General features: G+C 42.8%; 3 protein-coding genes and 1 long non-coding RNA gene across 9 annotated transcripts; 2 read left to right on the top strand and 2 right to left on the bottom strand.

Moving 5' to 3' along the window:
* The first annotated feature begins 12,745 nt into the window (after positions 1 to 12,745).
* On the top strand, positions 12,746 to 34,528 carry LOC112240699 (coagulation factor XIII B chain-like). Of its 6 annotated transcripts, none has more exons than XM_042322458.1 (10): positions 12,791 to 12,977; positions 27,344 to 27,541; positions 28,173 to 28,364; positions 28,487 to 28,663; positions 28,891 to 29,076; positions 30,330 to 30,503; positions 30,872 to 31,045; positions 31,171 to 31,377; positions 31,655 to 31,694; positions 33,806 to 34,528. In XM_042322458.1, exons 1-9 carry the CDS (start codon positions 12,863 to 12,865, stop codon positions 31,672 to 31,674), a joined length of 1,443 nt encoding a protein of 480 aa, XP_042178392.1. In that variant the 5' UTR covers positions 12,791 to 12,862; the 3' UTR covers positions 31,675 to 31,694; positions 33,806 to 34,528. The 6 variants fall into 6 exon arrangements, 5 of the variants coding, with proteins under 5 accessions (XP_042178395.1, XP_042178392.1, XP_042178394.1 ...); XM_042322459.1 differs by having other exon boundaries at positions 12,792 to 12,977; positions 28,897 to 29,076; XM_042322460.1 differs by lacking the exon at positions 30,330 to 30,503.
* Positions 34,529 to 40,010: 5,482 nt separating this feature from the next.
* LOC112242479 (complement factor H) lies at positions 40,011 to 44,627 on the bottom strand. The gene is made up of 8 exons (XM_042322463.1): positions 43,464 to 44,627; positions 42,987 to 43,169; positions 42,497 to 42,602; positions 42,027 to 42,103; positions 41,413 to 41,604; positions 41,091 to 41,282; positions 40,684 to 40,869; positions 40,011 to 40,378 (listed from the first exon to the last, which is right to left on the bottom strand). The coding sequence occupies exons 1-8, from the start codon at positions 43,576 to 43,578 to the stop codon at positions 40,179 to 40,181; spliced, it is 1,251 nt and encodes a 416-aa protein (XP_042178397.1). The 5' UTR covers positions 43,579 to 44,627; the 3' UTR covers positions 40,011 to 40,178.
* A 12,814-nt stretch (positions 44,628 to 57,441) lies between these two features.
* LOC121846544 lies at positions 57,442 to 58,807 on the top strand. Its single transcript, XR_006083482.1, has 3 exons — positions 57,442 to 57,564; positions 57,838 to 57,877; positions 58,451 to 58,807. It is a non-coding gene; the product is annotated as an uncharacterized LOC121846544 (long non-coding RNA).
* Positions 58,808 to 67,699: 8,892 nt separating this feature from the next.
* Positions 67,700 to 71,623, bottom strand: LOC112240698 (complement factor H-like). The gene is made up of 8 exons (XM_042322465.1): positions 71,294 to 71,623; positions 70,818 to 71,000; positions 70,328 to 70,433; positions 69,547 to 69,623; positions 68,933 to 69,124; positions 68,608 to 68,796; positions 68,214 to 68,386; positions 67,700 to 67,908 (listed from the first exon to the last, which is right to left on the bottom strand). Exons 1-7 carry the CDS (start codon positions 71,361 to 71,363, stop codon positions 68,223 to 68,225), a joined length of 981 nt encoding a protein of 326 aa, XP_042178399.1. The 5' UTR covers positions 71,364 to 71,623; the 3' UTR covers positions 67,700 to 67,908; positions 68,214 to 68,222.
* Between the last annotated feature and the right edge of the window lie 466 nt (positions 71,624 to 72,089).

Consider the following 72,089-nt stretch of genomic DNA (forward strand, 5'->3'; position numbering starts at 1 on the left):
TCCTGGTGACTGCCTTCATGGTGAGGATAGAAGGGAAGCAGCACGGTGGGATGGCCATACCAAGTACTCCTGGTGACTGCCTTCGCGGTGAGGATAGACGGGAAGCAGCATGGTGGGAGGGCCATACCAAGTACTCCTGGTGACTGCCTTCGTGGTGAGGATAGACGGGAAGCAGCACGATGGGAGGGCCATACCAAGTACTCCTGGTGACTGCCTACGCGGTGAGGATAGACGGGAAGCAGCACGATGGGAGGGCCATACCAAGTACTCCTGGTGACTGCCTACGCGGTGAGGATAGACGGGAAGCAGCACGATGGGAGGGCCATACCAAGTACTCCTGGTGACTGCCTACGCGGTGAGGATAGACGGGAAGCAGCACGATGGGAGGGCCATATCAAGTACTCCTGGTGACTGCCTACGCGGTGAGGATAGACGGGAAGCAGCACGATGGGAGGGCCATACCAAGTACTCCTGGTGACTGTGTTTGCGGTGAGGATAGACGGGAAGCAGCATGGTGGGAGGGCCATACCAAGCACTCCTGGTGACTGACTTCGCGGTGAGCATAGACGGGAAGCAGCATGATGGGAGGGCCATACCAAGTACTCCTGGTGACTGTGTTTGCGGTGAGGATAGACGGGAAGCAGCATGGTGGGAGGGCCATACCAAGTACTCCTGGTGACTGCCTACGCGGTGAGGATAGACGGGAAGCAGCACGATGGGAGGGCCATACCAAGTACTCCTGGTGACTGTGTTTGCGGTGAGGATAGAAGGGAAGCAGCATGGTGGGAGGGCCATACCAAGCACTCCTGGTGACTGCCTTCATGGTGAGGATAGAAGGGAAGCAGCACGGTGGGAGGGCCATACCAAGTACTCCTGGTGACTGCCTTCGCGGTGAGGATAGACGGGAAGCAGCATGGTGGGAGGGCCATACCAAGTACTCCTGGTGACTGCCTACGCGGTGAGGATAGACGGGAAGCAGCACGATGGGAGGGCCATACCAAGTACTCCTGGTGACTGCCTACGCGGTGAGGATAGACGGGAAGCAGCACGATGGGAGGGCCATACCAAGTACTCCTGGTGACTGCCTACGCGGTGAGGATAGACGGGAAGCAGCACGATGGGAGGGCCATACCAAGTACTCCTGGTGACTGTGTTTGCGGTGAGGATAGACGGGAAGCAGCATGGTGGGAGGGCCATACCAAGCACTCCTGGTGACTGCCTTCGCGGTGAGCATAGACGGGAAGCAGCACGATGGGAGGGCCATACCAAGTACTCCTGGTGACTGTGTTTGCGGTGAGGATAGACGGGAAGCAGCACGATGGGAGTGGCCATACCAAGCACTCCTGGTGACTGCCTTCATGGTGAGGATAGAAGGGAAGCAGCACGGTGGGAGGGCCATACCAAGTACTCCTGGTGACTGCCTACGCGGTGAGGATAGACGGGAAGCAGCACGGTGGGAGGGCCATACCAAGTACTCCTGGTGACTGCCTTCGCGGTGAGGATAGACGGGAAGCAGCACGTGGGAGGGCCATACCAAGTACTCCTGGTGACTGTGTTTGCGGTGAGGATAGAAGGGGGAAGCAGCACGGTGGGAGGGCCATACCAAGTACTCCTGGTGACTGTGTTTGCGGTGAGGATAGACGGGAAGCAGCACGGTGGGAGGGCCATACCAAGTACTCCTGGTGACTGCCTTCGCGGTGAGGATAGACGGGAAGCAGCATGGTGGGAGGGCCATACCAAGCACTCCTGGTGACTGCCTTCGCAGTGAGGATAGAAGGGAAGCAGCACGATGGGAGGGCCATACCAAGCACTCCTGGTGACTGCCTTCATGGTGAAGATAGAAGGGAAGCAGCACGGTGGAGGGCCATACCAAGTACTCCTGGTGACTGCCTACGCGGTGAGGATAGACGGGAAGCAGCACGGTGGGAGGGCCATACCAAGTACTCCTGGTGACTGCCTTCGCGGTGAGGATAGACGGGAAGCAGCACGGTGGGAGGGCCATACCAAGTACTCCTGGTGACTGCCTTCGTGGTGAGGATAGAAGGGAAGCAGCATGGTGGGAGGGCCATACCAAGTACTCCTGGTGACTGTGTTTGCGGTGAGGATAGACGGGAAGCAGCATGGTGTGAGGGCCATACCAAGTACTCCTGGTGACTGCCTACGCGGTGAGGATAGACTGGAAGCAGCATGGTGTGAGGGCCATACCAAGTACTCCTGGTGACTGCCTTCGCGGTGAGGATAGCCGAAGGAGCTCCCGGGGTGCGTATCACACATTGTAAGAGGGTAGGACACACTGACACTGTCGAACAATCACAGAGGTAGGAGAGGAACCGCAAACCTTTTAGTGTGCGGGGGTCAACTCCTGCTGAAGATTCCCTTATACACGACTTTTCCCCAGCTGTGAGCGTTCATAGAAGTGAAGGTGTGTCTTGGCCTCTTGCTGGTGATATGTTTTCTGGGAAAAGGGTGGGGCTTCATCGTAGGGCTGTTCGTCTGAGCTGTCTTATCGTGGGTGCCATATTCCTGATACAGCACGTCCCACCTGAGTATGTGGAGAGTGGTAATTGACCGATGGTTTAGACAAGGATTTTATTCCAAACAAGCATAAGAGATCCCTAGATCTGGGTAGACAGGAAGGTAGAGTAGAGGTTGGGAAGGATGTCCCAATGGAGTTTTATGTAGACCAAATGGGGTCTGTAACTACATAGCAGTCTAGAACTCAGCCATTATGGCATATATCGGTGCAGGTCCCCATGTTGGTCGTGGACACAGGTCATAGCTCATACGGAGCGAGAGGGCTATATGAATCCACTCACCCAGTATGGAAGGAGGTGGAGTATAGTAAAGGTGAGAGTTTTTGACGGAGCGAGGGATGTATTGCATAAAGATACGCCTTACCCTTTAAAAAGTAATGAAAGAGGATCTAGGGTTATGGTATGTTGGATATGACCAGTTTTTGGTCGACACCCTAGTACGCTTTCGGGTAGAGGAGGTTAGGCCAGTATGGTAAAGCTGTTCATGAAAGCAGGAATGCCAGATAATGACAGTTACATTGATTTGCACTATTTATATCCACAGGTTCCCCTTAAATCAAGACTTCCTCCCTTTACAGTGACCGGAGGAGATTATTACCGTTTGGCCCGGTACAGTACTCTTGGGAAATATGTAGGGGAAGTTAGTACCTGCAATTGGACAGAGAATATTACCACTGACGAGACCATGTCTAATTTGACAGGCTGTTTGAACTCTGGGGATTTCAATAAGGTAAAGTGGGCCAGGGCTAACATCTGGAGGTTGTGTGGGGGAATGATGTTAGGGCCAGGATTTACCGGCAGATTGGACATGATTATGTTCCCTTGTACATTTGGGAATGCCTTTCACACTCATTCAACACCAAGACATGAAGTTGGCCAAACGGGAGAAAATAAGTACTCCATCTGGGTCTTTTGACGAGAGAGTATATATTGATAACATTAGGGTTCTACGGGGGATACCAGACGAGTTCAAAGCAAGAAATCAAAACGTAGCAGGATTAGAGTTAAGCATTTTCTGGTGGTCTACTCTCAATAAGAACGTGGACTGGATTAATTATATTTATTATACTCAACAGCGCTTTATCAATTATACCAGAGATGCTATTAAAGTTTTGGCAGAACAGACTGAAGCAACCAGCCTGATGGCTTGGCAGAATATAATTGCATTAGATATGTTATTGGCTGAAAAGGGAGGAGTATGCGTGATCTTCGGGACCATGCGTTGTATTTTCGTCCCAAATGACACAGCTCCGGACGAATCAGTGACCGAAGCCTCAGCTGGGTTGACCACCCTGGCTCACGGTTTGGCAGAAAACTCTGGGGTGGATACTTATCGGACTAATTGGTTTGATAGTACGTTTGGAAATTGGAAAAATGTTATGATCACTGTGTTATGGGCCACATTCACCTGTCTGACTGTTTTAGTTTTATGTGACTGTTGTCTAATTCCCTGTGTACGAGGCCTTATTTCCAGGACCCTGGAGAAATCGATGACACAACAGATGGTGAGGTACGGGCCGATTCCAAGTTCTGACCCGTGGAGTGCTGAATGCATGTCTACAGAACAAGTAGACGAATCTGGATCCTTCATTTGCGGGGAACTTATGTTTGATGAGACCATTTTTGATATTTAGGGAGGTTAGGTTGTATCTTGTTTCAATATTGGACTGTTTTTTTCAATGTTATTTTTAATGTAATTTTTTTATGAAGATTGTAACGAAAATCCTGATAAGAAGAGTTATGATTCTGATGTAGGCCTAAAAACAGTTAGTGCGAATGCAAGTAGTGGTTTATGTTAAGTGATAGAAATATTATTTCTAATAAAAATAGAAGTATGCTTTTTAATATTTCAATATAACTACATGTGTGATTGGATGTATAATATTTAATCATAGGGTGGATATGTTAAGGGAATTTTTATTAATAATGACTAATTATTTATACATTTCAATCAGGACTGACTAATCAGAATACTATTATGTTACTGTATAGATGTATGAATTTCTTTTAACCCTTGTACTGAATATAATGTGTGTAAATATAATCAAGAATTAGAACAATGACTGTCTGTTCCTTGGTAGAAATGAATGAACTATCTCGCCAGACTGGCTAGAATGCTTATCTACACAGGCAGACCTTGGCTCGGATCATAAATTATCTAAGTCTTGAGAACCTTACAGCCATTGTACTGGAGCGGAGATGAGACGGGGTAGTATGAAAACTAATGACGTCATTTTCAGTTTATAACCTGTGGTAAACTGTATCATGTTCAGTACTCTCGAGAATAAACGCTGCTGGTTGATTTTTGAGACTGGTCTCTGTCCATTTTATGCCAATAAGAGTCTTACAAATTCTTAGGAATTTAATTTTAATTGGTATTAAAACATAGAGGAATATAATTCCTGTAACAATTCTTTGAGCCCAAGGATGTCTGTGGGCCACTCTTGACGTTACAGGCTAGCTAGACTGTACAACACCATGCAATATAATCTTTCTCCACAGTGATGAGTTGTGTCCCCGAGGCTACAGATGAGCGGGAGGTTGTGAGTGGTCTGACAGATGATGATGATGATGGTGTTATACAGTACGGTCATGAGTACCCACTCAGAGCAGGGTAGCAAATATTTGGCTAAATGGAAATGTGTCACAGGCCTATCAAACATGAAACAGAACTGTCTACATAGAACTATCAAACAGAAAACAGAACTGTCTACATAGAACTATCAAACAGAAAACAGAACTGTCTACATAGAACTATCAAACAGAAAACAGAACTGTCTACTTAGGCCTATCAAACAGAAAACAGAACTGTCTACTTAGGCCTATCAAACAGAAAACAGAACTGTCTACATAGGCCTATCAAACAGAAAACAGAACTGTCTACATAGGCCTATCAAACAGAAAACAGAACTGTCTACATAGGCCTATCAAACAGAACTGTCTACATAGGCCTATCAAACAGAACTGTCTACATAGGCCTATCAAACAGAACTGTCTACATAGGCCTATCAAACAGAACTGTCTACATAGGCCTATCAAACAGAAACATAGGCCTATCAAACAGAACTGTCTACATAGGCCTATCAAACAGAACTGTCTACATAGGCCTATCAAACAGAAAACAGAACTGTCTACATAGGCCTATCAAACAGAAAACAGAACTGTCTACTTAGGCCTATCAAACAGAACTGTCTACATAGGCCTATCAAACAGAACTGTCTACATAGGCCTATCAAACAGAAAACAGAACTGTCTACTTAGGCCTATCAAACATGAAACAGAACTGTCTACATAGGCCTATCAAACATGAAACAGAAATATCTACGAGTTGCAATAAACGGTAGGGGAATGGAAAAATGAAACGCTAGCAATTATTGTAGTATTAGATGGATTAGAGATTTACCACACAGGGCCTATGCATTTTTTATTTTATTTGATTTACTTTTATATTTATCTAAATAGGCAAGTTAGTTAAGAACAAATTCTTGTTTACATTGATTGCCTACCAAAAGGCAAAAGGCCGCCTGCGGGGACGGGGGATTAAAAACATTCAAATATAAATACAGGACAAAACACACATCACGACAAGAGAGACAACACAACACTACATAAAGAGAGACCGAAGACAACAACATAGCAAGGCAGCAACACATGACAACACAGCATGGTAGCAATACAACATGGTAGCAGCACAAAACATGGTACAAACATTTTAGGGCACAGTCAACAGCACAAAGGGCAAGAAGGTAAAGACCACAGTACATCACGCAAAGTAGCCACAACTGTTAGTAAGAGTGTCCGTGATTGAGTCTTTGAGATAAAACTGTCCAGTTTGAGTGTTTGTTGCAGCTCGTTCCAATCGCTAGCTGCAGCGAACTGAAAAGACGAGCGACTCAGGGATGTGTGTGCTTTCGGGACCTTTAACAGAATGTGACTGGCAGAACGAGTGTTGTATGTGGAGGATGAGGGCAGCAGTAGATATCTCAGATAGGGAGGGAGTGAGGCCTAAGAGGGTTTTAAAAATAAGCATCAACCAGTGGGTCTTGTGACAGGTATACAGAGATGACCAGTTTACAGAGGAGTATAGAGTGCAGTGATGTGTCCTATAAGGAGCATTGGTGGCAAATCTGATGGCCGAATGGTAAAGAACATCTAGCCACTCATTTAAACATGTCAAAGCAACAGTACACATTTCGACAAGAGGAGAAAAACACTCTCCACTGGAGTTTGGAGAGCGGATGTGAAGAACCTCGCCACAGTAATAATTCATTTTCACAACAAATTACAAATGCAAGCTTCATAAGCAAATTAGCATTTCAAGAAATTGTTACATACCAAAAGACCAGTAGGCCTATGCTAGTAATCAACTCCCCATTGCTGGTGATCTTGCAACGTAACAGTTCATATTCTTGATCACCAAGCCATTTTTTGGAGCTGCATATTAATTTATTATAGCAATCCTCTCTCCCTGCAGTTTGACGTTTGCGCTGCACCTGATCCTATATCTGTACAGCATATCAGCGATCTGTTCGCTAGCTCACCCCACATATGTTGATTGACAGTTTGCTTGTCCAATCAGAGTGCCGAGTGTGCGTTTCACTAGCTAATCTGTTGCAGGTTATCTTTGCAAGGACGATGCTAAGGCTACTGTCTTTCTCTGTGTGTAGAGTAACCCACGTAGACTCTATGACACAAAGGGAGTGACAAAAAATTACAAAACCTGGACAGATCATTTCAAGTCAAACACGAGTCTTGAGGCTCCAAGTCCAAATCAAGTCTCAAGTTATTTTATTTTCAATCAAGTGGAGTCTCAAATCATCAAATGTGTGACTCAAGTTAAACTCGAGTCCAAGTCATGTGACTTAAGTTCACAACTCTGATGATTAATAATGTGAATGCGTTAGGAGTTCTCCAAAACAACAGCATCATGAAGTATGGACACAGGCTACAGTTTGAGTGCAGCAACTCTAGACATGTTCTGAAGGGGGAATCAGAGGTCGTCTGCTCAACCAATGGACAGTGGAGTCACTCCTTTCCAATTTGTGATGATAAATTGTATTTGTATTGATTTAACACATTGGGAAATAATGCAACAAATGAAGTTATTTATTGTTTAAAGTAGATTTACAATTATCTCCAACACACAAAATGAAGGAAAATAAAGCATTTCAGAAAGGGTAGGGAAGATTTCTGGACGGTTTGCTATTCTTGATGTTTAATGAAAGCAGCTGGGTACATTTCATCACTTATCATTTATGACCTCACTCATGTCTTCCTAGAACCCAAGGATTTCTGTGGACCACCTCCACATCTCATTAACGGAGACACGATGGGCCGTACCAGAGAATGATACTGAAACACAGAATCATTTCATTATGACTGCAAGTCTTACTAAACCCTTAATAGACTTTCATCCTACAAGACGTGTCCTAGAGGGATCTGGATTGGAGAGATGACAAGCCTGAATTAGTTATATCTCTGAAACAACGTTTGCCTGATTCATATCCAATCACTCGCTCACATCCCTATGCTATTTCCATGCTCACTCCCATTCACAGATCATGGTGGATTGTTAGGATCAATTCCCTTTCAAAGCCCCCCTGTGATGTCTGACTAGCCAGTGGAGATAATAAGGGCCTAGGGATTGGAGTGAGGGAGATATTGGAACGGGGCCCAACTGTAATGCCACCTGATCTTCAGGACATATTCACACACTGATTCCTGTACCATCTTCTCGTTTCAGAACCCGAGGCCCTTGTAACCGTATCCAGTTTGGGAGGAACAGCTGATGAACACACAGAACATCCAATGAGCATATTGGACGGAAAATAAAAATACACTCCATTTACCACATGGGGATCATATCACTGTTTAGTGTGCTGCTCATAGTAGACTTGGCCAGGTAGTGTTGGTTTTCATCAGCAGTGTATACATGGGGTCATGACTTTGCCTCTTTGCCCATATTGATCTCAGCTTACGGAAAGTGATGACTACTGTCTTGTTGGACGAACATGTAAATGAATAACCTCTGTCAATAGTTTGCTCCAATTATTTGCAGATTCATGGTTCCATGATTGTCCAACATTAAATAAAGTGCCTCTGGTTAATATTTACTCATCTACTCTTTAGTTCATTGTTATCTGGGAATATTATCACCAGGTATTTCTTACAATATTGAAGCAGCCAGACAATATCTATTAAAAATATTCCTGTGGTGTTCTTTGCCATTTATTTCAAATACATCATCGTCACTGAGTGAATCTTGAACATTAAGGCAGGAATATTGACTTTCAATTCTCATATGCAAGAAAACGTTGAATGTTTTGTTTAGTTGGTAAGGTAATATGGGCTAAACCTCACTGGTAGATGAGACTAGCTCTAAACCATCCTCAGCCACAAGACTTAACCTCACTGGTAGATGAGACTAGCTCTAAACCATCCTCAGCCACATACTTTAACCTCACTGGTAGATGAGACTAGCTCTAAACCATCCTCAGCCACAAGACTTTAACCTCACTGGTAGATGAGATTAGCTCTAAACCATCCTCAGCCACAAGACTTAACCTCACTGGTAGATGAGATTAGCTCTAAACCATCCTCAGCCACAAGACTTAACCTCACTGGTAGATGAGACTAGCTCTAAACCATCCTCAGCCACATACTTTAACCTCACTGGTAGATGAGATTAGCTCTAAACCATCCTCAGCCACAAGACTTAACCTCACTGGTAGATGAGATTAGCTCTAAACTATCCTCAGCCACATACTTTAACCTCACTGGTAGATGAGATTAGCTCTAAACTATCCTCAGCCACATACTTTAACCTCACTGGTAGATGAGATTAGCTCTAAACCATCCTCAGCCACATACTTTAACCTCACTGGTAGATGAGATTAGCTCTAAACTATCCTCAGCCACATACTTTAACCTCACTGGTAGATGAGATTAGCTCTAAACTATCCTCAGCCACATACTTTAACCTCACTGGTAGATGAGACTAGCTCTAAACCTACAGTATGTATACTATAATATTGTAGATATGTATGTATATTATTTAGCTAAATCAATAATTGCAACACTAGTGGAAGAACAAGTATAGGATAATATAGTATAGTTTTAAATGTTGTACATTTTTGGGGGGTTTGACAGGACAAAAAGACACAAACCAACAGACATTCCACTAATACACATGCATCCTTCCACCTACTCCCCTCCACAGGACCTTGAGTACATACAGTGTCAAAGTAGTGATTCTAAGCTGTCAAGAGTTGTATTCCAAATGTCAATATTGTCTGATTTTGCAGGATGCAGTTGAGAGATCGACAGTTCAAGTTGAGCTTTGTCTATGAATGAGGAAATTGCTGACGTGGCAGACTGTGTGGGGCTTGCCATCATAAGGAAACCATTCTCTTGGCTGCTGTTAGGCCAGCAAGCCAAATTATTCTTTGCTTGTATATTAGGTTCAGTCATCATTAAGCAGAGGCACATTGGAAAGACAATATTCTAGTATATACAGTATAGTTCAACATACTACAAATGTTTTATTTAATTTAACCTTTATTTAACCAGGTAGGCCAGTTGAGAACAAGTTCTCATTTCCAACTGCGACCTGGCCAAGATAAAGCAAAGCAGCGACAAAAACAACAACACAGAGTTACACATAAACAAACGTACAGTCAATAGCACAATAGAAAAATCTATGTACAGTGTATGCAAATGTAGAAGAGTAGGGAGGTAAGACAATAAATAGGCCATAGAGGTGAAATAATTACAATTTAGCATTAACACTGGAGAGATAGATGTGCCGATGATGATGTGCAAGTAGAGATATTGGGGTGCAAAAGAGCAAGAAGATAAATAACAATATGGGGATGAGGTAGTTGGGTGTGCTATTTACAGATTGGCTGTGTATATGTACAGTAATCGGTAAGCTGCTCTGACAGCTGATGCTTAAAGTTAGAGAGGGAGATATAAGACTCCAGCTTCAGTGATTATTGCAATTTGTTCCAGTCATTGGCAGCAGAATACTGGAAGGAAAGGCAGCCAAAGTAAGTGTTGGCTTTGGGGATGACCAGTGAAATATACCTGCTGGAGCGCGTGCTACTGGTGGGTGTTGCTATGGTGACCAGTGAGCTGAGATAAGATGGGGCTTTACCAAGCAAAGACTTAGAGATGACCTGGAGCCAGTGGGTTTGGCGATGAGTACGTAGTGAGGGCCAGCCAACGAGAGCATACAGGTCGCAGTGGTGGGTAGTATACAGGGCTTTGGTAACAAAACGGATGGCACTGTGAGAGACTACATCCAGTTTGCTGAGTAACACATTGTATCCTTTACACGTCTAAACAAACTTACATAACACCTTGTATCCTTTACACATGTCTAAACAATATTAGGTAACACATTGGTTCCTTCATATAGTACGTGATGACAGTCCATGGTGACATCTGCTTCATGGCCCACATGCCATCAGGCAACTCCAGTAGCTTTAATCCAGGGCTTGAGTTCAACGGTGGTGTAGCCGTATAAGAATAGCCTCCGGCAGAGGAACATCTGCATACAGTCTGGCCACACCCACCACTTCCTCCCGGCCTTTGACTGGGCCTTTCTGCTCTCTAGCTGCTTGTGGCTGGGGCCTCTTCCTGTCCTTCTTCCACTTCTTCTTGTTCTTCCTTGTTTCAGTGTTTCCAGAGTTCTGCTGAGAGACAGGTCATATTAACCAGGCTCAGTCACGACAGAAGTGCTGTCAGACTCATAAACCTTAAGCACCAACTGTTTGGGCCTCTTGCAGAAGAATTGTACTCTTGAAAATACATGGTTGTGGTGTTACCATTGTAAAAAATGTATTGAAGGGACGTAGGGCAACATGCCATTGTTGGTAAAGGTGTCAAACGATTGTAACATAAGTGTTTAGAGACACACTAGTGTGTTTTTAGGGATATTGGGGGACATTGGAAGCTTCTTTTGAGAGGAAAGATTAGTCAACTAAGTGAATGGGCTGGGGGCTGTGAAAAGTCTCAGGAGGGCAGTTCTTATACAGTATGAATTGTTGTGTATGGCACCTTTCAAATCGTTCTCATACACAATAACACAAAACCCCTGTAAACCTCACCCTGCCCATTGACTTTGACAGATCATTCTAGCCAATAGAAGCTCTTGGAGTTTTGGAGCCATGTTTTTGTATTGTGTTATGAGAATCTGCAGAGAGAAGAATGAGGTGGTTGTGTCATAACTGTTTTTGTTGTTGTTGTTTTTCAGTGTCCCTTGGTCTCTCTTTTGTCCCACAATCTTATTGTGCACCATAACCGCAAAGTGTGCCCCTTCCTCATGCTGGTGATCCCAAAATGCTGCCGCTTTAGGGTATTTTTCAGCAGAGCACTGTGGAAGGACTCCAGATTACCTGGATTACCTTTACAAAGAGAAAAGATAAAAAGAGAAAGGGGTGAGACTTGTTTGATGACATGGTCTGAAAGATGCTCTGTGATCCTCAGGCTACATCCAACCACCTGGAACCCCAAGCTCATTCCAGCTTGTTGTTTGGATAATTTTGATGTTTGTTATATATCGAACGAGCTTGGGGTTACAGGTGGTCATATCGAACGAGCTTGGGGTTACAGGTGGTCATATCGAACGAGCTTGGGGTTACAGGTTGTTGGATGTTGCCTGAAGACCAAAGCATATCTTTCAGACAATATAGTTCTGACAATATGCTGTAGCAGAGTCAGGGTGAAATTTCCCTTTAAGGCGTGACCAGGCCCTCTAGTGGCCTGGGCCTGTAATAGTAGGTTGTTTTCTCTTCAGCTGTGCTGAAATACTGTAGTAGTTAGCTATCCTGGCAGACACTGAGGTCCTTCTGCTACTGAGCAATATCTTTATCTTTCTAGGGATTTATAGCGTTATATTTTTCATGTGGCGTATATATATATATATATACACACACACACACACGTGGCAAAAGAAATTAGGTTATATTCAACCAAAAATAAAACCTTTTATAATACAAAGCAAAGGCTAAAGCAACACAATTGACAAATTCCTTGGAAAGAATCATTTCTGCATTCTCTTCATTAGCCCGTTGCAAGGGGTGATGACACAGCAGTCCAATTACTGCATGTCCATGTGTGGGAGGGCACTTCCCCCACCCAAAGCCTTTTTCTATTGAGCCTTTTCACAAAAACTGTGTGATATTTTCGGTGATTCTACCGCAATAGATTGAAATCAATATTTTTGAGTATTACAGGATTTTGGATCAGTCCCCCACTCTTCACTGCTCCCTGGGGGCTGGAACTCTGTAGACAAACATTAACTTTGGGATAGACACTGTTTATCTATGTTCTATTCCTTCTATTTTCACTGCATCTACCATTTGATCAACATGAAATCATCTCTGACTCTACTGTGTCTGGTGGTATGGGTGAATGTGGATGCTTCATCAGCTCAGACTGGTAAGGATGTGTTTTCCTTCACTTTCTCACATGCTTCTCGTGCCCACATTGGGTTAGTATCCACCAATTGCTCTGTAAGACTGACTAGACTACACAAAGTGAGCAAACGTAACTGATGTGTTTGCTATGCTACTTTTATCAAATGCTGCACAACTAATTCAAATCCAACTTTAATCTGTCACATGCGGCAAATACCTTACCGTGAAATGCTTACTTACGAGCCCTTAACCAACAATGCAGAGTTATGTGCTAAATACATTTAAGGAAAAATAAGTAGATAAGAAAACAATAAAGAGGCTATAAACAAGGGGTACCAGTACTGAGTCAATGTGTAGGGGTACGGGGTAGTTGAGGTAAGATAATATTTACATGTACTGTCGGTAGGGGTAAAGTGACGATGATAATAAACAGAGTAGCAGCAGAGTACGTGAACAGTGGGAAGGAATGTGTGCGTGATGAAAATATGCATATGTCTGTGTCCTTGTGTGTTGGAGTGTCATTGTAGTATGTGTGAGTGTGTGGTTATATTCCAGTCAGTTTACATTGAGCCTGTGCAAGAAAAATAAGTTTAAATAATAATAAAATAAGGGCTCAATACAAATAGTCTTGGTAGCCATTTCATTAACTGTTCAGTGGTCTTATGGCTTGGGGGTAGAAGCCGTTAACTTCTTCGGGATAGGGGCCGGTATTTTGACATCCGGATGAAAAGCGTGCCAAAAGTAAACTGCCTGCTACACAGGACCAGAAGCTAGGATATGCATATAATTGGTAGATTTGGATAGAAAACTAACGTTTCTAAAACTGTTAAAATTATATCTGCGAGTATAACACAACTTATTTGGCAGGCGAAACTTCGAGGACAAACCATCCAGGAATTGTTTTAGCTGAGTTCACTGTGTTTGTTTTCTATTGGTTTTCTATGGGAAACAAGATTTATGTGCCACGACTTCCGCCGAAGTCAGCTCCTCTCCTTGTTCGGGCGGCAATCGACATCACCGGCTTTCTAGCCATCGCCGCTCCATTTTTCATATGTCCATCCTCTGTTTCCCATCATGTTTTGTGTGTAATTGTTTTCATGTCATGTGGTGTTCGTTTACGCACTCTACTTTTATGTTCTGTTTTTTGAGTGTGTTTGTTTTACGTAGTGCTCTCGTTGTTGGAACTATAATAAAAGTGCACCTGTTCATTATACTCTGCTCTCCTGCATCTGACTTCGCCTCCAATACATCTTTTTACATTATGAGGCACCTGGTTTCAGTTCCTATGGCTTCCACTAGATGTCAACAGACTTTAGAAATTGGTTGATGTTTTTCCTTTTAGAAATGAAGAAGTATGGCTATTAAGAATGAGTGTCAAGCGAAGTGGACTCTCGTTTGGTGCACGCTACCTGTAGCTTGCTCCACTTTGATTTTTATCCGCTATTGAACACAATATATTCCGTCTCAAATTTTAATGATTATATACACATTTTGGGATAACTAAAGTTGGATTAGGAAAGTTGTTTGAAATGTTTGGATCAAATTTACAGGTAACTTATTAGATCATTTGTAGTCATGTTGGGAGAGTTGGAACCAGTGTTTTTCTGAATCAAACGCGTGAATAAATGGACATTTTAGGGATATAAAGAAGGAGTATATCGAACAAAAGGGCCATTTTGTGATGTTTCTGGGACATATTGGAGTGCCAACAGAAGAAGATCTTCAAAAGGTAAGGTATGAATTATATCGTTATTTCTGACTTTCGTGTCACACCTGCTTGGCTGAAATATGATTTTCATGTGTTTGTACGATGGGGTGCTGTCCTCAGATAATTGCATGGTTTGCTTTCACCGTAAAGCCTTTTTGAAATCTAACACAGTGGCTGGATTAACAAGATGTTAAGCTTTATTTTGGTGTATTGCACTTGTGATCTTATGAAAGTTAAATATTTCAAATAATTTAATTTGAATTCCACGCTCAGCAATTTCACCGGATGTTGTCGAAATGGGACGGTAGCGTCCACTAATCCACAAGAAGTTAAAGGAGCCTTTTGGTCCTAGACTTGTCGCTCCAGTACCGCTTGCCGTGTGGTAGCAGAGAGAACAGTCTTTGACTTGGGTGGCAGGAGTCATTGACAATTTTTAGGGCCTTCCTCTAACAGCAGCTGGTATAGAGGTCCTGGATGTCAGGGAGCTAAGCCCCAGTGATGTAGTAGGCCATACGTACTACCCTCTGTAGCACCTTGCGGTCAGATGCCTCGTAGTTGCCATACCAAGTGGTGATGAAACCGGTCAGGATGCTCTCGATGGAGCTGCTGTTTAACGTTTTTAAGGATCTGAGGCCCCATGCCAAATCTTTTCAGCCTCCAGAGCCCTACTCACAACTTTTTTTGTATGTTTGGACCATGATAGGTCCTTAGTGGTATGGACGCCAAGGAACTTGAAGCGCTCGACTTCCACTCCAGTCCCATGGATGTGAATGGGACGTGCTCGGCACTCCTTCTCCTGTAGTTCACAATAAGCGTGTTTGTCTTGCTCACATTGAGGTAGAGGTTGTTGTCCTGGCACCACACTGCCAGGTCTCTGACCTCCTTCCTGTAGGCTGTCTCATCATCGTCGGTGATCAGGCCTACCACCATGTGTCGTCGGCATACTTAATGATGGTGTTGGAGTTATGTGTGGCCACACAGTCTTGGGTGAATAGGCAGTACATGAGGGGACTAAGCACGCACCCCTGAGGGGGCCCATGTTGAGGGTCAGTGTGGCAGATGTGTTATTGCCTACCCTTACAACCTGGGGGCGAACCATCAGGAAGTCCAGGACCCAATCCCACAGGGAGGGTTGAGACCCAGGACCTTGAGCCAAATGATGAGCTTGGAGGGTACTATGGTGTTGAATGCTGAGCTGTAGTCAATGAACAGCATTCTTACATAGGTATTCCTTTTGTTCAGATGGGATAGGGCAGTGTGCAGTGTGATGGCGATTGCATCTTCTATGGACCTATTGGGGTGGTAAGGTGACAGGTAAGGTGGATGTGATATGATCCTTGACTAGTCTCTCAAAGCACTTCATGATGACAGAAGTAGGTGCTACTTCTGTCATTTAGTCATAGTCATTTAGTCATTTAGTTCAGTTACCTTTGCCTTCTTTGGTACAGGATCAATAGTGGCCATCTTGAAGCATGTTGGGACAGCAGACTGGGATAGGGAGAGATTGAATATGTCCGTAAATACATCAGCCAGCTGGTCAGCGCATGATCTGAAGACGAGGCTAGGGATGCCGTCTGGGCTGGCAGCCTTGCGAGGGATAACACATTTAAATGTCCTTGGGAGTAGGCAGCAGTGGTGGCACGGTGTTATCCTCTGTCATGACGCTGGCCTGGAGGTAGGTTTACGACAGTCATAAATACCTCTCCCCCCTTTTTCCTCTCTCTACCCTACTGATGGGACTATTGAAAATCCCTTGGTTAACATAGAGATTCTGGGAACATCAGTAGGTGGGGTGAAAGGAACCATATTTTGGCAATCCGTCCAGTTGAACATATGTGTTGGTACTTAATGAATATGATGTCAGTTCTGTTTTCATCTGAGACATTCTCATCAATGATAGGAAGACAAACTCTACAATGGAAAGTCTACACATTATAGTTATCAGATTCACATGGAATTGTTGTGCAATTCAAATGTTTAAATATAAAATGATTGGTGAAGAGATGAAATGTAATTTTAGCTTCCAAAATGAGAGATTTGGGTTTCATGAAGTTAGGGCTCTGCTCAATAAGTGGCCCGCCCCTGTGAAGAGACATGGGCTGTAGACTTTGAAACACACCCTTCTCCCGCCACAAAAATGTAACCTCCTGTTCCGGGTACATTAGGATGACGATCCGATGTCAGAAGTGTTCAGATAATAACTACAGAACGAAGCCAACCTCAGCGTGAGCTTTGATTGTGAATGGTATGAACTTTGAACTCTTATTCACGACAGAAGTGACACCTCCTAGCCATTGAGTTAGCAACAGCAGCTGCAAACGTGGGCTAGGAAAGAACAGACAGAGTATCCCATCTACCACACAACGACGTTACTACAACATATCCAATTTACCACCGGAGACATTCTTCAAAGGACAAAGGACTCTGTTGGGCAACACGGCCTTCCATCCACCACCAACCTACCGAAGCGCAGCTCAGAGTAAATATTTACTGCATTTTCCTTTTCCAAATGGGCGGTAATTTAAAATGCATAAGATTCTGTATTCACGATAGAGTAGCTGCCTACGGCCCGATAGAGACATCGCTTCTCCCTTTGTTCTCCAGTCACCCCGCTCTTTCACTCAAACCCAGCCCCCTTTCCTTTGGGCAACCAGCTGTCATATCTGTTCCGTCCACTAGGGACGTTTTCCTTTATGACATCATTTATAATCAAGGTATGATTCATTCGGTGTATGTGTAATTCTGTGTGATTAGTTAGGTATTTAGTAAATACATAATTAAACCCAATTTTGTATTGCTGATTCAACTTGTTAGCCAGGGTTTGTGAAGATAACCAAGAATTTACAACTTTCAGATGAGACTGAAATAAGGTGACGATTAATATTGACTGCTATTGACTGCTATTGATGTAAAATATTACTAGGTCTTTAAGAGTTTATACAGAAGACAAGGCTCTATAAATATTATTTCGTGGTGCCCCGACTTTCTAGTTAATTACATTTACATGATTAGCTCAATCAGGTAATACTAATTACAGAGAAAGGATTTTATAGAATAGCATGTCATATCACTTAATCCGGCATAGCCAAAGACACGACACCTCAAAGCGGAGAAAGAAGGTGTTTAGTTTGTCTGGAAGCAAGACGTGGGTGTCTGTGAAGTGGCTGGTTTTCTTTTTGTAGTCCGTGACTGTCTGTAGACCCAGCCACATACGTCTCGTGTCTGAGCCATTGAATTGCTGTCATGCTGAAACAGGAAAGGGCCTTCCCCAAACTGTTGCCACAAAGTTGGAAGCACAGAAAAGTCTAGAATGTAATTGTATGCTGTACCATTAAGATTCCCTTCACTGAAATAATGGGGCCTAGACCAAACCATGAAAAACAGCCCCAGATCATTAATCTTCCTCCACCAAACTTTAAAGTTGCCACTATGATTGGGGCAGGTAGAGTTATCCTGGCATCCGCCAAACCTAGATTCGTCCGTCAGACTACCAGATGGAGAAACGTTATTCATGACTCCAGAGAACGCATTTCCACTGCTCCAGAGTTCAATGGCGGTACATGGTGATCTTAGGCTTGTGAGCGGCTGCTCAGCCAAGGAAACACATTTCATGAAGCTCCCGACGAACAGTTCTTGTGCCGATGTTGCATCCAGAGGCAGTTTGTAACACGGTACTGAGTGTTGCAACCTAGCGCTTCATCACTTAGCGGTCCCGCTCTGTGAGCTTGTGTGGCCTACCACTTTGTGGCTGACCCGTTGTTGCTCCTAGATATTTCCACTTCTCAATAAGAGCACTTACAATTGACCGGGGCAGCTCTAGCAGGGCAGAAATTTGACGAGCTGACTCGTTGGAAAGGTGGTATCCTATGATGGTGCCACGTTAAAAGTCACTGAGCTCTTCATTAAGGCCATTCTACTGCCAATGTTTGTCTATGGAGATCGCATGGCTATGTGGACGATTTTATACACCTATCAGCAACAGGTGTTGCTGAAATAATCGAATCCACCAATTTGAAGCGGTGTCTACATACCTTTGTATATATAGTGTATTACAAACTGGGTCAGGGAGAGCTTGAAAATGTCAATGAAGACACTTGTCAGCTGGTCAGCTCTTGCTCTGAGTACGCGTCCTGGTAATCCGTCTGAATGTTAACCTGTTTAAAGGTCTTAGTCACGTCGGCAAAGGAGGGAGCGCGATCACACACTCATCCAGAACAGCTGGTGCGCTCATGCATTGTTCAGTGTTGCTTGCCTCAAATTGAACACACAAGCCATTTAACTCCTCTGGTAGGCTTAAGTCATTGGGCAGCTCATGGTTGGGTTTCTCTCTTTTGGGATAGGGGGCAGCATTTGCACTTTTGGATGAATAGCGTGCCCAGAGTGAACTGCCTCCTACTCTGTCCCAGATGCTAATATATGCATATTATTATTAGTATTGGATAGAAAACACTGAAGTTTCTAAAACTGTTTGAATGATGTCTGTGAGTATAACAGAATCAAATCAAATTTATTTCTATAGCCCTTTGTACATCAGCTGATATCTCAAAGTGCTGTACAGAAACCCAGCCTAAAACCCCAAACAGCAAGCAATGCAGGTGTAGAAGCACGGTGGCTAGGAAAAACTCCCTAGAAAGATCTAAACCTAGGAAGAAACCTAGAGAGGTACCATGCTATGAGGGGTGGCCAGTCTTCTTCTGGCTGTGCCAGGTGGAGATTATAACAGAACATGGCCAAGATGTTCAAATGTTCATAAATGACCAGCATGGTCAAATAATAATAATCATAGGCAGAACAGTTGAAACTGGAGCAGCAGCACTGCCGGCTGGACTGTGGACAGCAAGGAGTCATCATGCCAGGTAGTCCTGAGGCATGGTCCTAGGGCTCAGGTCCTCCGAGATCGAGAAAGAAAGAGAGAAGAGAGAATTAGAGAGAGCATACTTAAAATTTACACAGGACACCGGATAAGGAGAAGTACTCCAGGTATAACAAACCCCCGACAAACTACTGCAGCATAAATACTGGAGGCTGAGACAGAAGGGGTCAGGAGACACTGTGGCCCTATCCGATGATACCCCCGGACAGGGCCAAACAGGAAGGATATAATCCCACCCACTTTTCCAAACCACAGCCCCCACACCACTAGAGGGATATCGTCAACCACCAACTTACCATCCTGAGACAAGGCTGAGTATAGCCCACAAAGATCTCCACCGTGGCACAACCCAAGGGGGGGCACCAACCCAGACAGGAAGATCACATCAGTGACTCAACCCACTCAAGTGACGCACCCCTCCTAGGGACGGCATGAAAGAGCACCAGTAAGCCAGTGATTCAGCCCCTGTAATGGGGTTAGAGGCAGAGAATACCAGTGGAAAGAGGGGAACCGGCCAGGCAGAGACAGCAAGGGCGGTTTGTTGCTCCAGAACCTTTCCGTTCACCTTCACACTCCTGGGCCAGACTACACTCAATCATATGACCCACTGAAGAGATGAGAGACTCTTCAGTGGGTCAAGACTTCAAGGGGTGGCCAGTCCTCTTCTGGCTGTGCCGGGTGGAGATTATAACAGAACATGGCCAAGATGTTCAAATGTTCATAAATGACCAGCATGGTCGAATAATAATAAGGCAGAACAGTTGAAACTGGAGCAGCAGCACGGCCAGGTGGACTGGGGACAGCAAGGAGTCATCATGTCAGGTAGTCCTGGGGCATGGTCCTAGGGCTCAGGTCCTCCGAGAGAGAGAGAGAATTAGAGAACGCACACTTAGATTCACACAGGACACCGAATAGGACAGGAGAGGTACTCCAGATATAACAAACTGACCCTAGCCCCCCGACACATTAACTACTGCAGCATAAATACTGGAGGCTGAGACAGGAGGGGTCAGGAGACACTGTGGCCCCATCCGAGGACACCCCCAGACAGGGCCAAACAGGAAGGATATAACCCCAGTGACTCAGCCCCTGTAATAGGGTTAGAGGCAGAGAATCCCAGTGGGAAGAGGGGAACCGGCCAGGCAGAGACAGCAAGGGCGGTTCGTTGCTCCAGAGCCTTTCCGTTCACCTTCCCACTCCTGGGCCAGACTACACTCAATCATATGACCACTGAAGAGATAAGTCTTCAGTAAGGACTTAAAGGTTGAGACCGAGTTTGCTTCTCTCACATGGGTAGGCAGACCATTCCATAAAAATGGAGCTCTATAGGAGAAAGCCCTGCCTCCAGCTGTTTGCTTAGAAATTCTAGGGACAATTTGGAGGCCTGCGTCTTGTGACCGTAGCGTACGTGTAGGTATGTACGGCAGGACCAAATCATAGAGATAGGTAGGAGCAAGCCCATGTAATGCAGAACTAATATGGCAGGCAAAAAGCTGAGAAAAATCCAACCAGGAAGTGGCACATCTGAGCTTTTCAAAGCTTGGCCTACTGAATACACAGTGGGATATGGATAAAGTTGCACTTCCTACGGCTTCCACTAGAATACAACTGTCTTTAGAAACTTGAATGAGGATTCTACTACAAAGGAGGGGCTCATGAGACCTGTTTGAGTCAGTGGTCTGGCAGAGTGTCTCAGACGCGCGCTCCCGACAGAGTTACATCTCGTTCCAGTGCTTTTCTTCAGACATAGGAATTCTCCGGTTGGAACATTATTGATGTTTTATGTTAAAAACATCCTAAAGATTGATTCCATACATTGTTTGACATGTTTCTAAAGGACTGTAACGGAACTTTTCGAGTTTGTCTGGACGAAGTGCCTGCGCCTCATGAAGATGGATTACTGGGCTGAACACGCTAACAACAAGTGGTTATTTGGACATAAATGATGGACTTTATGGAACAAATCAGTCATTTGTCGTCAAACTGGGATTCCTGGGAGTGCCTTCTGATGATCATCAAAGGTAAGTGAATATTTATGGTGTTATGTCTGACTCCTGTTGACTCCAAAATGGCAGATATTTCTCTGGCTGGATTGGGCTCTGAGCTCCGTTCTCAGATTATGCTTTTTCCGTAAAGTTTTTAAAAAATCTGACACAGCGGTTGCATTAAGTCTCTGGGCAGCTCACGGCTGGGTTTCTCTTTCTAATCCGAGATAGTTTGCAAGCCCCTGCTATATCCAACGAGCGTCAGAGCCGGTGTAGTGGGATTCAATCTTAGTCCTGTATTGCTGCTTTGCCTGTATGATTGTCTGGCCAAGGTGGAGGCCTTTGGCAAAGGCTCACATAGCCTGGTAAACAGAACACATTGTCAATTGCTTGTTGGTTCAGGGACATCAGGTGTAGGGCAACCCAGCCCCTGAAGTCTCTTATCAACACTATGCAAAAGGCTTTATTGTCTTCTCAGGAATTCAGCATTCTCTGTGTTGATATCTCAAACCTCTATCTGCCTCACCTCAGAAGCAGGAACAACTCAAATAATTCAGATGTTATGAATTCACACAGGATGTTGGATTCATTGACCTTTTCTTTTGCTCCTGGCCTGTGCTGGTGAGATACAGCCTCGCTCTTTCTTTCTCTCTCTTTCTCATGATCTAGTGGTCATGGCACAAGCCATGGTCTCTCTGATCATGCCTAGAATAATACCTTGTAATGTCAATATTGCCTTCCTACTTGAGATTTATGCCTTGTATGTTAATTCATTCATTTCGCAACGTAATTAAATACTTGCCTTTTGATATAGATAATTCTCCGACATTTCTTTTTTTTAAATATATTTTTTTGAATTTTTACCCCATTTTTCTCCCCAATTTTGTAGTAGCTACTATCTTGTCTCATCGCTACAACTCCCGTACGGGCTCGGGAGAGACGAAGGTTGAAAGTCATGCGTCCTCCGATACACAATCCAACCAAGCCGCACTAATTCTTAACACAGCGCGCATCCAACCCGGAAGCCAGCCGCACCAATGTGTCGGAGGAAACACCGTCTACCTATCAACCTTGGTTAGCACGCACTGCGCCCGGCCCACAACAGGAGTCGCTGGTGCACGATGAGACAAGGACATCCCTACCGACCAAGCCCTCCCTAACCCGGACGACGCTAGGCCAATTGTGCGTCGCCCCACGGACCTCCCGGTCGCGGCCGGTTACGACAGAGCCTGGGCGCGAAACCAGGGACTCTGATGGCACAGCTGGCGCTGCAGTACAGCGCCCTTAACCACTGCGCCACCCTGAGGCCCAACCTTCCTTTTTTATTAAAAACAAAACAATATGTTTTAAGTGAGAATAGGCATTGGTCTGAAGTCGAAAAATAAAAGGAAATTCACATGAGCACAACAATGCTTATTCCACCCATGCTCTACCAAGTTTTTCCAGCACACAACCTTGACCTATTACAGTAGCTTTGTTGGTAATGTACATCAAACTATGTATAGGTAGGTTGCTTAGGATTCAAACCTTGTCAAACAGCCTAATTCATACTCAACTATATATTGACATTTGAAGTCAGCAGGGTAACTCATCTCTTTATCTTTAATAAGCACACTACTAACAGCACACTCCTTCTGCTCACCTGACTTAGAATTCCTCACAATCAAACGTCGACCGCATTATCTACCAAGGGAATTCTCTTCGATTATAATCACAGCCCTATATAAGGCCCTCCCCCGCCCTCCTTTCAGAAAAGCTGACCACGACTCCATTTTGTTGCTTCCTGCCTACAGACAGAAACTAAAACAAGAAGCTCCCGCACTCAGGTCTGTTCAACGCTGGTCCGACCAATCTGATTCCACGCTTCAAGACTGCTTCGGTCACGTGGACTGGGATATGTTCCGCATTGCGTCAAACAACAACATTGACGAATACGCTGATTCCGTGAGAGAGTTCATTAGAAAGTGCATTGATGATGTCGTTCCCATAGCAACGATTAAAACATTCCCAAACCAGAAACCGAGGATTGATGGCAGCATTCGCATGAAACTGAAAGCACAAACCACTGCTTTTAACCAGGGAAAGGTGACCGGAAACATGACCGAATACAAACAGTGTAGCTATTCCCTCCGCAAGGCAATCAAACAAGCTAAGCGTCAGTATAGAGACAAAGTAGAGTCACAATTCAACGGCTCAGAAACAAGAGGTGTGTGGCAGGGTCTACAGTCAATCACGGATTACAAAAAGAAAACCAGCCCCGTCACGGACCAGGATGTCTTGCTCCCAGGCAGACTAAATAACTTTTTTGCCCGCTTTGAGGACAATACAGTGCCACTGACACGGCACGTGACCAAAACCTGCAGACTCTCCTTCACTGTAGCCGTGAGGAAAACATTTAAACATGTTAACCCTCGCAAGGCTGCAGGCCCAGACGGCATCCCCAGCCACGTCCTCAGAGCATGTGCAGACCAGCTGGCTGGTGTGTTTACGGACATATTCAATCAATCCTAATCCCAGTCTGCTGTCCCCACATGCTTCAAGAGGACCACCATTGTCCCTGTTCCCAAGAAAGCTAACTGAGCTAAACGACTACCGCCCCGTAGCACTCACTTCCGTCATCATGAAGTGATTTGAGAGACTAGTCAAGGACCATATCACCTCCACCCTACCTGACACCCTAGACCCAAGAGGAATACCTATGTGAGAATGCTGTTCATCGACTCCAGCTCAGCATTTAACACCATAGTACCCTCCAAACTCGTCATCAAGCTCGAGACCCTGGGTCTCGACCCCGCCCTGTGCAACTGGACTTCCTGATGGGCCGCCCCCAGGTGGTGAGGGTAGGTAGCAACATCTCCACCCCGCTGATCCTCAACACTGGGGCCCCACAAGGGTGCGTTCTGAGCCCTCTCCTGTACTCCGTGTTCGCCCATGACTGCGTGGCCATGCACGCCTCCAACTCAATCATCAAGTTTGCAGACGACACTACAATGGTAGGCTTGATTACCAACAACGACGAGACAGCCTACAGGGAGGAGGTGAGGGCCCTTGTAGGGTGGTGTCAGCAAAATAACCTGACACTCAACGTCAACAAAAAAAAAGGAGATGATTGTGGACTTCGGGAAACAGCAGAGGGAGCACCCCCCTATCCACATCGATGGGACAGTAGTGGAGAGGGTAGTAAGTTAAGTTCCTCGGCGTACACATCACGGACAAACTGATTGGTCCACCCACACAGACAGCATCGTGAAGAAGGCGCAGCAGCGCCTCTTCAACCTCAGGAGGCTGAAGAAATTCGGCTTGTCACCAAAAGCACTCAAACTTCTACAGGTGCATAATCGAGAGCATCCTGTCGTGCTGTATCACCGCCTGGTACGGCAACTGCTCCGCCCACAACCGTAAGGCTCTCCAAAGGATAGTGAGGTCTGCACAACGCATCAACGGGGGCAAACTACTTGCCCTCCAGGACACCTACACCACCTGATGTCACAGGAAGGCCATAAAGATCATCAAGGACAACAACCACCCTAGCCACTGACTGTTCACCCCGCTATCATCCAGAAGGCGAGGTCAGTATGGGTGCATCAAAGCAGGGACCGAGAGACTGAAAAACAGCTTCTATCTCAAGGCCATCAGACTGTTTAACAGCCACCACTAACATTGAGTGGCTGCTGCCAACACACTGACTCAACTCCAGCCACTTTAATAATGGGAATTGATGGAAATTGATTTAAGATATATCACTAGCCACTTTAAACAATGCTACTTAATATAATGTTTACATACCCTACATTACTCATCTCATATGGACAGTGGGGCAAAAAAGTATTTAGTCAGCCACCAATTGTGCAATTTCTCCAACTTAAAAAGATGAGAGGCCTGTAATTTTCATCATAGGTACACTTCAACTATGACAGACAAAATTAGGAAAAAAAATCAGAAAATCACATTGTAGGATTTTTAATGAATTTATTTGCAAATTATGGTGGAAAAAAAAGTATTTGGTCAATAACAAAAGTTTCTCAATACTTTGTTACATACCCTTTGTTGGCAATGACAGAGGTCAAACTTTTTCTGTAAGTCTTCACAAGGTTTTCACACACTGTTGCTGGTATTTTGCCCCATTCCTCCATGCAGATCTCCTCTAGAGCAGTGATGTTTTGGGGCTGTTGCTGGGCAACACAGACTTTCAACTCCCTCCAAATATTTTCTATGGGGTTGAGATCTGGAGACTGGCTAGGCCACTCCAGGACCTTGAAATGCTTCTTACGAAGCCACTCCTTCGTTGCCCGGGCAGTGTGTTTGGGATCATTGTCACGCTGAAAGACCCAGCCACGTTTCATCTTCAATGCCGTTGCTGATGGAAGGAGATTTTCACTCAAAATTTCACCATACATGGCCCCATTCATTCTTTCCTTTACACGGATCAGTCGTCCTGGTCCCTTTGCAGAAAAACAGCCCCAAAGCATGATGTTTCCACCCCCATGCTTCACAGTAGGTATGGTGTTCTTTGGATGCAACTCAGCATTCTTTATCCTCCAAACACGACGAGTTGAGTTTTTACCAAAAAGTTATATTTTGGTTTCATCTGACCATGTGACATTCTCCCAATCTTCTTTTGGATCATGCAAATGCTCTCTAGCAAACTTCAGATGGGCCTGAACATGTACTGGCTTAAGCAGGGGGACACGTCTGGCACTGCAGGATTTGAGTCCCTGGCGGCGTAGTGTGTTACTGATGGTAGGCTTTGTTACTTTGGTCCCAGCTCTCTGCAGGTCATTCACTAGGTCCCCCCAGGTGGTTCTGGGATTTTTGCTCACCGTTCTTGTGATCATTTTGACCCCACGGGGTGAGATCTTGCGTGGAGCCCCAGATCGAGGGAGATTATCAGTGGTCTTGTATGTCTTCCATTTCCTAATAATTGCTACCACAGTTGATTCCTTCAAACCAAGCTGCTTACCTATTGCAGATTCAGTCTTCCCAGCCTGGTGCAGGTCTACAATTTTGTTTCTGGTGTCCTTTGACAGCTCATTGGTCTTGGCCATAGTGGAGTTTGGAGTGTGACAGTTTGAGGTTGTGGACAGGTGTCTTTTATACTGATAACAAGTTCAAACAGGTGCCATTAATACAGGTAACGAGTGGAGGACAGAGGAGCCTCTTGAAGAAGAAGTTAGAGGTCTGTGAGAGCCATAAATCCTGCTTGTTTGTAGGTGACCAAATACTTATTTTCCACCATAATTTGCAAATGAATTCATCAAAAATCCTACAATGTGACTTTCTGGATTTTTTCTTCTCATTTTGTCTGTCATAGTTGAAGTGTTCCTATGATGAAAATTACAGGCCTCTCTCATCTTTTTAAGTGGGAGAACTTGTACAATTGGTGGCTGACTAAATACTTTTTTGCCCCACTGTATATGTATATACTGTACCCTATATCATCTACTGCGTCTTTATGTAATACACGTATCACTAGCCACTTTAAACTATGCCACTTTGTTTAAACCACCATACATTACTCATCACATATGTATATACTGTACTCGATACCATCTACTGCATCTTGCCTATGCCGTTCTGTAACATCACTCATTCATATATCTTTATGTACATATTCTTTATCCCTTTACACTTGTGTGTATAAGGTAGTAGTTTTGGAAATGTTAGGTTAGATAGTTGGTTATTACTGCATTGTCGGAACTAGAAGCACAAGCATTTCGCTACACTCGCATTAACATCTGCTAACCATGTGTATGTGACAAATAAATTTGATTTGATTTTGATAACATAATGTGTTTCTATCCTTTTTTGTCTCCAAAATACAGAAGTGAAATGTAATGTATCATTGCCACCAACAAGAGGAACCAGTTACACACCTGCTGACAGAAATCTGTTCTTGCCTGATGAACGTGTAACGGTGACCTGTGACTCAGGATTCTGGAACTTTTTCTCACGTCAGACTGAAAATACAATAACATGCAAAGAGGACGGAAAGTGGTCATCTTCTACAACAGATTGTGAACGTATGTTCATACTGGAGAGTATATTGTATTATGATATATTGAGAGTGTATTGGGGTTTATACAGGTGAATCACTGTGTATTACTGTACAGGTTTGATTCATGCTGACACTAAATATCTCTATCATTGTAGGGATAACATGTGGTGATCCACGTGACTCTCTTGTGAGTTCTCCCTACTACTGGCAGCGGGGTCAATTGAGAGGAGCTCACTCTGTTCAGTGCTTTTATCAAACTGACAGCTTGGCCAAAATGTAATGATATGGAAATGCTTTGTAGAACAGGTCCTCTAAGTGCGCTGTTAACTGAACGATGTGTCACAATGCGTTCTGTAATGTTTCCTGCCATTGTTTCTCCCAGAAATAAAGAGAGCATGCATCCATGTTGAGGGTATAAGGAGGTATAGACAGTGTAATCACTGTGTATTACTGTACTGGTATGATTCATGCTAATACTAAACATCTCTATCATTGTAGGGATAACATGTGGTGACCACGTGACCCTCTTGTGAGTTCTCCCTACCGCTGGCAGCGGAGTCAATTGGGAGGAACTCAGCGTTACAACTGTAGAACCGGATTTAAAACCATTGTGTCACATTGTGTTCTATAATGTTTCATGTCAATGTTTCCCCCAGAAATAGAGGGAGCATGTATCAACCCAACTGTGATGAATGGATTCCTAGTTCAGTCAAATGAGAGGAATGTTGATCCCAGGAAAAGCAAGATATACTTTTCCTGCAATGAAGGGTTCAAACCCTCTACCGGGGGTTGGTGGGGTGAAGCCACATGTACTGAGGGAACATGGTCTGGAATAGTAGAGTGTATTGGTAAGAAAACAGATCCTCTAGAAATGACCTCTTTACAAAGTAGATCAAGAACAGTAGAATGCATTTCCCTCTGACTTGGCTATATTGGTCTGAAACTCAATCTCAATGCTCTTTCTCTCTAGATAAATCACAATGTGGCAGAATCCCTGTCATTCCCAACACAAGAAAGGTACCTCACAGTGAAGTCTATAACAATGAACAAACTGTTACTATTGATTGCAAAGTTGGATACACATCTGAAACTAAGACTATAAAATGTAAGGATGGAGAATGGCAAACACCGTTACCAGCTTGTAGACGTGAGTAGTTGTTAATAGTTTTGTTCATTTAAAACAATCACTTGATTTTAATTGTATACAGTGGCCAGTCATCCTTCAATGTATGTTTACTATATGTTGGAATAGTTTGGGGGAAAGGACCCAGAAGCCCATATGATATCATGTAATTACATAGATAGTAGTTCTGTGTCTGTACTGTGTATGTTTTCTACCCACTAATCTTTCAGCAATATTTTCTTCTCTTGAAGCGCAAGGCGTTCCATGTGATCCTCCACCTAAAGTTGAAAATGCAATTGTTAAAATCCCGTATAAAAATAAATATATAAAGGGATTTGAAGTGAATTATGAATGTCGCAAGTCCTTTGAAATAGAGGGACATAAAAAACTTACTTGTGAAAATGGGAGTTGGACAACTCCACCACCAACATGCAAACGTAAGTATTAATAACGGTTTGAAACTGATGCAGTAATTCAGTTTAGAGTTACTCTACTATGAACAGCACCTATTCAAACAGGGAAAAAATGATATCTAAATGTTCATTGAGATGAAAAATTCTGTATCACATAACACCATTATTCTCTCATACAATCCGGGGTACTTGTTTAGGCATTGCTTGGTTTTACAGAAATATACATCTCTGATTTATATTTTCTCAATATGTCCCTAATGTGTCCACTTTGAGATAGTTGCTGTTGTTTTTTGCTATAATTCATTATAGTCTAGTATTCCTTGATATGATCATGGATGAGTTTCAGTGCATATTTATATCCTTCCTGTTTGGCCCTGTCCGGGGGTGTCCTCGGATGGGGCCACAGTGTCTCCTGACCCCTCCTGTCTCAGCCTCCAGTATTTATGCTGCAGTAGTTTATGTGTCGGGGGGCTGGGGTCAGTTTGTTATATCTGGAGTACTTCTCCTGTCCTATTTGGTGTCCTGTGTGAATCTAAGTGTGCGTTCTCTAATTCTCTCTTTCTCTCTTTCTTTCTCTCTCTCGGAGGACCTGAGCCCTAGGACCATGCCCCAGGACTACCTGACATGATGACTCCTTGCTGTCCCCAGTCCACCTGGCCATGCTGCTGTTCCAGTTTCAACTGACCTGAGCCCTAGGACCATGCCCCAGGACTACCTGACATGATGACTCCTTGCTGTCCCCAGTCCACCTGGCCATGCTGCTGCTCCAGTTTCAACTTCCACCTGACTGTGCTGCTGCTCCAGTTTCAACTGTTCTGCCTTATTATTATTCGACCATGCTGGTCATTTATGAACATTTGAACATCTTGGCCATGTTCTGTTATAATCTCCACCCGGCACAGCCAGAAGAGGACTGGCCACCCCACATAGCCTGGTTCCTCTCTAGGTTTCTTCCTAGGTTTTGGCCTTTCTAGGGAGTTTTTCCTAGCCACCGTGCTTCTACACCTGCATTGCTTGCTGTTTGGGGTTTTAGGCTGGGTTTCTGTACAGCACTTTGAGATATCAGCTGATGTACGAAGGGCTATAGAAATAAATTTGATTTGATTTGATTTGATATTTACAGTATATATCACAAATTGCCCCAGTTACATTCTCTGAATATACTGTACATTGGCCCTTGACTATGGTTCTAACCACACAGTCATTCTCTGCCACTTTTGTGCCTCTGGTATTTGACTGTAATTTGAGAATTCAAACATGCTGTGCTTCACCTACAGAGTACTGTGGTAAGCCTGAGGGCACAGGGAGGAGAATGGAGATTCCTGACCAAGTGCTGGAGAGATACAAAAATGGGAACCAAATAGACTATACATGCATTAGCCCATACAAAGACCCCGGAGGAAAAGCAACTTGCAAGAATGGAGAATGGCACATGCCAGTTGAGTGTAACGGTAAGTCTTAAGTCTATGGTACTGTATTATCATGGTACTGTACTGTATTATCATGGTACTGTATCATCATGGTACTGTACTGTATTATCATGATACGGTATTATAATGGTATTCTATTATCATGGTACAGTATTATCATGGAATTGTATTATCATAATAGTGTATCATGGTACTGTATTATAATAATATCCCTTCTATTATCATGGTACTGTATTATCATCGTATTCTATAATCATGGTATTGTATTATCATGGTACTGGATTATGTTACTGAATCATGGTGCTGTATTTTCACGGTACTGTATTATCATGGTACTGTATTTTCATGGTATTGTATTATGATTTCTATCTATTCCCTGTTTAATCTAGCAAGCTGTCCTGATCCTCCTCCCATTACTAATGGAGATTTCACAAAGGAAAAGAGAGATGTTGAAGGTGTAATTACAGAGGTGTCCTACCAATGCAGCAGACAGTATACACTGAGTTTCACAGGCAGCATCAGATGTCTGAATGGAAAATGGCCGAGTCCTCCAAAGTGTTTACGTAAGTACATTATTTTCAACTGGTCTGAACATGGTGTTATATCTACATGTCAAGTGTATATACATGTATGAATATGTACTGCACACTAAGTTAATGAAAAAATGACTGGGTTTCATATCCATCAGGGCCTTGTGAGATTTCCACTTTTGATGCAGAGTACAATCTACAGAATTTACCCAAGAAAGATTATAGTGCGCACGGTGAAAAAAAGACTCTTCATTGCAAAGAGGGATATTACCATAAATTGAAACGTTATTCACCATGGAATATAGAAGAAATTGAGGTGAAGTGTGATGATGGAGAGTTACAGTATGGAGAACACATACCTATATGTAAGTTCATGTCATGTAAAGGAACACCCATCAGTGTAAGATAGTCATTCTCTCAACATTAAGAGTTTAACATCATCTAATATATGGAATGCATAAGTCCAGGATGCCCTGTGAGCTATCTACTGTAGATTAATACAATAGAAATGGATAGTATTTTCTCATTTTGATCTAAACCTTTTTCTTGAAAATCAATCCACCTGTTTGATCATATTCATTGAGGCCACTATGTGTAACCTTCTGACTGTATAACCAAAATTATTTGTTCTTTGATTTTTAGGTAGCCATCGTTATTCATAGGTAGATGATGAACATAATGGGTAAGTTAAATTAACCAGGAGAATGGCATGTCTTATAATCACACAAACCTGTAGTAGGAGTGAAGGCAGAGGAAATGTCTGAAGTCAAGTATTATAAACAGTACTATGAACAGTATTATACACAGCATTATAAACAGTATTATGAACAGCATGTTTTGGCTTATCAGTGAAGTATAACAGAAACATGTTGGAGTATAACATCACATCAAGCAGGAATCATTTATCTAATCATTGACACACAGATAAAAGGTCACATGGTTAAACACTGTCTAATATCCACTATAATAGTAGTGATCAGCAGAATTACTTCACAGACTGATCTATAATAGTAGTCATCAGCAGAATTACTCCACATCTGATCTATAATAGTAGTGATCAGCAGAATTCATCCACAGACTCTGATCTATAATCGTAATGATCAGCCAGATTGCTCCACAGAATCTGATATATAATAGTAATGATCAGCCAGAATGCTCCACAGGCTCTGATCGATAATAGTAATGATCAGCAAAATTACTCCACAGACTCTGATCTATAATAGTAATGATCAGCCGTATTGCTCCACAGACACTGATCTATAATAGTAATGATCAGCCAGATTGCTCCACAGACTCTGATCTATAATAGTAGTGATCAGCCAGAATGCTCCACAGACTCTGATCGATAATAGTAATGATCAGCAGTATTACTCCACAGACTCTGATCTATAATAGTAATGATCAGCCGTATTGCTCCACAGACTCTGATCTATAATAGTGATCAGCCAGATTACTCCACAGACTCTGATCTAGAATAGTGATCAGCCAGATTACCCCACAGACTCTGATCTATAATAGTAATGATCAGCCAGATTGCTCCACAGACTCTGATCTATAATAGTAGTGATCAGCCGGATTGCTCCACAGACTCTGATCTATAATAGTAATGATCAGCCGTATTGCTCCACAGACTCTGATCTATAATAGTGATCAGCCAGATTACTCCACAGACTCTGATCTAGAATAGTGATCAGCCAGATTACCCCACAGACTCTGATCTATAATAGTAATGATCAGCCAGATTGCTCCACAGACTCTGATCTATAATAGTAATGATCAGCCAGATTGCTCCACAGACTCTGATCTATAATAGTAATGATCAGCCAGATTGCTCCACAGACTCTGATCTATAATAGTAGTGATCAGCCAGAATGCTCCACAGACTCTGATCGATAATAGTAATGATCAGCAGTATTACTCCACAGACTCTGATCTATAATAGTAATGATCAGCCGTATTGCTCCACAGACTCTGATCTAGAATAGTGATCAGCCAGATTACTCCACAGACTCTGATCTAGTAATGATAGTGATCAGACTCTGATCAGATTACCCACAGACAGACTCTGATCTAGAATAGTAATGATCAGCCAGATTACTCCACAGATTGATCTCCACAGACTCTGATCTATAATAGTAATGATCAGCCGGATTGCTCCACAGACTCTGATCTATAATAGTGATCAGCCAGATTACTCCACAGACTCTGATCTAGAATAGTAATGATCAGCCAGATTACTCCACAGACTCTGATCTATAATAGTAATGATCAGCCGGATTGCTCCACAGACTCTGATCTATAATAGTAATGATCAGCCGTATTGCTCCACAGACTCTGATCTATAATAGTGATCAGCCAGATTACTCCACAGACTCTGATCTAGAATAGTAATGATCAGCCAGATTACTCCACAGACTCTGATCTATAATTGTAATGATCAGCCGGATTGCTCCACCGACTCTGATCTATACTAGTAATGATCAGCCGGATTGCTCCACAGACTCTGATCTATAATAGTAATGATCAGCCAGATTGCTCCACAGACTCTGATCTATAATAGTAATGATCAGCCGGATTGCTCCACAGACTCTGATCTATAATAGTAATGATCAGCAGTATTACTCCTCAGATTCTCCTCTATAGTAGTCGTGATCAGCAGTATTACTCCTCAGATTCTCCTCTATAGTAGTCGTGATCAGCAGTATTACTCCTCAGATTCTCCTCTGTAGTAGTCGTGATCAGCAGTATTACTCAACTGACTGATTATCTTGTCATGTGATTTCATTCCTACAGAGTCATGATGTTCCCTCCATCAACTTCAAGAATCCATACAAAGCCGCCTTTTTATGCAAGGAGAAGACCCATTTGCTTTTGTGGTGTCTGTCGCTTGTTTAATTTAGATTTAGAAGAAATGTGAGCCATCCAGTAATGGAATACATGTGTCTTTTCAACATTTGACATTGTATCATCATTGAAACAAAATAACCGTATCTTTCATATCATATCAGTCTCAGCTTCACTATAATAACAGTACAGCTATCTAAAGCTAGACTAAAATGGTACATTTGTTGTATTAGTACAAAGTGATGTGATTGTGTGAATATCCTTCTATCAAGTTTATAAATTGCCTGGCTGGGCTGATGAGGCAGTGGATTGCGCAGTCAGTTGGAACAGAGTAAATAGGCATTTTAACATCATAGATTTAGCCGGTGGTAGCTTGTGGAATAGGCACCGGCTGGAATGCGGTCTTAACCAATCAGCATTCAGGATTAGACCGACACGCTCTATAATGTGTGAATATTCTCCTGTATCTCCCAGCTGTGTGATTCATTACCTCAAGGTGTAATATAAGTGAACAACTGTTATGATTGTAATTGACCTTATCAAGACAATAAAGCTGTGGAAAAGAGATGACACGTTGTCTCCATGAGTCTTTACAAGGCTACAGTACAACAGAATAAGATTTACAGATGTTAACCTAACAAATGCACATTAAAGCTGACAAACTATTTCTCAGGTCAGTATCACTTGTCATTGGCCACACCAGATACTGAATGTTACTTTTGATTTTGACCCCCCTTTGTTCACAGACACATTATTCCATTTTTGTTAGTCACATGTCTGTAGAATTTGTTCAGTTTATATCTCAGTTGTTGAATCTTGTTATGTTCATACAAATATTTACACGTTAAGTTTGCTGAAAACAAACGCAGTGGACAGTGAGAGGACGTTTCTTTTTTTGCTGAGTTTATATTCCTGAAGTCCTGTCAAAAACATAAGTGAATATGGAATTGAAGGCAGAAATTGTCATCATTTTCCCTGCGTATCAGAAGAGTAATGTGCTGTTTCCCTATGATGGTGTACAATAGTATCTAAACGTAGCAAAGTAAACACATCAGTTACGTTTGCTCACTTTGTACAGTCTAGTCAGTGTCTTACAGAGCAATTGGTGGATACTAATACAATGTGGGCACTACAAGCATGTGAGAAAGTGAAGGAAAACACATCCTTACCAGTCTGAGCTGATGAAGCATCCACATTCACCCATACCACCAGACACAGCAGAGTCAGAGATGATTTCATGTTGATCAAATGGTAGATGCAGTAAAAATGGAAGGAGTAGAACATAAATAAACAGTTCATGTTAATGTTTGTCTACAGAGTTCCAGCCCCCAGGGAGCACTGAAGAGAACCACTGTCCAGGGGGACTGACGCAAAATACTGGAAAACTCCAATATATAGAATTTAATCAAACCTTCACTGCGGTAAAAACACAGGTATAACTTTAGTGAATGATATCATAAATAGGACTGGTGGAGTTATGTCACACATGCAGCTAACACAGACATATGGAAATGTCTGCTCCACCCAAAATTACAACCAATTAATTGCAGCATTACAACAAAAATGGAAGAGGCAAGTAGAAGGGGAAAAAATGAAGGAACTTGTATGTCGGCCCTGTATTAAAGAACATAAATGGTTAAAGAAAAGTGTGATAACTAAAAGCATATACCAATTTCTTTAAGGACCAAAAATGGACAGCTGTGCCATATAAATTGCAAAATAGTTGTGAAGAGATGTTCGATGTACCCATTCCATGGCACATGGTTTATGAATTGATACGCAAAACAACGCCGGATTCAAAACTTCACATTTTTCAAATTAAATTACGATACAAAATTCTTACAACAAATAAAATGTTATATATATGGGGGATACAATCTTCCAAGCTCTGCAGATTCTGCTGCTTGGAGGCAGAGTCATTAGATCATGTATTTTGGTATTGTCCATATGTAGCTCGTGTTTGGTCACAGGTCCAGGAATGGCTGAAGAATTGCAATATTTGCCTTGAACTAATGCTGCAGATAGCAATACCGGGTGATTTGAAAAGCCATAGTCAGTCAATCAATAATATAATAATTATATTAGCAAACATGTTTATTTTTAATGTACAATCTGTAGAAGCTATGAGAATAGAAAGGTTCACTACTTTTGTGAAGCATCACAGCATAGTAAAATATATGGCAAATACAAATCCAAAATGGATGATGTTGAGAGATAGATGGGAGGGGTTGAATGGAGCTGAAGGGTGGGACTTATAACATGATAGCCAATGTAAAACATTCGAGGTCTGTAAAATGGATAGAGGTTCATAAATTTGTGAAATAGCACAGTTACAAATAGAAATCAAACTGGATGGACATCAGAAATAGAGGAAGGACTAAAAACAAAATATAACTATTGTTAAAGATTGTGTCTGTAAAATGTGTATGATATGTATAAACTGAAGGTAGAAGCCTAACTTTATTAGTTTACTCCAATTGGGGGAAGGGTGGTAGGGTTTGCAAGGAATAATAAACATATATTCTTTAAAAAGTATGTATATCTATATAGGTATGTGTATGTACAGTGGGGAGAACAAGTATTTGATACACTGCCAATTTTGCTGGTTTTCCTACTTACAAAGCATGTAGAGGTCTGTAATTTTTATCATAGGTACACTTCAACTGTGAGAGACGGAATCTAAAACAAAAATCCAGAAAATCACATTGTATGATTTTTAAGTAATTAATTAGCATTTTATTGCATGACATAAGTATTTGATCACCTACCAACCAGTAAGAATTCTGGCTCTCACAAACCTGTTAGTTTTTCTTTAAGAAGCCCTCCTGTTCTCCACTCATTAATTGTATTAACTGCACCTGTTTGACCTCATTATCTGTATAAAATACACCTGTCCACACACTCAATCAAACAAGACTCCAACCTCTCCACAATGGCCAAGATCCGAGAGCTGTGTAAGGACATCAGAGATAAAATTGTAGACCTGCAGAAGGCTGGGATGGGCTACAGGACAATAGGCAAGCAGCTTGGTGAGAAGGCCAAGATGATGGTCAATCATCCTCGGTCTGGGGCTCCATGCAAGATCTCACCTCGTGGGGCATCAATGATCATGAGGAAGGTGAGGGATCAACCCAGAACTACATAGCAGGACCTGGTCAATGACCTGAAGAGAGCTGGGACCACAGTCTCAAAGAAACAGTAGTGGAGAGGGTAGCAAGTTTTAAGTTCCTCGGCATACACATCACAGACAAACTGAATTGGTCCACTCACACAGACAGCATCGTGAAGAAGGCGCAGCAGCGCCTCTTCAACCTCAGGAGGCTAAAGAAATTCGGCTTGTCACCAAAAGCACTCACAAACTTCTACAGATGCACAATCGAGAGCATCCTGGCGGGCTGCATCACCGCCTGGTACGGCAACTGCTCCGCCCACAACCGTAAGGCTCTCCAGAGGGTAGTGAGGTCTGCACAACGCATCACCGGGGGCAAACTACCTGCCCTCCAGGACACCTACACCACCCGATGTTACAGGAAGGCCATAAAGACAATCAAGGACAACAACCACCCGAGCCACTGCCTGTTCACCCCGCTATCATCCAGAAGGCGAGGTCAGTACAGGTGTATCAAAGCTGGGACCGAGAGACTGAAAAATAGCTTCTATCTCAAGGCCATCAGACTGTTAAACAGCCACCACTAACATTGAGTGGCTGCTGCCAACACACTGACACTGACTCAACTCCAGCCACTTTAATAATGGGAATTGATGGGAAATTATGTAAAATATATCACTAGCCACTTTAAACAATGCTACCTAATATAATGTTACATACCCTACATTATTCATCTCATATACATACGTATATACTGTTCTCTATATCATCTACTGCATCCTTATGTAATACATGTATCACTAGCCACTTTAACTATGCCACTTTGTTTACATACTCATCTCATATGTATATACTGTACTCGATACCATCTACTGTATCTTGCCTATGCTGCTCTGTACCATCACTCATTCATATATCTTTATGTACATATTCTTTATCCCCTTACACTGTGTATAAGACAGTAGTTTTGAAATTGTTAGTTAGATTACTTGTTGGTTATTACTGCCTTGTCGGAACTAGAAGCACAAGCATTTCGCTACACTCGCATTAACATCTGCTAACCATGTGTATGTGACAAATAAAATTTAATTTGTTGATTTGATTTGAAAACCATTGGTAACACACTACGCCGTCATGGATTAAAATCCTGCAGCGCACGCAAGGTCAAACTGCTCAAGCAAGCGTAAGTCCAGGCCCGTCTGAAGTTTGCCAATGACCATCTGGATGATCCAGAGGAGGAATGGGAGAAGGTCATGTGGTCTGATGAGACAAAAATAGAGCTTTTTGGTCTAAACTCCACTTGCCGTGTTTGGAGGAAGAAGAAGGATGAGTACAACCCCAAGAACACCATCCCAACTGTGAAGCATGGAGGTGGAAACATTATTCTTTGGGGATGCTTTTCTGCAAAGGGGACAGGACGACTGCACTGTATTGAAGGGAGGATCGATGGGCCATGTATCGCGAGATCTTGGCCAACAAACTCCTTCCCTCATTAAGACCATTGAAGATGGGTCACGGCTGGTTCTTCCAGCATGACAACGACCCGAAACATACAGCCAGGGCACCTAAGGAGTGGCTCCGTAAGAAGCATCTCAAGATCCTGGAGTGGCCTAGCCAGTCTCCAGACCTGAACCCAATAGAAAATCTTTGGAGGGAGCTGAAAGTCCATATTGCCCGGCGACAGTCCCGAAACCTGAAGGATCTGGAGAAGGTCTGTATGGAGGAGTGGGCCAAAATCCCTGCTGCAGTGTGTGCAAACCTGGTCAACAACTACAGGAAACATATGATCTCTGTAATTGCAAACAAAAGTTTCTGTACCAAATATTAAGTTCTGCTTTTCTGATGTATCAAATACTTATGTCATGCAATAAAATGCAAATGATTTACTTAAAAATCATACAATGTGATTTTCTGGATTTTTGTTTTAGACTCCGTCTCTCACAGTTGAAGTGTACCTATGATAAAAATTAGAGACATCTACATGCTTTGTAAGTAGGAAAACCTGCAAAATCGGCAGTGTATCAAATACTTGTTCTCCCCACTGTATATATGTGAATATGTATGCATACGTGTATGGATATATATATTTACCCAAAAATTATATGTGGGATTGGAAATGATGCAGACTATTATATTGATGAAAGCAGCAATCTTTCCGCAATATTAAGCTGATCCAACCCTTACATTTAAAAAAAATCATTTAAAGAACAGTTTTTGTGAAAATACCCAATGTAGGAACTGTGTTGGTTCAGTCTATTAATAAAAGGTCAGAACAGAACTCATTTTAATTTGAATGATTTTAATTTCTAGTATTTTTAAGACCACTATATTAGATATCACAATAAATAACTTGTGTTCTCAGTCTTCCACTATTGTTCAGCTACATGAGAGAGACATTTCTACAGTAATCTGATGTGCTTAAATTAAGATCTGAATTAGCATTGAGTGGTACAGGTATCACATACTGTAGTTAGAATGTGGATAAGATCCATTGAAACATTGTGTCATTATCCAATCACAAAACCTGGACTAACATAACCCTTACTGTACATAAACCTTGTTCACTGTATATTGACATGGCTAATGTTTGTTCCAGCAAGCCAGTGCCTCCTTTTCCCGTCAAGCCATGTTTTCTAGGGGCAAAAGGGGAGGGACACAATCTATTTCTGCACCTTGGGAGTATGTCTGTACTGCCATGGCTCACCTTAGCCCCATATTAGCCAGCCAACTTGAGGAACCATACATAAAACATGACATTAAAAGTTTTCTTGCATATGAGAATTGAAGGACAATATTCCTGCTTAAATTATCAGGATGCAAACAACAGGAAGGAACACGTCATCAAGGCACTATGTGATGATGATGCAGTTGAACATCACATAAACATTTGTCTGGTTGCTAAGATATTGTAAAACAATACTTTGTGAATCTTTATAGTGAACTTTGAGAATTTCATTCCCAGCACCAGTAACTTGAGAAAGCTTGGTTTTGTGTGTGTGATAATATTATTCCATTGAACAATTAAAATAATCAAAAGTAGATGAGTAAATATGAACCAGCAGCACTTTATTTCATGTTGGACAATCATGAAATACCATACATTTATTCAGACAATGAATCTGAAAATAATTTGAGAAAACTATTGACAGGGGTTATTCATTGACATGTATGCCCAACAAGCAAGTGGCCATCTCTTTGCGTAAGACGAAGCCACTATTGGCAATGAGGCAAGTTCATGACCCCATTTATACACTGCTGATGAAAACCAACACTACCTGGGCTCAGTCTAAGATGACCAGTACACATAAAAGTGGTATGATCTCCATGTGTGGCATAGACTTTTTGATCTTCCGGAGGATATTTAAATTGGATGTTCTGTGTGTTCATCAGCTCTTCATCCACAGTGCAGGGTTCTGAAATGAGAAGATTGTACAGGAATCAGTGTGTGAATGTGTCCTTCAAGGGCCACTGAAAATGATTTGTTTTTCATTTTAATGAATGATATCACTATACCCCTAGATCCTTGAGGAATGTCACTTGTCAATGCCTCAGGAGCATGGTTCAACAGTTACATTTCAACTCAGAATGCATTTTTAAATAGTAATTAATCAATTGATCTTGAATTCCATTCCTGGAATTCATCCTTACCGATCGTTAAGGGGGAGTTAGCATACGATTGGGTAGGAACTGGGCCAATGTTATTTTAGAGAGAACTTACTCAGACAGGTTATCGGTTGTGTCCAGATCCCGTCACGACACTTCTTGTACGCTGAAGGGGGATCAAGGATGTAGTATTTCTGGCAGACATAATGAACTGATTCTCCATTTCTGTAGCGTTCTCTGGTACCGCCCATTGTGTCTCCGTTATTGACATGTGGAGGTGGTCCACAGAAATCCTTGGGCTCTAGGAAGACATGGGTGACATCAGAGAAACACTAGTGATGAAATGTACCAAGCTGCTATTTTCCCAGCAAGAATAGTATTCCAGAAAACGTTCCTGCCTTTTCCAAAATGCGTTATTTTGCTACATTTTTTGAGAGTTGGAGATAATTGTAAATCTACTTAAAACAAGTAACTTGATTGGGAAGTGGAACAATGTGTCAAATCAATAAACATACAATTTACCATAACAAATTGGAATGGAGTGACTCCACTGTCCATTGACTGAGCAGGTGACCTCTGATTTCCCCTTCAGAACGTGTTTAGAGTTGCTGCACTCAAACTGTAGCCTGTGTCCATACTTCATGTTGTTGTTGTTTTGGGGAATTCCTATCACGTTCACATTCTTAATCTTCTCTGCAGCTTCACAAGTTACATCTATTATGGAGGGAAAAAATAGAAAAATCACTAAATTGCTGTAAAGCACATTTGCAAACCTGATGTAACTTCTGAAGGTACATATTGTTGTCGATAAAATGATTTGCTTTGGCTAAAGTGAAATGTTTACCTTCACAGGTTGGGAAACGGTTGTTCCACATCCCCCCCGCGGCACACACTACCTGTGGGTTTCCCTTCAGCTGGTGTGCTGGGTTGGGGCAGCTGAACTTGAGCTCATGACCGTACTGTATAACACCATCATCATCTGGCAGACCGCTCACAACCACCCGTCCATCTGTAGCCTCGGGGACACAACTCACCACTACGGAGAAAGATCATATTACAGGGTGTTGTACAGTCTATAACTTCATGAACCCTCTGAGTTACAGTGTAATGTGCATTGTAAAAAGTAAGTAAGGAGTTATTCTGTATATACTATAATTAAGCAATAAGTCCTGAGAGGGTGTGATATATGGCCAATATACCACGTCTAAGGGCTGTTCTTAGACACGATGTAACACAGCGAGCCTGGATACTTCTATTAGCCGTGGTATATTGGCCATTTACCACAAACCCCAGAGGTGCCTTTTTGCTATTATAAACTGGTTACTAACGTTAGATCAGTAAAAAGTTATTGAGGGGGTCATACCTATGGTAAACGGTACGATATATCACAGATTTAAGCCAATCAGCATCCATGAGCCGAACTACCCAGTTTATAATATTCAATGACTACATGGTTACCTTCACATAAGGGCAGGTGGTTGCTCCATCCTGCCACCATACAGGTTCTGTTGTCCATTTTGCTCACAATCTGATAACTACAGACATTAGTAAAGTGATTAGGTGGTATTATTAAGTTTGTGACATCATTAGCAGTGTTCTAAGTTCAGCCCCGTACTAGACAGGCTGGATTCAACCCCATACTAGATGGGCTGGATTCATCCCCATACTAGACAGGCTGGATTCATCCCCATACTAGACAGGCTGGATTCAGCACCGTACTAGACAGGCTGGATTCAACCCCATACTAGATGGGCTGGATTCAGCCCCGTACTAGACAGGCTGGATTCATCCCCATACTAGACGGGCTGGATTCAACCCATACTAGGCAGGCTGGAATGGGAGGACACAGGGCTATTGGAGTGGGGGCTATTAACAAAAAAATATATCATAAATAATAACGAAATTCAATCTTTAAAAAAAAAACTTGCCCGTCATTGCAAGTGTATTTGATAGTGGCTCCAAAGACATAGTCATCTCCAACGTGGATCCTGTAGTGGCCATTGGCAGTTTCATCAGGGAGCTCACATGGTTTAGCTAGATGTCAGGAAACCGCAGGAAAACAAGATCATGATACAGTATGTAAGAAAGTGATATGTTAACAGATCTTTTAGAGTGCTCAACTAAGCTATTATGGGGTTATGCTAATCATAACTGCTACTATAGCTATTTTGTTGAGGAAAAATGAACATACTAGCACTGATAATGTGGTTGTCTCACTTCGCTATCTTAAATGGATAGTTTGGGATTTTGGCAGTGAGGCCCATTATCTACTTCCCCTCATTGACAAAATCACCAACTATCTCTTTAAGATAAATGCACTAACTATAAGTCGCTCTGGATAAGAACGTCTGCTAAATGACTAAAATGTCAAATGTATAACAACAATATTGAATCTATAACATTGAAAGAAATACTCACGCTTGCATTTCCCCTGACGGACCACCACCCACTTATTCTTCTTACACTGATAACTTATTCTGCCTACTGGTACAAAGCCAAAGTTGCAGGAAAAAAGGACAATGTCGTCCTCTTTGTACTCATTTTTGACGCTTTCCTCAGTGACCCTGGCATCGGGCACATTTGGAAGAGGTCCACTGCACACTGACAGAGGAGCAGAGGAAAAACCTTTAGACAAACAGAGAGCTTGGCACTACAAAGTTCTATGTTGTTATTGACACAGCCTTGTTCTGTTCAATGTTCTCTACCTATATAGTACTCTAAATACTCTAATTTGCTAACCAATGCAAACCAATGAGGGTTTGGAGTTTTAAAACCAATTATCTCAGAATCTTCTTTTAGCAGATAGAACCTTTACCCCCCCCCAGCAACTGATGAACACTAACACAATGTGGGCACTGCAAGCATGTGAGAAAGTGATTGAAAACACATCCTTACCAGTCTGAGCTGATGAAGCATCCACATTCACCCATACCACCAGACACAGCAGAGTCAGAGATGATTTCATGTTGATCAAATGGTAGATGCAGTAAAAATGGAAGGAGTAGAACATAAATATAGAGTGTCTACCCCAAAGTTAATGTTTGTCTACAGAGTTCCAGCCCCCAGGGAGCACTGAAGAGAACCACTGTCCAGGGGGACTGACCCAAATACTAGAATTCAATCAAACCTACATTGCGGGGAGGGGAAACACTGAGGAAAATGCTCAATGTAGGAACTGCATTGGTTCAGTCTATTCAGTAATTTGAGCAAATCAAAACCAATTTAAAAGTGCAAATCATTTGGTCAGCTATATAGAGACATATCTAATCTGAAGAGCATAGATTTAGAGATAGAAAGACATTTAGACAGGTAGCAAATACTTTGAATGTTGATTGTAATGATGATAAGCTCCATTTGTAAGGTCATTGATGAATCACCAAATATGCTGAACAAATGTGTACTGACAATAACCTGTCTGTTTACCGTCTATTGACATAGCTATGTTTGTTCCAGCAAGACAACCTTTTCCCGTCAAGCCGTATTATCCAGGGGCAAAAGGGGAGGGTCAAAATCGATTTAAAGTTCATGTTTTATTGACTTCTACACCTTGAGAGCATGCCAGGGTTTACCTCACATTAACGTACCAACTAAACAAAACACACAATGTTACATTTAACTTTTTCTTGCATATGAGAATTGAAGGTCAATATTCCTGCCTCAATGTGTAGAATGCAAAGAACACATCTATGACACTCAGTAACGATGATGCAGTTGAAATACTTGGCAAGGACCACAAGGACATTTTACTAGATATTGTCTGGCTGCTTTGATATTGTAAAAAATATACGTTATGTTTCTTTATAGTGAACTTTGATCATGTCATCCCCAGCACCACTAACTTCCCACTGAGCACACACTGGTTGAATCAACGTTGTTTCCATGTCATGGAAATTAAATTGAACCCACGTGGAAAAGATGTTGATTTGGCGTCTGTGTCCAGTGGGATGAGAAGGCTTGATGGTGTATGGGATAATATTCCAGGGAACAATTAAAATAATAAATATTAGATTAGAGTAGATTAGATTAGAGTAGATTAGAGTAGATTTGTTTAGATTAGAGTAGATTTGAGTAGATTTGTTTCGATTAGAGTAGATTAGAGTAGATTAGAGTAGATTTGTTTAGATTAGAGTACATTGGATTAGAGTAGATTAGAGTAGATTAGTTTAGATTAGAGTAGATTAGAGTAGATTAGAGTAGATTTGTTTAGATTAGAGTACATTGTATTAGAGTAGATTAGAGTAGACTAGATTTGATTAGAGTAAATTAGATTTTATTAAATTAAATTGATTAAATTAAATTAGAATCAGAGGCACTTTATTTAATGTTGGACAATCATGAAGCTGAAAATAATTTAAGAAAACTATTGACAGGGGTTATTCGTTGACATGTTTGTCCAACAAGCCAGTGGCCATCTCTTCCCGTCAGCTGAAGCCACTATTGGCAATGAGGCAAGTTCATGACCCCATGTATACACTGCTGACGAAAATCAACACTTCCTGGGCTAAGTCTACTATGACCAGTACACTTAAAAGTGATATAGTCCACATGTGTGACAGAGTGTTTAGTTTGATCTTTCTGAGGATGCATGAATTGGATTTTCTGTGTGTTCATCAGCTGATCGTCCATAGTGTAGGGTTCTGAAACGAGAGGATGGTACATGAATCAATGTGTGAATATGTCCTGAAGATCAGGTGGCACTACAGTAGCAAGTCAATGTGCTGTGGTACAGGTTAGTCGATGTCATTAGTACATGTAGGCAGGGGTAAAGTGACTGCATAGATAATAACAGCAAGTAGCAGCAGTGTAAAGACAAAGGGGTAGGGGGATGGGGGGCTGTCAATGTAAATAGTCCGGGTGGCCATTTTATTAATTGTTCAGCCGTCTTATGGCTTAGGGGTAGAAGCTTGTTAGGGAGGATGTTCCTGTGGCGGGATCAAATCAGCGGATATTTTAGAGCGCCACCTATTGTTTTCGATAAAACTCAAACTTTCATTAAAACACAAATGCAAGGTAGTGAATTAAAGCTACACTCGTTGTGAATCTAGCCACCAAGTCAGATTTGTAAAATGCTTTTAGGCGAAAAGCATGAGAAGCTATTATCTGATAGCATGCACCCCCCAGAATACCAGACCATCAACAAAACAACAGATTTTGCGGTAGCCGGCGCTACCCAAAACGCAGAAATAAAATATAAAACATTCATTACCTTTGACGAGCTTCTTTCTTGGCACTCCTATATGTCACATAAACATCACAATTGGGTCTTTTTCCCGATTAAATCCGTCATTGTATACCCAAAATGTGATTTGCTGAAGACCGGTCTGATCCAGAAAAATGCCCCTTTACATGACGCAACGTCACTTTTTAAAATTACAAAAGTTACCTATATACTTCTACAAATCACTTCAAATTACTTTTCTAAACCAACTTTAGGTATTAATAAACGTTAATAGTCTATTAAATTGATCACGGGGCGATCTGTATTCGATAGCAGCAAGTCTTGAAATCATTGTCCATGTTTTCACTTTCAAAACATCCTGTGGTGAGCCCAAAGAAAGGAAATGCGTCACGTTTCCAAACCAAGGATAAACCAGCCCCTAAATGACAGCATTGGCGACATCGTGTGGAAGCTGTAGGCGTTTACAGGGGCTTGACATGTATTTTCTTCAGCCTTAGACAATACATTGACTGGCAGATGGATATTATTTTTGTGTTTTGGGTGAGCAGTTTTTCGAAGGATTTTGACTCCTAAACACGTTATGTTCTAGCCACAGACACGATTTAACCAGTTTTAGAGACTTCAGGGTGTTTTCTATACACACACACTTATCATATGCATATACTATATTCCTGGCATGAGTAGCAGGACGCTGAAATGTTGCGCGATTTTTAACTAAAAGCTGCGAAAATTCGCAGCCTCCTTAAGAGGTTTTAAGGAGCCTTTTAGACCTAGACTTGGCGATCCAGTACTGCTTGCCGGCTTGAGAGGACAGTATATGACTTGGGTGACTGGAGTCTCTGACAATTTTTTGGGCCTTCCTCTGACACCGCCTAGTATATACAGTGGGACAAAAAAGTATTTAGTCAGCCACCAATTGTGCAAGTTCTCCCACTTAAAAAGATGAGAGGCCTGTAATTTTCATCATAGGTACACTTCAACTATGACAGACAAAATGAGAAAAAACATTGTAGGATTTTTTATGAATATATTTGCAAATTATGGTGGAAAATAAGTATTTGGTCAATAACGAAAGTTTATCTCAATACTTTGTTATATACCCTTTGTTGGCAATGACAGAGGTCAAACGTTTTCTGTAAGTCTTCACAAGGTTTTCACACACTGTTGCTGGTATTTTGGCCCATTCCTCCTTGCAGATCTCCTCTAGAGTAGTGATGATTTGGGACTGTTGCTGGGCAACACAGACTTTCAATGCTGAAAGACCCAGCCAGGTTTCATCTTCAATGCCCTTGCTGATGGAAGGAGGTTTTCACTCAAAATCTCACGATACATGGCCCCATTCATTCTTTCCTTTACACGGATCAGTCGTCCTGGTCCCTTTGCAGAAAAACAGCACCAAAGCATGATGTTTCCACCCCCATGCTTCACAGTAGGTATGGTGTTCTTTGGATGCAACTCCGCATTCTTTGTCCTCCAAACACAACGAGTTGAGTTTTTACCAAAAAGTTATATTTTGGTTTCATCTGATCATATGACATTCTCCCAATCTTCTTCTGGATCATCCAAATGCTATCTAGCAAACTTCAGACGGGCCTGGACATGTACTGGCTTTAGCAGGGGGACACGTCTGAAACTGCAGGATTTGAGTCCCTGGCGGCGTAGTGTGTTACTGATGGTAGGCTTTGTTACTTTGGTCCCAGCTCTCTGCAGGTCATTCACTAGGTCCCCCCAGGTGGTTCTGGGATTTTTGCTCACCGTTCTTGTGATCATTTTGACCCCACGGGATGTGATCTTGCGTGGAGCCCAAGATTGAGGGAGATTATCAGTTGTCTTGTATGTCTTCCATTTCCTAATAATTGCTCCCACAGTTGATTTCTTCAAACCAAGCTGCTTACCTATTGCAGATTCAGTCTTCCCATTCTGGTGCAGGTCTACAATTTTGTTTCTGGTGTCCTTTGACAGCTCTTTGGTCTTGGCCATAGTGGAGTTTGGAGTGTGACTGTTTGAGGTTGTGGACAGGTGTCTTTTATACTGATAACAAGTTCAAACAGGTGCCATTAATACAGGTAACGAGTGGAGGACAGAGGAGCCTCTTAAAGATGAAGTTGCAGGTCTGTGAGAGCCAGAAATCCTGCTTGTTTGTAGGTAATCAAATACTTTTTTTCCTTCATAATTTGCAAATAAATTCATTAAAAATCCTACAATGTGATTTTCTGGATTTTTTCCCCTCATTTTGTCTCTAACAGTTGGCGAAAATTACAGGCCTCTCTCATCTTTTTAAGTGGGAGAACTTGCACAATTGGTGGCTGACTAAATACTTTTTTGCCCCACTGTATGTCCTGGATGACAGGAAGCTTGGCCCCATTGATGTACTGGGCCGTACGCACTACCCTACGTAGCGCCTTACGGTCAGATGCCAAGCAGTTGCCATACCAGGTTGTGATGCATCCAGTCATGATGCTCTCAATGGTGCAGCTGTAGCACACCTGAAGTAATTTGTTGTTGTCCATAAAGAGATTTGCTTTGTTTTTGCTGACCTTAAATGTTTACCTTCACAGATGGGGAAAAGACTTTCATCCTACAAGACGTGTCCTAGAGGGATCTGGATTGGAGAGATGACAAGCCTGAATTAGTTATATCTCTGAAACAACGTTTGCCTGATTCATATCCAATCACACGCTCACATCCCTATGCTATTCCCATGCTCATTCCCATTCACAGATCATGGTGGATTGTTTGGATCAATTTCCTTTCAAAGCCCCCCTGTGATGTCTGACTAGCCAGTGGAGATGATAAGGGCCTAGGGATTGGAGTGAGGGAGAAAATTGGAACGGGGTTGATCTTCAGGACATATTCACACACTGATTCCTGTACCATCTTCTCGTTTCAGAACCCGAGGCCCTTGTAACCGTATCAAGTTTGGGAGGAACAGCTGATGAACACACAGAACATCCAATGAGCATATTGGACGGAAAATAAAATACACTCCATTTACCACATGGGGATCATATCACTGTTAAGTGTGCTGCTCATAGTAGACTTGGCCAGGTAGTGTTGGTTTTCATCAGCAGTGTATACATGGGGTCATGACTTTGCCTCTTTGCCCATATTGATCTCAGCTTACGGAAAGTGATGACTACTGTCTTGTTGGACAAACATGTAAATGAATAACCTCTGTCAATAGTTTGCTCCAATTTTTTGCAGATTCATGGTTCCATGATTGTCCAACATTAAATAAAGTGCCTCTGGTTCATATTTACTCATCTACTCTTTAGTTCATTGTTATCTGGGAATATTATCACCAGGTATTTCTTACAATATTGAAGCAGCCAGACAATATCTATTAAAAATATTCCTGTGGTGTTCTTTGCCATGTATTTCAACTACATCATCGTCACTGAGTCAATCTTGAACATTAAGGCAGGAATATTGACTTTCAATTCTCATTTGCCAAAAAACTTTTAATGTTTAGTCTAGTTGGTAAGGTAATATGGGCTAAACCCTGGCATGCTCCTTAGGTGTAGAAATAGATTTTGGCCTTCCCATTTTGCCCCTGGAAAACAAGGCTTTATGGGAAACAGTGATTTTGCCTTACTGGAACAAACATTCTGAAGGCCATGTCCATAGACAGTTAACCAGATTTATATAAGGATTATGTAAGTACAGTATTTGAAAATCTTTTGTGATTCAATAATGACCATACATATGTTTTAATGGAGCCTATCAGCATTCAAACTAACTGTAGCCCTCAATGTATTTTTATCTCTAAACCATCCTCAGCCACATACTTTAACCTCACTGGTAGATGAGACTAGCTCTAAACCATCCTCAGCCACATACTTTAACCTCACTGGTAGATGAGATTAGCTCTAAACCATCCTCAGCCACATACTTTAACCTCACTGGTAGATGAGACTAGCTCTAAACCATCCTCAGCCACATACTTTAACCTCACTGGTAGATGAGATTAGCTCTAAACCATCCTCAGCCACATACTTTAACCTCACTGGTAGATGAGATTAGCTCTAAACTATCCTCAGCCACATACTTTAACCTCACTGGTAGATGAGATTAGCTCTAAACCATCCTCAGCCACATACTTTAACCTCACTGGTAGATGAGATTAGCTCTAAACTATCCTCAGCCACATACTTTAACCTCACTGGTAGATGAGATTAGCTCTAAACCATCCTCAGCCACATACTTTAACCTCACTGGTAGATGAGGCTAGCTCTAAACCTACAGTATGTATATTAGAATATTGTAGATATGTACAGTGCCTTGCGAAAGTATTCGGACCCCTTGAACTTTGCGACCTTTTGCCACATTTCAGGCTTCAAACATAAAGATAAAAAACTGTATTTTTTTGTGAAGAATCAACAACAAGTGGGACACAATCATGAAGTGGAACGACATTTATTGGATATTTCAAACTTTTTTAACAAATCAAAAACTGAAAAATTGGGCGTGCAAAATTATTCAGCCCCCTTAAGTTAATACTTTGTAGCGCCACCTTTTGCTGCGATTACAGCTGTAAGTCGCTTGGGGTATGTCTCTATCAGTTTTGCACATCGAGAGACTGAAATTTTTTCCCATTCCTCCTTGCAAAACAGCTCGAGCTCAGTGAGGTTGGATGGAGAGCATTTGTGAACAGCAGTTTTCAGTTCTTTCCCCAGATTCTCGATTGGATTGAGGTCTGGACTTTGACTTGGCCATTCTAACACCTGGATATGTTTATTTTTGAACCATTCCATTGTAGATTTTGCTTTATGTTTTGGATCATTGTCTTGTTGGAAGACAAATCTCCGTCCCAGTCTCAGGTCTTTTGCAGACTCCATCAGGTTTTCTTCCAGAATGGTCCTGTATTTCACTTACAGCTGTAATCGCAGCAAAAGGTGGCGCTACAAAGTATTAACTTAAGGGGGCTGAATAATTTTGCACGCCCAATTTTTCAGTTTTTGAATTGTTAAAAAAGTTTGAAATATCCAATAAATGTCGTTCCACTTCATGATTGTGTCCCACTTGTTGTTGATTCTTCACAAAAAAATACATTTTTTTATCTTTATGTTTGAAGCCTGAAATGTGGCAAAAGGTCGCAAAGTTCAAGGGGGCCGAATACTTTCGCAAGGCACTGTATGTATATTATTTAGCTAAAACAATAATTGCAACACTAGTAGAAGAACAAGTATTGTCACGACCTCCGCCGAAGTCAGTCCCTCTCCTTGTTCGGGCGGTGTTCGGTGGTCGACATCACCGGCTTTCTAGCCACCGCTGATCCACTTTTAATTTTCCATTTGTTCTGTCTTTGTCTTATACACACCTGGCTTCACTCATCCAAATTCTTGTTTATTATTTAACCCTCTGTTCCCCATGTTGTGTTTGAGTGATTGTTTATTGAAATTCGGTCCGTCTGAGGGTGCTCAATATGTTACTTTGTATATTTGTCTTTTTGAGTAAAGCACGTTTATTACTCATATCTGCTATCCTGCGCCTGACTCTCTACACCAGCTAGATACAGGATCATTGCAGGAGCAGACGCCCTCCCTGTTGCAGTGGAGGAGCACGTTCAGCAGCACACGACCATTTTGCAATGACCGGGCACCGCATGGATCGTGTGCTGAAGACAATGGATCTTTTGGAGAGAGAAGGAGGTTTTCCAGGGCCTCCACCAGCCCCACTACAGCAGGTCCCACTGTCCATCCCTCCTTCACCCGGTCCCAGCGGGATTCGACTCGCGTTCCCAAGGGAGTATGAAGTGACAGCTGCCTGATGCCAGGGGTTTCTACTCCAGCTGGAGCTCTACCTGGCGACCGTCCACCCGGCGTGTCTGTCCTCATCTCCTGTCTCTCAGGCAAAGCCCTGGAGTGGGTCATAGCCATATGGAGTGAGGGAGACGGGGCGTTGGACCATTACACAGAGTTTACCCGCCGCTTTCGGGCAGTGTTCGACCACCCGCTTGAGGGTCGAGTGGCGGGTGAACGTCTGTTCCACCTGAGGCAGGGGACGAGGAGTTCGCAGAATTTCGCCTTGGACTTTCGAACCCTGGCCGCCAGCGCGGGATGGAACAACAGGGCCCTGATCGATCACTACAGGTGCAGTCTGCGCAAAGACGTCCGTCGGGAGATGGCCTGCCGAGACACCACCCTCACATTGGACCAGCTGGTGGACCTGTCCATCCGGCTGGATAACCTGCTGACTGCCTGCGGAGAATCTGCAGAGAGAACAATAGGGTGGTTGTGTCATTACTGTTTTTTTGTTTGTTTTTTCAGTGTTCCTTGCTCTCTTTTGTCCCACAATCTTGTTGTGCACCATTGTTGTTTGGATAATTTTGATGTTTGTTATATATCGAACGAGCTTGGGGTTACAGGTGGTCATATCGAACGAGCTTGGGGTTACAGGTTGTTGGATGTTGCCTGAAGACCAAAGAGTATTTTCAGACCATATAGTTCTGACAATATGCTGTAGCAGAGTCAGGGTGAAATTTCCCTTTAAGGCGTGACCAGGCCCTCTAGTGGCCTGGGCCTGTAATAGTAGGTTGTTTTCTCTTCAGCTGTGCTGAAATACTGTAGTAGTTAGCTATCCTGGCAGACACTGAGGTCCTTCTGCTGCTGAGCAATATCTTTATCTTTCTAGGGATTTTAGCATTCTATTTTTCATGTGGCTCATATATATACACGTGGCAAAAGAAATTAGGTTCTATTCAATGATGTATTTGCCGCAAGTGACAAATAAAGTTGGATTTGATTTTGTTGTGCAGCATTTGATAAAAGTAGCAAAGCAAACACATCAGTTATGTTTACCCACATTGTATAGTCAGAGTCTTACAGGGCAATTAGTGAATACTTGGAGGGCACTATGGTGTTGAACGCTGAGCTATAGTCAATGAACAGTATTCTCACATAGGTGTTCCTTTTGTCCAGGTGTGAAAGGGCAGGCATCTGTTGATCTGTTGGGGTGGTATTTGAATTGGAGCGGGTTCAGGGTTTCTGAGATGACGGTGTTCATGTGAGCCATGATCAGCCTTTCAAAGTATTTCATGCCTACAGATGTGAGCGCTACGAGGCGGTAGTCATTTAGGCAGGTTACCTTGGCGTTCTTGGGCACAGAGACTATGGCGGTCTGCTTGAAACCAGAAGTATATAGACAACTGCTCGTCAAACATCTCATTCCAAAATCATTAATTGTCACTGTCCTTGAGCTTGTCTCCACCCCTTCCAGGTGTCACTAATTATCCCCGGTGTATTTATACCTGTGTTTTCAGTTTCTCTGTGCCACTTCGTCTTATTTGCCAAGTCAACCAGCATTTATCTCCTAGCCCCTACTTTTCCCCAGTCTCTGTTTTTTCCAAGTCCTCCTGGTTTTGACACTTGCCTGTCCTGACACCAAACCCGCCTGCCTGACCATTCTTCCTGACCCGACCTCGAGCCTGCCTAACGCCTTGTACTGTTTGGAGTCGGACATGGTTACTGAACCCCTGCCTGTCTTGACCTCGAGACTGTCTAACGCCCTGTACTGTTTGGACTCTGACCTGGTTTATGAACACTCGCCTGTTCCCGATCTGCCTTTTGCCTATCCCTTGGGTTATAATAGTTATTGGAGCTCAACCATCTGCCTCCTGTGTCTGCATATGAGTCTCGACCTTTGCCCTTATATTAATATGGTGTTGGTCCCCCCTTTGCTGCTATAACAGCCTCCACTCTTCTGGGAAGGTTTTCCACTAGATGTTGGAAAATTTCTGCAGGGTATTGCTTCCATTCAGCCACAAGACCATTAATGAGGTCAGGCACTGATGTTGGGCGATTAGGTCTGGCTCGCAATCGGTTTCTCTGATTGAGAACCATACTTCGGTAGCCCTTTTTTCCACCTGTCTTTGTGGGAAGTTGACTTTGTTTAGGGCACATAGCCTTTAGCTTCACGGTTTGTTTTTGTAGTGTTTATTGTTTTGTTCGGTGTCATTTTTATTAATAAAAGAAAATGTACGCTCACCATGCTGCACCTTGGTCCTCTTCTTACAACAGCCGTGACAGGTACTGTATTGTCATGGTACTGGATTATGTTACTGAATCATGGTACTGTATTAACATGGTACTGTATTATCATGGTATTGTATTATCATGCTACTGTATCATGGTACTGTATTAACATGGTACTGTATTATCATGCTACTGTATCATGGTACTGTATTAACATGGTACTGTATTATCATGGTATTGTATTATCATGCTACTGTATCATGGTACTGTATTATCATGGTATTGTATTATCATGCTACTGTATCATGGTACTGTATTAACATGGTACTGTATTATCATGCTACTGTATCATGGTACTGTATTAACATGGTACTGTATTATCATGGTATTGTATTATCATGCTACTGTATTATCATGCTACTGTATCATGGTACTGTATTAACATGGTATTGTATTATCATGCTACTGTATCATGGTACTGTATTAACATGGTACTGTATTATCATGGTATTGTATTATCATGCTACTGTATCATGGTACTGTATTTTCATGCTACTGTATCATGGTACTGTATTAACATGGTATTGTATTATCATGCTACTGTATCATGGTACTGTATTATGTTACTGTATCATGGTACTGTATTAGCATGGTACTGTATCATTGTAATGTATTTTCATGGTACGGTATTATGATCCCTGTTTAATCTAGCAAGCTGTCCTAATCCTCCTCCCATTACTAATGGAGATTTCACCAAAGGAAAGAGAGATGTTGAAGGTGTAATTACAGAGGTGTCCTACCAATGCAGCAGACAGTATACACTGAGTTTCACAGCCAGCATCAGATGTCTGAATGGAAAATGGCCGAGTCCTCCAAAGTGTTTACGTAAGTACATTATTTTCAACTGTTCTGAACATGGTGTTATGTCTACATGTCAAGTGTATATAAATGTATGAATATGTACTGTACACTAAGTGAATGAAAAAATGACGGTTTCATTTCCAACTGGGCCTTGTGAGATTTCCACTTTTGATGCAGAGTACAATCTACAGAATTTACCCAAACATAATATTGCGCACAGTGAAAATGTCACGTTCTGACCATCGTTCATATGTGTTTTCCTTGTTTTAGTGTTGGTCAGGACGTGAGCTGGGTGGGCATTCTATGTTGTGTGTCTGGTTTGTCTATTTCTATGTTTGGCCTGATATGGTTCTCAATCAGAGGCAGGTGTTAGTCATTGTCTCTGATTGGGAACCATATTTAGGTAGCCTGTTTTGTGTTGGGTTTTGTGGGTGATTGTCCTTAGTGTCCTTGTTCCTGTCTCGGTGTTAGTTTACACAAGTATAGGCTGTTTCGGTTTTCATTACGTTCTTTGTTTTGTAGTGTTTGTAATTGATTCGTGTTTCACGTTTGTTTATTAAATATGGATCGAAATCTACACGCTGCATTTTGGTCCGATCCTTGTTCCACCTCTTCGTCAGAGGAGGAGATAGAAGAGAACCGTTACAGAATCACCCACCTGTCTAACGGACCAAGCAGCGTGTCAACAGGCAGGAGCAGCCCAAAGCGGAGATGCGTAAGAAGGATTTCTGGACATGGGAGGAAATCCTCGACGGTAGAGGACCCTGAGCTAAACCAGGGGAGTGTATCCGCCCAAAGGTGCAGCAGGAGAAGAGGCAACAGGAGCAGCCCAAAGAGGAGTACAGTATGGACTATACTTCTTGGGAGGAGATGGACAGGTGGGCGGTCGACCCAGGGAGAGTGCCGGAGCCCGCCTGGGATTCGACGGAGCAGTGCGCGGAAGGTTACAGGAGAATGAGGTTGGCGAAGCAAGCACGGCGGCGCGGACGGAAGCCCGAGAGTCAGCCCCAAACATTTCTTGGGGGGCTCACAGGGAGTATGGCTATGCCAGGTAGGAGACCTGCGCAAACTCCCTGTGCTTACCGGGGGGCTAGAGAGACCGGGCAGGCACTGTGTTATGCAGTGGTGCGCACGGTGTCCCCAGTGCGGGTGCATAGCCCGGTGCGGTATATTCCAGCTCCTCGGATCGGCCAGGCTAGAGTGGGCATCGAGCCAGGTAAGGTTGGGCAGGCTCGGTGCTCAAGAGCTCCAGTGCGCCTGCACGGTCCGGTCTATTCAGTACCACCTCCACACCCCAGCCCTCCGGTGGCAGCTCCCCGCACCAGGCTTCCTGTGCGTGTCCTTGGTCCAGTACCACCAGTACCAGCATCAGGCCTACAGTGCGCCTCGTCTCTCCAGCGCAGCCAGAGCCTTCCTCCTCTACAGCGCTGCCTGGCAGCCTGCATGGAGCAGCCAGAGCTGTCAGCCTGCATGGAGCAGCCAGAGCTGTCGGTCTACATGGAGCAGCCAGAGCTGTCAGTCTGCATGGAGCAGCCAGAGCTGTCAGTCTGCATGGAGCAGCCAGAGCTGTCAGTCTGCATGGAGCAGCCAGAGCTGTCAGTCAGCGCGGAGCAGCCAGAGCTGTCAGTCAGCGCGGAGCAGCCAGAGCTGCCAGTCAGCATGGAGCAGCCAGATCTTTCAGTCTGTCCAGATCCGCCAGTCAGCCAGACTCTTCCAGATCCGCCAGTCAGCCGGACTCTTCCAGATCCGCCAGTCAGCCGGACTCTTCCAGATCCGCCAGTCAGCCGGACTCTTCCAGATCCGCCAGTCAGCCGGACTCTTCCAAGTCAGCCGGACTCTTCCAGGTCAGCCGGACTCTTCCAGGTCAGCCGGACTCTTCCAGATCCGCCAGTCAGCCGGACTCTTTCAGTGCCGCCAGTCTGCCCAGCGCCGCCAGTCTGCCCAGCGCCGCCAGTCTGCCCAGCGCCGCCAGTCTGCCCAGCGCCGCCAGTCTGCCAGGATCCGCCAGTCTGCCAGGATCCGCCAGTCTGCCAGGATCTGCCAGTCAGCCAGGATCCGCCATTCAGCCAGGATCTGCCAGTCAGCCAGGATCTGCTAGATCCATCAACCTGCCGGAGCTTCCTTTCAGTCCCGGGCTTCCTCTCAGTCCCGAGCTACCCCTCAGTCCCGAGCTACCCCTCAGTCCCGAGCTACCCCTCAGTCCCGAGCTACCCCTCAGTCCCGAGCTACCCCTCAGTCCCGAGCTGCCCTTCAGTCCAGTGGGGTCCGTTGTTAGGTTTCCTAGGCCAAGGTTAGCAGCGAGGGTCGCCACTCAAGGGACGCTAAGGAGGTGGACTAAAACAATTATGGAGTGGGGTCCACGTCCAGCGCCAGAGCCGCCACCACGGACAGATGCCCACCCAGACCCTCCCCTATAGGTTTAGGTTTTGCGTTCGGAGTCCGCACCTTGGGGGGGTACTGTCACGTTCTGACCATCGTTCATGTGTGTTTTCCTTGTTTTAGTGTTGGTCAGGACGTGAGCATTGCATTCTATGTTGTGTGTCTGGTTTGTCTATTTCTATGTTTGGCCTGATATGGTTCTCAATCAGAGGCAGGTGTTAGTCATTGTCTCTGATTGGGAACCATATTTAGGTAGCCTGTTTTGTGTTGGGTTTTGTGGGTGATTGTCCTTAGTGTCCTTGTTCCTGTCTCTGTGTTAGTTTACACAAGTATAGGCTGTTTCGGTTTTCGGTACGTTCTTTGTTTTGTAGTGTTTAATTGATTCGTGTTTACGTTTGTTTATTAAATATGGATCGAAATCTACACGCTGCATTTTGGTCCGATCCTTGTTCCACCTCTTCGTCAGAGGAGGAGATAAAAAAGACTCTTCATTGCAAAGAGGGATATTACCATAAATTTAACCGTTATTCACCATGGAATATAGAAGAAATTGAGGTGAAGTGTGATGATGGAGAGTTACAGTATGGAGAACACATACCTATATGTAAGTTCATGTCATGTAAAGGAACACCCATCAGTGTAAGATAGTCATTCTCTCAACATTAAGAGTTTAACATCATCTAATATATGGAATGCATAAGTCCAGGATGCCCTGTGAGCTATCTACTGTAGATTAATACAATAGAAATGGATAGTATTTTCTCATTTTGATCTAAACTTTTTTTAATGAAAATCAATCCACCTGTTTGATCATATGAGGCCACTATGTGTAACCTTCTGACTGTATAACCAAAATCATTTGTTCTTTGCTTTATAGGTAGCCATCGTTATTCATAGGTAGATGATGAACATAATGGGTAAGTTAAATTAACCAGGAGAATGGCATGTCTTATAATCACACAAACCTGTAGTAGGAGTGAAGGCAGAGCAAATGTCTGAAGTCAAGTATTATGAACAGTATTATACACAGCATTATAAACAGTACTATGAACAGTATTATACACAGCATTATAAACCAGTATTATGAACAGCATGTTTTGGCTTATCAATGAAGCATAACAGAACATGGAGTATCACATCAAGCAGGAATCATTTATCTAATCATTGACACACAGATAAAAGGTCACATGGTTAAACACTGTCTAATATCCACTATAGGAGTGGTCAGCAGAATTACTCCACAGACTGATCTATAATAGTAATGATCAGCAGTATTACTCCACAGACTCTCCTCTATAGTAGTCGTGATCAGCAGTATTACTCCTCAGATTCTCCTCTATAGTAGTCGTGATCAGCAGTATTACTCCTCAGATTCTCCTCTATAGTAGTCGTGATCAGCAGTATTACTCCAGACTCTCCTCTATAGTAGTCGTGATCAGCAGTATTACTCAACCGACTGATTATCTTGTCATGTGATTTCATTTCTACAGAGTCATGATGTTCCCTCCATCAATTTCAAGAAACCTTACAAAGCCGCCTTTTTATGCAAGGAGAAGACCCATTTGCTTTTGTGGTGTCTGTCGCTTGTTTAATTTAGATTTAGAAGAAATGTGAGCCATCCAGTAATGGAATACATGTGTCTTTTCAACATTTGACATTGTATCATCATTGAAACAAAATAACAGTATCTTTCAAATCATATCAGTCTCAGCTTCACTATAATAACAGTACAGCTATCTAAAGCTAGACTAAAATGGTACATTTGTTGTATTAGTACAAAGTGATGTGATTGTGTGAATATCCTTCTATCAAGTTTATAAATTGCTTGGCTGGGCTTATGAGACAGTGGATTGCGCAGTCAGTTGAAACAGAGTAAATAGGCATTTTAACATCATAGATTTAGCCGGTGGTAGCTTGTGGAATAGGCACCGGCTGGAATGCGGTCTTAACCAATCAGCATTCAGGATTAGACCGACACGCTCTATAATGTGTGAATATTCTCCTGTATCTCCCAGCTGTGTGATTCATTACCTCAAGGTGTAATATAAGTGAACAACTGTTATGATTGTAATTGACCTTATCAAGACAATAAAGCTGTGGAAAAGAGATGACACGTTGTCTCCATGAGTCTTTACAAGGCTACAGTACAACAGAATAAGATTTACAGATGTTAACCTAACAAATGCACATTAAAGCTGACAAACTATTTCTCAGGTCAGTATCACTTGTCATTGGCCACACCAGATACTGAATGTTACTTTTGATTTTGACCCCCCTTTGTTCACAGACACATTATTCCATTTTTGTCGGTCACATGTCTGTAGAATTTGTTCAGTTTATATCTCAGCTGTTGAATCTTGTTATGTTCATACAAATATTTACACGTTAAGTTTGCTGAAAATAAACGCAGTGGACAGTGAGAGGACGTTTATTTTTTTGCTGAGTTTATATTCCTGAAGTCCTGTCAAAATCATAAAAAGTGAATATGGAATTGAAGGCAGAAATGGTCATCATTTTCCTGTTATAGCGAGGGGTCCCTCTCAGGGAACGCCACCGCCCCCCCCCCGCAGGGAATGCAAAGATATTCTTAGAAATATTTAACCTCCACACATTAACAAGTCCAATACCTCAAATGAAAGATAAACACCTTGTTCATCTACCCAGCATGTCAGATTTTTAAAATGTTATACGGCGAAAACACATCACATATTTATATTAGACCACCACCGAAACAAAGACAAGAGGCAGCCATTTTGTCCCAGAAAATAAAAAATTATAAATGCAGGATAAAAAAATAAATAATTGACTAACCTTTTGAAAATCTTCATCAGATGACAGTCATATGACATGTTACACAGTACATTTATGTTTTGTTCGATAATATGCATTTTATATCCATAAATCACGGTTTACATTGACGCCATGTTCATAAAATTATCAAAAATGTCCAGAGAAATTATAGAAAGCTACGCCAGATAACAGAAATACTCATCATAAACTTTGACTGAAGATACATGTTCTACATATATTTAGAAAGATACACTGCTTCTTAATGCAACCGCTGTGTCAGATTTGTTTTTAACGTTACAGAATTAGTTGACTATGCAATAACCTGAGACGGCGCTCAGACGTAACAATATTTCTCCGCTATGTTGGAGTCAACAGAAATACAAAATTACAACAAATATTCCCTTACCTTTGATGGTCTTCGATCAGAATGTAGTGGAAGGAGTCATACTTACCCAATACATCGTTTTGTTTCAATTCTAGTGTCCATGTAGTAGCATATGCTACCACTTTCAGCTCAAATACCCAAAAAATGACTTCTGGTCCAGAATAATTGCGCATCAAAACTTCCAAATTACATATTATAGGTCGAATAAACTGGTCATACTAAGTGAAGAATCAAGCGTTAGGATGTTATAAACGTACAAAACGAATGGCATTCCAACCGGACAATCCTAGTTCAACTAGGGCTAGCTGGAACAAAGGAAGCTCTGTGCCCAAAGCGTGCCCTAACGCACATGGAAATCCTCGTGACACTCAAAGTTTTTCGCCTCATTGGGTCAAAGTTCACAGCATTTGCACAATTAAACACTCTACTGAATGAGGACATCTAGTGGAAGACATAGGAAGTGTTTCCAGATCCATAACTTGTTGGGAAGGGAGGGGCGATGACGTCAAAGTTGCCCCAACTTTCAGGGTCTCAAATCCAACTAGTTTGGAAGATTGCCTGCCCTTTGAGTCCTGTTATACTCACAGACATATTTCAAATGGTTTTAGAAGCTTCAGAGTGTTTTCTATCCAATAATAATAATCATTTCCATATATTAGCAATTTAGGACAGAATTTTATGCAGTTTACTATGGGCACGCAATTCATCCAAAGGGGAAATATCGCCCCCTATCCTGAACAAGTTTTAAGTTTGCTGAAAATAAACGCAGTGGACAGTGAGAGGACGTTTCTTTTTTTGCTGAGTTTATATTCCTGAAGTCCTGTCAAAAACATAAAGTGAATATGGAATTGAAGGCAGAAATTGTCGTCATTTTCCCTGCGTATCAGAAGAGTAATGTGCTGTTTCCCTATGATGGTGTACAATAGTATCTAAACGTAGCAAAGTAAACACATCAGTTACGTTTGCTCACTTTGTACAGTCTAGTCAGTGTCTTACAGAGCAATTGGTGGATACTAATACAATGTGGGCACTACAAGCATGTGAGAAAGTGAAGGAAAACACATCCTTACCAGTCTGAGCTGATGAAGCATCCACATTACCCCATACCACCAGACACAGCAGAGTCCGAGTTGATTTCATGTTGATCAAATGGTAGATGCAGTAAAAATGGAAGGAGTAGAACATAAATAAACAGTTCATGTTAATGTTAGTCTACAGAGTTCCAGCCCTCAGGGAGCACTGAAGAGAACCACTGTCCAGGGGGACTGACGCAAAATACTGGAAAACTCCAATATATAGAATTTAATCAAACCTTCACTGCGGTAAAAACACAGGTATAATTTTAGTGAATGATATCATAAATAGGACTGGTGGAGTTGTCACACATGCAGCTAACACAGACATATGGAAATGTCTGCCCTACCCAACAACCAATTAATTGCAGCATTACCACAAAAATGGAAGAGGCAAGTAGAAGGGTAAAAAATTGAGAAACCTGTATGTCGGCCCTGTATTAAAGAACATAAGTGTTAAGAAAAGTGTGATAAAATTGGTATATGTTTCTAAGTTATTTCAGGATCAAAAAACTGACAGCTGTGCCATATAAATTGCAAAATAGTTGTGAAGAGATTTTCGATGTACCCATTCCATGGCACATGTAACGGTTCTCTTGTGGTGAAGGAGAGTCGGACCAAAATGCAGCGTGTAGATTGCGATCCATGTTTATTAAACTGAAGTAACACGAATCTAAATACAAACACTACAAAACAATAAACGTAACGAAAACCGAAACAGCCTAATACTGGTGCACATACACACAGCACAAGGACATCAAGACACTAAGGACAATCACCCACAAAACCCAACACAAAACAGGCTACCTAAATATGGTTCCCAATCAGAGACAATGACTAACACCTGCCTCTGATTGAGAACCATATCAGGCCAAACATAGAAATAGACAAACCAGACACACAACATAAATGCCCACCCAGCTCACGTCCTGACCAACACTAAAACAAGGAAAACACATACGAACGATGGTCAGACCGTGACAGAACCCCCCCCCCCCAAGGTGCGGACTCCGAACGCACAACCTAAACCTATAGGGGAGGGTCTGGGTGGGCATCTGTCTACGGTGGCGGCTCTGGCGCTGGACGTGGACCCCACTCCATAATTGTCTTAGTCCACCTCCTTAGCGTCCCTTGAGTGGCGAACCACGCCGCTAACCTTGGCCTAGGAAACCTAACAACGGGCCCCACTGGACTGAGGGGAAGCTCGGGAGTGAGGGGAAGCTCGGGAGTGAGGGGAAGCTCGGGAGTGAGGGGAAGCTCAGGCAGGTTGATGGATCTACCAGATCCTGGCGGATCCTGGCTGACTGGCGGATCCTGGCTGACTGGCGGATCTGGCGGATCCTGGCTGACTGGTGGATCTGGCGGATCCCGGCTGACTGGCGGATCCCGGCCGACTGGCAGTTCTGGCAGATCCCGGCCGACTGGCGGATCTGGATGAATCTGGTTGACTGCCGGATCTGGAAGAGTCTGGTTGACTGCCGGATCTGGAAGAGTCTGGTTGACTTGCAGATCTGGAAGAGTCTGGTTGACTGGCAGATCTGGAAGAGTCTGGTTGACTGGCAGATCTGGAAGAGTCTGGTTGACTGGCAGATCTGGAAGAGTCTGGCTGACTGGCGGATCCTGGCAGACTGACGGATCTGGCTGCTCCACGCTTACTGGCGGCTCTGGCTGCTCCACGCTGACTGGCGGCTCTGGCTGCTCCATGCAGGCCGGCAGCTCTGGCTGCTCCATGCAGGCGGGAGACTCCGGCAGCGCAGGAGAGGAGAAAGGCTCTGACAGTACTGGAGAGGCGAGGCGCACTGTAGGCCTGATGCGTGGTGCTGGTACTGGTGGTACTGGACCGAGGACACGCACAGGAAGCCTGGTGTGGGGAGCTGCCACCGGAGGGCTGGTGTGTGGAGGTGGTACTGGATAGACCGGACCGCGCAGGCGCACTGGAGCTCTTGAGCACCGAGCCTGCCCAACCTTACCTGGCTCGATGCCCACTTTAGCCCGGCTGATACACGGAGCTGGAATATACCGCACCGGGCTATGCACCCGCACTGGGGACACCGTGCGTACCACTGCATAACACAGTGCCTGCCCGGTCTCTCTAGCCCCCCGGTAAGCACAGGGAGTTTGCGCAGGTCTCCTACCTGGCGTAGCCCTACTCCCTGTGAGCCCCCCCCAATACATTTTTGGGGCTGACTCTCGGGCTTCCGTCCGCGCCGCCGTGCTTGCTTCGCAAACTCCATTCTCCAATAACCTTCCGCGCACTGCTCCATCGAATCCCAGGCGGGCTCCGGCACTCTCCCTGGGTCGACCGCCCACCTGTCTATCTCCTCCCAAGAAGTATAGTCCATACTGTACTCCTCTTTGGGCTGCTCCTGTTGCCTCTTCTCCTGCTGCACCTTAGGCACTCCCCTGGTTTAGCCCAGGGTCCTCTCCCGTCGAGGATTTCCTCCCATGTCCAGAAATCCTTATTACGCATCTCCTCTTTGGGCTGTTCCTGCCTGTTGACACGCTGCTTGGTCCTTTTGTGGTGGGTGATTCTGTAACGGTTCTCTTGTGGTGAAGGAGAGTCGGACCAAAATGCAGCGTGTAGATTGCTATCCATGTTTATTAAACTGAAGTAACACGAATCTAAATACAAACACTACAAAACAATAAACTAACGAAAACCGAAACAGCCTAATACTGGTGCACATACACACATCACAAGGACATCAAGACACTAAGGACAATCACCCACAAAACCCAACACAAAACAGGCTACCTAAATATGGTTCCCAATCAGAGACAATGACTAACACCTGCCTCTGATTGAGAACCATATCAGGCCAAACATAGAAATAGACAAACCAGACACACAACATAGAATGCCCACCCAGCTCACGTCCTGACCAACACTAAAACAAGGAAAACACATACGAACGATGGTCAGACCGTGACAACATGGTTTATGAATTGATACGCAAAACAACGCCAGATTCAAAACTTCACATTTTTCAAATTAAATTACGATACAAAATTCTTGCAACAAATAAAATGTTATATATATGGGGGATACAATCTTCCCAGCTCTGCAGATTCTGCTGCTTGGAGGCAGAGTCATTAGATCATGTATTTTGGTATTGTCCATATGTAGCTCGTGTTTGGTCACAGGTCCAGGAATGGCTGAAGAATTGCAATATTTGCCTTGAACTAATGCTGCAGATAGCAATACCGGGTGATTTGAAAAGCCATAGTCAGTCAATCAATAATATAATAATTATATTAGCAAAAATTGTTATTTTTAATGTACAATCTGTACAAGCTATGAGAATAGAAAGGTTCACTACTTTTGTGAAGCATCACAGCATAGTAAAATATATGGCAAATAGAAATCCAAAATGGATGATGTTGAGAGATAGATGGGAGGAGTTGAATGGAGCTGAAGGGTGGGACTTATAACATGATAGCCAATGTAAAACATTCGAGGTCTGTAAAATGGATAGAGGTTCATAAATTTGTGAAATAGCACAGTTACAAATAGAAATCAAACTGGATGGACATCAGAAATAGAGGAAGGACTAAAAACAAACCAAATATAACTATTGTAAAAGATTGTGTCTGTAAAATGTGTATGATATGTATAAACTGAAGGTAGAAGCCTAACTTTATTAGTTTACTCCAATTGGGGGAAGGGTGGTAGGGTTTGCAAGGAATAATAAACATATATTCTTTAAAAAGTATGTATATCTATATAGGTATGTGTATGTACAGTGGGGAGAACAAGTATTTGATACACTGTCGATTTTGCAGGTTTTCCTACTCACAAAGCATGTAGAGGTCTGTAATTTTTATCATAGGTACACTTCAACTGTGAGAGACGGAATCTAAAACAAAAATCCAGAAAATCACATTTGTATGATTTTTAAGTAATTAATTAGCATTTTATTGCATGACATAAGTATTTGATCACCTACCAACCAGTAAGAATTCCGGCTCTCACAAACCTGTTCGTTTTTCTTTAAGAAGCCCTCCTGTTCTCCACTCATTAATTGTATTAACTGCACCTGTTTGAACTTGTTATCTGTATAAAATACACCTGTCCACACACTCAATCAAACAGACTCCAACCTCTCCACAATGGCCAAGATCAGAAAGCTGTGTAAGGACATCAGAGATAACATTGTAGACCTGCACAAGGCTGGGATGGGCTACAGGACAATAGGCAAGCAGCTTGGTGAGAAGGCAACAACTGTTGGCGCAATTATTAGAAAATGGAAGAAGTTCAAGATGACGGTCTGTGGCTCCATGCAAGATCTCACCTCGTGGGGCATCAATGATCACGAGGAAGGTGAGGGATCAGCCCAGAACTACACGGCAGGACCTGGTGAATGACCTGAAGAGAGCTGGGACCACAGTCTTAAAGAAAACCATTGCTAACACACTATGCCGTCATGGATTCAAATCCTGCAGCGCACGCAAGGTCCCCCTGCTCAAGCAAGCGTAAGTCCAGGCCCGTCTGAAGTTTGCCAATGACCATCTGGATGATCCAGAGGAGGAATGGGAGAAGGTCATGTGGTCTGATGAGACAAAAATAGAGCTTTTTGGTCTAAACTCCACTTGCCGTGTTTGGAGGAAGAAGAAGGATGAGTACAACCCCAAGAACACCATCCCAATCGTGAAGCATGGAGGTGGAAACATTATTCTTTGGGGATGCTTTTCTGCAAAGGGGACAGGACGACTGCACTGTATTGAAGGGAGGATCGATGGGCCATGTATCGCGAGATCTTGGCCAACAAACTCCTTCCCTCATTAAGACCATTGAAGATGGGTCACGGCTGGTTCTTCCAGCATGACAACGACCCGAAACATACAGCCAGGGCACCTAAGGAGTGGCTCCGTAAGAAGCATCTCAAGATCCTGGAGTGGCCTAGCCAGTCTCCAGACCTGAACCCAATAGAAAATCTTTGGAGGGAGCTGAAAGTCCATATTGCCCGGCGACAGTCCCGAAACCTGAAGGATCTGGAGAAGGTCTGTATGGAGGAGTGGGCCAAAATCCCTGCTGCAGTGTGTGCAAACCTGGTCAACAACTACAGGAAACATATGATCTCTGTAATTGCAAACAAAAGTTTCTGTACCAAATATTAAGTTCTGCTTTTCTGATGTATCAAATACTTATGTCATGCAATAAAATGCAAATGATTTACTTAAAAATCATACAATGTGATTTTCTGGATTTTTGTTTTAGACTCCGTCTCTCACAGTTGAAGTGTACCTATGATAAAAATTAGAGACATCTACATGCTTTGTAAGTAGGAAAACCTGCAAAATCGGCAGTGTATCAAATACTTGTTCTCCCCACTGTATATATGTGAATATGTATGCATACGTGTATGGATATATATATTTACCCAAAAATTATATGTGGGATTGGAAATGATGCAGACTATTATATTGATGAAAGCAGCAATCTTTCCGCAATATTAAGCTGATCCAACCCTTACATTTAAAAAAATGTTTTTTAAAGAACAGTTCTTGTGAAAATACCCAATGTAGGAACTGTGTTGGTTCAGTCTATTAATAATAGGTCAGAAAACAACTCATTTTAATTTGAATGATTTTAATTTGTAGTATTTTTAAGACCACTATATTAGATATCACAATAAATAACTTGTGTTCTCAGTCTTCCACTATTGTTCAGCTACATGAGAGAGAGACATTTCTACAGTATTCTGATGTGCTTAAATTAAGAGCTAAATAAGCATTGAGTGGTACAGGTATCACTGTAGTTAGAATGTGGATAAGATCCATTGAAACATTGTGTCATTATCCAATCACAAAACCTGGACTAACATAACCCTTACTGTACATAAACCATGTTCACTGTATATTGACATGGCTAGTGTTTGTTCCAGCAAGCCAGTGCCACCTTTTCCCGTCAAGCCATGTTTTCTAGGGGCAAAAGGGAGGGACACAATCTATTTCTGCACCTTGGGAGTATGTCTGTACTGCCATGGCTCACCTTAGCCCCATATTAGCCAGCCAACTTGAGGAACCATACATAAAACATGACATTAAACATTTTCTTGCATATGAGATTTGAAGGACAAGATTCCTGCTTAAATTATCAGGATGCAAACAACAGGAAGGAACACATCATCAAGGCACTATGTGATGATGATGCAGTTGAACATCACATAAACATTTGTCTGGTTGCTAAGATATTGTAAAACAATACTTTGTGAATCTTTATAGTGAACTTTGAGAATTTCATTCCCAGCACCAGTAACTTGAGAAAGCTTGGTTGTGTGTGTGTGATAATATTATTCCATTGAACAATTAAAATAATCAAAGTAGATGAATACATTTGAACCAGCAGCACTTTATTTCATGTTGGACAATCATGAAATACCATACATTTATTCAGACAATGAATCTGAAAATAATTTGAGCAAACTATTGACAGGGGTTATTCATTGACATGTATGCCCAACAAGCATGTGGCCATCTCTTCGCGTACGACGAAGCCACTATTGGCAATGAGGCAAGTTCATGACCCCATTTATACACTGCTGATGAAAACCAACACTACCTGGGCTCAGTCTAAGATGACCAGTACACTTAAAAGTGGTATGATCTCCATGTGTGGCATAGACTTTTTGATCTTCCGGAGGATATTTAAATTGGATGTTCTGTGTGTTCATCAGCTCTTCATCCACAGTGCAGGGTTCTGAAATGAGAAGATTGTACAGGAATCAGTGTGTGAACGTGTCCTTCAAGGGCCATTGAAAATTATTTGTTTTTCATTTTAATGAATGATATCACTATACCCCTAGATCCTTGAGGAATGTCACTTGTCAATGCCTCAGGAGCATGGTTCAACAGTTACATTTCAACTCAGAATGCATTTTTAAATAGTAATTAATCAATTGATCTTGAAATCGATTCCTGGAATTCATCCTTACCGATCGTTAAAGGGGAGTTAGCATACAATTGGGTAGGAACTGGGCCAATGTTATTTTAGAGAGAACTTACTCAGACAGGTTATCGGTCGTGTCCAGATCCCGTCACGACACGTCTTGTACGCTGAAGGGGGATCAAGGATGTAGTATTTCTGGCAGAAATATTGAACTGATTCTCCATTTCTGTAGCGTTCTCTGGTTCTGTCTCTGTCTCCGTTATTGACATGTGGAGGTGGTCCTTGGGCTCTAGGAAGACATGGGTGACATCAGAGAAATACTAGTGATGAAATGTACCAAGCTGCTATTTTCCCAGCAAGAATAGTAGTCCAGAAAACGTTGCTGCCTTTTCCAAAATGCGTTATTTTGCTACATTTTTTGTGAGTTGGAGATAATTGTAAATCTACTTAAAACAAGTAACTTGATTGGGAAGTGGAACAATGTGTCAAATCAATAAACATAGAATTTACCATAACAAATTGGAATGGAGTGACTCCACTGTCCATTGACTGAGCAGGTGACCTCTGATTTCCCCTTTAGAATGTGTTTAGAGTTGCTGCACTCAAACTGTAGCCTGTGTCCAACCTTCATGTTGTTGTTTTGGGGAATTCCTATCACGTTCACATTCTTAATCTTCTCTGCAGCTTCACAAGTCACATCTATTATGGAGGGAAAAAAATAGAAAAATCACTAAATTGCTGTATAGCACATTTGCAAACCTGATGTAACTTCTGAAGGTACATATTGTTGTCGATAAAATGATTTGCTTAGTTTTGGCTAAAGTGAAATGTTTACCTTCACAGGTTGGGAAACGGTTGTTCCACATCCCCCCCGCGGCACACACTACCTGTGGGTTTCCCTTCAGCTGGTGTGCTGGGTTGGGGCAGCTGAACTTGAGCTCATGACCGTACTGTATAACACCATCATCATCTGGCAGACCGCTCACAACCACCCGTCCATCTGTAGCCTCGGGGACACAACTCACCACTACGGAGAAAGATCATATTACAGGGTGTTGTACAGTCTATAACTTCATGAACCCTCTGAGTTACAGTGTAATGTGCATTGTAAAAAGTAAGTAAGGCGTTATTCTGCATATACTATAATTAAGCAATAAGTCCTGAGAGGGTGTGATATATGGCCAATATACCACGTCTAAGGGCTGTTCTTAGACACGATGTAACACAGCGAGCCTGGATACTTCTATTAGCCGTGGTATATTGGCCATATACCACAAACCCCAGATGTGCCTTTTTGCTATTATAAACTGGTTACTAACGTTAGATCAGTAAAAAGTTATTGAGGGGGTCATACCTATGGTAAACGGTACGATATATCACAGATTTAAGCCAATCAGCATCCATGAGCCGAACTACCCAGTTTATAATATTCAATGACTACAAGGTTACCTTCACATAAGGGCAGGTGGTTGCTCCATCCTGCCACCATACAGGTTCTGTTGTCCATTTTGCTCACAATCTGATAACTACAGACATTAGTAAAGTGATTAGGTGGTATTATTAAGTCTGTGACATCATTAGCAGTGTTCTAAGTTCAGCCCCGTACTAGACAGGCTGGATTCAACCCCATACTAGATGGGCTGGATTCAACCCCATACTAGATGGGCTGGATTCAGCCCCATACTAGACAGGCTGGATTCAGCCCCGTACTAGACAGGGTGGATTCAGCCCCGTACTAGACCGGCTGGAATCAACCTGATACTAGATGGGCTGGATTCAGCCCCGTACTAGACGGGCTGGATTCAGCCCCGTACTAGACAGGCTGGATTCAACCCCATACTAGATGGGCTGGATTCAACCCCGTACTAGATGGGCTGGATTCAGCCCTGTACTATACAGGCTGGATTCAACCCCATTCTAGATGGGCTGGATTCAGCCCCGTACTAGACAGGCTGGATTCAGCCCCGTACTAGACGGGCTGGATTCAACCCCATACTAGATGGGCTGGATTCAGCCGCGTACTAGACAGGCTGGATTCAACCCCATACTAGATGGGCTGGATTCAGCCCCGTACTAGGCGGGCTGGATTCAACCCCATACTAGGCAGGCTGGATTCAACCCATACTAGGCAGGCTGGAATGGGAGGACAGAGGGCTATTGGAGTGGGGGCTATTAACAAAACAATATATCAAAAATAATAACGAAATTCAATCTTTAAAAAAAAACTTGCCCATCATTGCAAGTGTATTTGATAGTGGTGCCAAAGACAAAGTCATCTCCAACGTGGATGCTGTAGTGGCCATTGGCAGTTTCATCAGGGAGCTCACATGGTTTAGCTAGATGTCAGGAAACCACAGGAAAACAAGATCATGATACAGTATGTAAGAAAGTGATATGTTAACAGATCTTTTAGAGTGTTTAACTAAGCTATTATGGGGTTATGCTAATCATAACTGCAACTATAGCTATTTTGTTGAGGAAAAATGAACATACTAGCACTGATAATGTTGGGTTCTCACTTAGCTATCTTAAATGGATAGTTTGGGATTTTGGCAGTGAGGCCCATTATCTACTTCCCCTCATTGACGAAATCCCAAACTATCTCTTTAAGATAAATGCACTAACTATAAGTCGCTCTGGATAAGAACGTCTGCTAAATGACTAAAATGTCAATTGTATAACAACAATATTGAATCTATAACATTGAAAGAAATACTCACGCTTGCATTTCCCCTGACGGACCACCACCCACTTATTCTTCTTACACTGATAACTTATTCTGCCTACTGGTACAAAGCCAAAGTTGCAGGAAAAAAGGACAATGTCGTCCTCTTTGTACTCATTTTTGATGCTTTCCTCAGTGACCCTGGCATCGGGCACATTTGGAAGAGGTCCACTGCACACTGACAGAGGAGCAGAGGAAAAACCTTTAGACAAACAGAGAGCTTGGCACTACAAAGTTCTATGTTGTTATTGACACAGCCTTGTTCTGTTCAATGTTCTCTACCTATATAGTACTCTAAATACTCTAATTTGCTAACCAATGCAAACCAATGAGGGTTTGGAGTTTTAAAACCAATTATCTCAGAATCTTCTTTTAGCAGATAGAACCTTTACCCCCCCCAGCAACTGATGAACACTAACACAATGTGGGCACTGCAAGCATGTGAGAAAGTGATTGAATACACATCCTTACCAGTCTGAGCTGATGAAGCATCCACATTCACCCATACCACCAGACACAGCAGAGTCAGAGATGATTTCATGTTGATCAAATGCTAGATGCAGTAAAAATGGAAGGAGTAGAACATAAATATAGAGTGTCTACCCCAAAGTTAATGTTTGTCTACAGAGTTCCAGCCCCCAGGGAGCACTGAAGAGAACCACTGTCCAGGGGGACTGACCCAAATACTAGAATTCAATCAAACCTACATTGCGGGGAGGGGAAACACTGAGGAAAATGCTCAATGTAGGAACTGCATTGGTTCAGTCTATTCATTAATTTGAGCAAATCAAAACCAATTTAAAAGTGCAAATAATTTGGTCAGCCATATAGAGACATATCTAATCTGAAGAGCATAGATTTAGAGATAGAAAGACATTTAGACAGGTAGCAAATACTTTGAATGTTGATTGTAATGATGATAAGCTCCATTTGTAAGGTCATTGATGAATCACCAAATATGCTGAACAAATGTGTACTGACAATAACCTGTCTGTTTACCGTCTATTGACATAGCTATGTTTGTTCCAGCAAGACAACCTTTTCCCGTCAAGCCGTATTATCCAGGGGCAAAAGGGGAGGGTCAAAATCGATTTAAAGTTCATGTTTTATTGACTTCTACACCTTGAGAGCATGCCAGGGTTTACCTCACATTAACCTACCAACTAAACAAAACACACAATGTTACATTTAACTTTTTCTTGCATATGAGAATTGAAGGTCAATATTCCTGCCTCAATGTGTAGAATGCAAAGAACACATCTATGAC

The sequence above is a fragment of the Oncorhynchus tshawytscha genome, linkage group LG05 (genome assembly GCF_018296145.1).
Source record: "Oncorhynchus tshawytscha isolate Ot180627B linkage group LG05, Otsh_v2.0, whole genome shotgun sequence".
NCBI classification, from domain to species: Eukaryota; Metazoa; Chordata; class Actinopteri; order Salmoniformes; family Salmonidae; genus Oncorhynchus; species Oncorhynchus tshawytscha.

Coding starts and splice junctions, on each gene's coding strand:
- LOC112240699 (XM_042322458.1), top strand. CDS start 12,863: ATGTTCTATTCCTTCTATTTTCACTGCATCTACCATTTGATCAACATG. Junction 12,978..27,343: donor TGCTTCATCAGCTCAGACTG/GTAAGGATGTGT, acceptor TCCAAAATACAG/AAGTGAAATGTAATGTATCA. Junction 28,365..28,486: donor TGGAATAGTAGAGTGTATTG/GTAAGAAAACAG, acceptor CTTTCTCTCTAG/ATAAATCACAATGTGGCAGA.
- LOC112242479 (XM_042322463.1), bottom strand. CDS start 43,578: ATGTTCTACTCCTTCCATTTTTACTGCATCTACCATTTGATCAACATG. Junction 42,104..42,496: donor AAATACACTTGCAATGACGG/GCAAGTTTTTTT, acceptor TAATGTCTGTAG/TTATCAGATTGTGAGCAAAA. Junction 40,870..41,090: donor CTCCATTCCAATTTGTTATG/GTAAATTGTATG, acceptor ATGTCTTCCTAG/AGCCCAAGGATTTCTGTGGA.
- LOC112240698 (XM_042322465.1), bottom strand. CDS start 71,363: ATGAAATCATCTCTGACTCTGCTGTGTCTGGTGGTATGGGTGAATGTG. Junction 69,624..70,327: donor AAATACACTTGCAATGATGG/GCAAGTTTTTTT, acceptor TAATGTCTGTAG/TTATCAGATTGTGAGCAAAA. Junction 69,125..69,546: donor CCACCTGCCCTTATGTGAAG/GTAACCTTGTAG, acceptor CTTTCTCCGTAG/TGGTGAGTTGTGTCCCCGAG.